At 50.2% G+C, this 71,736-nt stretch overlaps 1 protein-coding gene across 1 annotated transcript; it reads left to right on the forward strand.

The window, feature by feature from the left end:
- The first annotated feature begins 35,273 nt into the window (after window positions 1–35,273).
- Window positions 35,274–35,717, forward strand: LOC136392306 (octapeptide-repeat protein T2-like). The gene has a single exon (XM_066364395.1). The coding sequence runs from the start codon at window positions 35,274–35,276 to the stop codon at window positions 35,715–35,717; it is 444 nt and encodes a 147-aa protein (XP_066220492.1).
- Window positions 35,718–71,736: the final 36,019 nt, after the last annotated feature.

A 71,736-nucleotide genomic window follows, 5' to 3' on the forward strand; every position in this document is an offset into this window, starting at 1 on the left:
GTTATTTTTGTGACACCTTGGAGGAATAATTCGCTTCTTTCGAGTCTATGCCCTTGGCTGGAAAAGTCATGGTTGAAGACAGGTATGCCCTGGACATTCGTAGCATCAGTTATGCAAGGTTTGCCCCGCGGGGTCAGCTGGGTTTGTTTAGACAGGCGAAGACATTGGCGGGGTTTTGAGAAGGGGCTGTAGTGCTCAGTATCGTAGGTGTGCAGCGCAGTCTTTCAATGAAACAAAGCTGATGGGAGGTGGAATTGGACGCAACGGTTGTCTCTACTTAGCCGCTATTTGGTACATAGAATATGAGCATTAATATATAAGCATCTTTTCTCTCTTTTGTCCCCTGTCCAACTCTTCCTTGTTTTTTAAAACTTGGCTTGCAGCTAATTCCCTCAGGAAGTGTTGCCCATACGCCCTCTGCCCTCACCCTCACACCAGTGATTCCCATACACACAGATCACCTGTGTTAACCGCATTGCCGTTGCCTGCTGCCTTGTGCATCTCTACGACTACACAGTGAGATGTTTAATTTTTTAAAAATTTTTATTGATTTTAGAGAGAGTAGGAGAGAGGGAGAGAGAGAGAGAGAGATCGATTTGTTATTCCACTTATCCATGCATTCATCAGTTGACTCCCTGACCGGGGATCAAACCTGTGACCTTGGCACACAGATGGTGCTCTAACCAACTGAGCAAATGAGCCAGGACCCAACTGAGGTTCTTAATGGCTAGGTCTGGGAATTATTTAGAAGAGAATGGCAAGAGAGAGAAAGATACCTGATAACCAGTAACAGGTGTTGAATAAATAATGTATTAAAGAACATGCATGGAGCATGCATATTGTCACAAGGATGTGGAATGAAATATTTATTCAGCAAATATTTATGGAGCACCAACTGTGTGCCAAGCGCCAGACATACAGCAGTGAACATAAGTGTCATGATTCCTCCACTGGGGAATATGGGCTTCTAAACACGCTGGTGTGAGGAGTGTCCAAGCATGGGTGAAGTTCAGAGTGCTATGAGAATTTACAGGACTAGACATCTCTTCCCACAGTAAGAGGTCAGAGAAGCTGCCTGGAGGACACGGCTTTGATTATGAGGCTCCAAAGATCAGGAGTTATTCATGCAAAGATAAAGAACAGGGAAAAGACTGTTGAAGGCAGAGGGAAGAGCAGATGAGAATGCCGGAGGACACAGTGCGTGCAAGATGAGGAGTGATGTGCCGAGTGGCTTGATGTCAGAGGGCTGGGAAGGAGTGGAGAGAGAAATGGACAGCACCAGACCCGGTAGGAACTTGGGAACCATGCTAAGGAATTTGAACTTTAAAGCAAGAGGGACCCCCTAAAGAGCTCGTGCAGCAAACCTAAGTGAGAGATGACGGTGACCAAGTGAGGGTTTGGGCGGAGGAGGTGGGCAAGAGGGGCAGTGGGAGATGTTTAGCAGCTAGATGCATGAATTTGGTGATTGACAGGCCATAGGGATAAAGACAGAAGGGCAGGTCCAAGATATTTGGGGACTTCAGTGGTATCATCCAACAAAAGGTCAGGAACACGTAGAGAGACAAAGGTTTTTAAGGACAGATGGAGCAGACGGTGAGTTAGACTTAGGCAGGTCACCCGAAGGAGATGGTGTTCGACAGGCAGTTGGCTGCAATAATAATCACAACAACCTAATTGAACTCTCACCATGACCTTTGGAGGAAGGAATCTGAGGCACAGAAGTGTCAAGAAACTTACCCAAGGGCACATAGTTACTGAGAGACAGGGGCAATTTCAAGGTACAGGTTTCAGAGCTCATATTAAGGATCTAAACCTCAGGAGAGGGTTGTCCTGGGCCCGGAGATGCAACTGGGAAGCCATCCGCACACAGACATAGACACAGAGACGGGAAGGATGGAATCGGCAGGGAATGGAGTGTCTGGTGAGGGGAACTGGGGGCATGAAGAGCATCAACGCTGGAGGACTGGGCAGAGGAAGGGAAGCCAAAACACGAGACTGGGAAGCCATCCGCACATAGACATAGACACAGAGACGGGAAGGACGGAATCGGCAGGGAATGGAGTGTCTGGTGAGGGGAACTGGGGGCATGAAGAGCATCAACGCTGGAGGACTGGGCAGAGGAAGAGAAGCCAAAGCACGAGACTGGGAAGCCATGGAGGGAGGTGGGAGGGGCGCCAAGCGAGGAGGCTGTCCCCAAGTCAGAGAAAAAGACTGTTTCAGGAAAGAGAACAGCAGGGAATAGCTCGTCAGACGAGCTTGGAGGTCCAGAAGGTGCGAACTCAGAAGTGACCATGGGGTTAGAAATGAGGAAGCCGCCCTGGTCGGTTGGCTCAGCAGTAAAATATCAGCCTGGTGTGTGGAAATCCCAGGTTCGATTCCTGGCCAGGGCACACAGGAGAAGCGCCCATCTGCTTCTCCACCCCTCCCCCTCTCCTTCCTCTCTGTTTCTCTCTTTCCCTCCCGCAGCCAAGACTCCACTGGAGCAAAGTTGGCCCGGGCACTGAGGACGGCTCCATGGCCTCCACCTCAGGCGCTGGAATGGCTCTGCTTGCAGCAGAGCATCGCCCCCTGGTGGGCATGCCGGGTGGATCGTGGTTGGGCGCATGTGGGAGTCTGTCTGTCTGCCTCCCTACTTCTAACTTTGGAAAAAATACAAAAAAAAAAAAAGAAAAGAGGGAAGGAAGGAAGGAAGGAAGGAAGGAAGGAAGGAAGGAAGGAAGGAAGGAAAGAAAAGGAAAGAAAGAACCCATTTGTTACACTGGTAACTAATGTAAGTCCCAAGACAGTGAGTCAAGAAGTTAGTTGTAATGGAAGGAATGGGACAGCCAATATGGACGAGTTTTTGAATGTGTCATCGAAGTGGAGGTGAAAGTGGCCATGACTGGAGGGAGTCGCTGGACTTTGCTGAAGCGTACTATCTCCATTGTTCATTGTCACTATTTTATGTTCAGTATGTGACAAATACATAAGTCCTCAGATACTTCAAAAAGGAATTTTTGAATAACAAAGACAGTAGTGTGCATTTAAAGTGTTGAAGGGAAGCAGCGAATTAGAGAAGGCAAGTTTGAAGACACAGAACAGAGAGTGTGCAATGTCAGTGAGGTCCCTGATAAGGAGAAAAGGCGTGGGCTCCAGGAGGCATAGACCCACGCATGAGCCAGGACACTGCTTCCGGCAGAACCGGAAGGGAAAGGAAGGACAGCTGGAGGCGAGAATGCAGACCAGGGAAGCAGAGGGGCATCACCAGTGTGGATGACCTTGGGGACCGTGAATTCTTCCAGCACCCACGTGCACGGCTGTGTGGTCTTCCTTCAGGACTGCTCAGCAGCCCAGGGCCAACTGAGGAGCAGGTGTCCAGGTAAACTGAGTCAAATTGGGGGCTCTGCTAGGAGAGTGTAACTGAAAGACAGTGGGGCAGAAGAATGGAACGTATCGGCATGATAGTGGTGGGAGTCATGTTCTGTGGACTCCAAACCGATGGGAGGGGCTGTGAATCCCCTAGTGCCATCTCCCCCCCAAATGACCACCCACCTAACAACACCGTCACCGCAGGACTCACAGGGTACATGTGGTGAAGATTCCCTCTCGGTCTTGTCACTCCAGACCGCAGGCCACTCTCCTGAGGTGGGAGTGGGAGAGGCTACAGAAACATTAAAGTACCCAAAACACTTAGCCTCAGGGACGGCCTGACCCTTTGGGACTCTCCCCAGGCCAGGCCTACAGGAAACACGAGTCTTTCCTTTGGTAAAGCTCCGAGGCCTTCGGGGAGTTTTCTGGCTCTGGTCTAATTGTAATCCTTAAGCACACGTGCCGGGTCCCAAAGTCAGTATACGGAGTCACTGCGATGCCGATGTGAACCCCCAAGTCCTCAAATAGAATCTGAGGGCCCCCAGGGCAGGACTCTCTCTCTTCCAGGTGAAGGACCCTCACAGGATCTGGCTTTTAATGGTGCTTTGAGCTTCTCCCTCCTGAGCAATTAAGATGTGAATTGTCCATCACCGAAATCATCCTTTGCTGAATTAGGAGCAGCAAAGGTCACTGGAAGAGAGATTCCTGAGATGAATTTGAACGCTGGTAAAACTAATGTCAGGCCGGCAAAGGGGCACGGTGGGGAAAGAGACTGTTATGTAATAAACATCGCCCTGACCGTGGGCTAATGGGCCAGGGGAGAGTTCATTTAAATTCATACAGCCTGCCTGTCAAGTTCAGCTGTATCCTTTGCTTAATCTGAGACAGATCAGGAGACAGGGGACCTGCATCGCCAACCCTGCTGCCGATAAGATAAATTCCCGGCTATTGAAGAAGCAGATATCATCAGAGCTCTGATGTATGGGCTCCAATACATAAGAATAAGGAATTTCTGCACCCCTTGATGTAGTAAAAATAAATATCAAAAGGAAAGCAGGGGTATTTGTTACCTCTGTCACAGTCTCCTTCCCAGGCCTGCTCGCTGCCCCAGACAGATAATGGATGGGCCGCTGGGTGACTCCCCCTGACGAGTGGTCAGAGGAGATAAACAGAATCGCACCAGGAAACGGTGCCGGTAAATCACCGGGTGGAAACCCACGCCACCTCTCCAGCTAGGGAATAAAATTTAGATGCGAGCAACTCTCGGGTCCCATTACATGCCCATTAAAGCCGCAAAAGGAAACAGGATGAAGCCCAAGATCGGCAGCCCGTGGAAGCAGATCCTTCGGCGTTCTTTTCTAGATAGACCGGACAAGTTTACATAAGCAATCAGCAGTGTGCCGGAGAGCCAGGCCTACGCTTATATTCTCTGACCCTGTCAGTCCCTCTTTGGTAACAAAACCCTGTCCTATTAGCCCCAAAGAAAGAACATGTCCTTAGGAGCATTACCTGTAATAACTAAAACTTGTCAGTGACCCAAAGGCCAAAGAAGTGGGGGCTGACACAGCAGCATGAAATGTGTAAACACAGTAGAATAAAGCATTGACCTCGAAGTCTGAGGTCACCGGTTCGAAACCCTGGGCTTTCCTGATCCAGGCACATGTGGAAGTTGATGCTTCCTGCTCCTTCCCCCTTCTCCCTCTCTCTTTCTCTCTCTCTAAGAATGAATAAATAAAATAAAATAAAAAATGTTTTCATCAAGAAAAAAAAATGAGTTAACATAATAGAAATAACACAATACCATCCCAAATGATGGACATGGGAGCCTGGTAGATTCTGGAGACATTTTTATGAAATATGCATGATCGTCATTAGCGTGCATATCAAATGTCCTCCTGGATATCGATAAAGAAGAGACTTTGGATGGGATGTAATTCACTTAGAGTTTCATATTCATTAAGATTTTATGATAAGTTGGATACTAATTTTAGTCATTCATTCAACATTTATTGAGTATTGACCATGTGTCAGACACTAAGGATATTAAGATGAGGAAGAAATGCTTCCTACGCCGAAGAGCCAACAGTTCGAAGAGAAGACGGACCGACAGACACACACACACACACACACACACACACACACACACATACTACAATAAAGTGTGGCAAATGATACAAGAGGTGTCATGTGCCGAGGGGAAGGGGTGTGGGTGGCCTCACAAATCTTTATACATGGGATTTGGGCAGATGTGGAGGAAGACAGTGTTCCAAGCAGAAGGAGCAGCAGTGGCCATACAGGTGTGTGTGTGTGTGTGCGTGTGCATGTGCGTGTGCGTGTGTGCGTGTGCACGCACTGTCTATCCCAACAGATCTGCAAGGCCTGAAGTCTTTCTCAGGACATCTTTCATGGGACTGGGAACTGCCTCCCCAGGGCCCACCTCCCCAGGGCCACTCAGCCCTGCCATGTCCTGTCACTGCTTTGCTCTCCCGTTCATCTCTACCACACATGTGAAATCACCCAGGGCGACTTGGCCAGGTGCCGTGTGGGTAGGTGCGGATGGTAAGTGATGTCAGACGTGTACCGTTATTCTGCAGGCTGGTTTAACTAGGAAAGGATTCTCCTTCTATATAGTTCACATCTTATGCACTGTGGAGTGTCCTTTCTTAAAAGGATACTTGGATAGGATCCAGCCACATTAAAAGCAGACATAGACGCTCAGGTGAAATTGGCCAGTTACCAGATTTTCTGACGATGTTGGCTATGTGAACTGTTGTTAATAAAGTGGGGAAAATAAAACAGGACAGCAAGCCCCCCACCCCAGCTCAGATACAGTAGATATAAACAGGCATGTGGTGCGCGGAATGTCGTGAATGGGAAATCCTGAGAGCACGTAGCCACATGCTGGCATTTGGAAGTTGGTGTTTGAGAGCTGTGGGCATTATTCTAATTCAACACGTAGTTTGGTTTAACAGTGTACAGCATGGCATTTAGAAACTAGTGTCATGAGCGAGAGGAGATACTGGGAGCTTTGGAAAGGAAACAAGGACGTACATCAGGAGGTTCCTGTGCGAGAGGAATGAAAGAAGGGGCTTCGTGGAACGATGTCATTGCCAGCACATCAGCAGGAGCTCATGGCTGTGAACAGACTGCCTCTCTCTGCTGAGATGATCAAAACTGCCTTGCATATATAACCAGCAATGTGCAAAGTGACAATGCATTCATGAGCCCAGAATGCAATTCTTTCTTCCTGTCACTTTTTTTTTTTTTTGTATTTTTCTGAAGTGAGAAGCGAGGAGGCAGAGAGACACACTCCTTCATGTTCCTGACCAGGATCCACCCAGTATGCCCACCAGATGGTGATGCTCTGCCCATCTGGGGCATTGCAACCAGAGCCATTCTAGTACCTGAGGTGGAGGCCATGGAGCCATCCTCAGCACCCAGGCCAACTTTGCTCCAATGAAGCCTTGGCTGAAGGAGGGGGAGAGAGAGATAGAGAGAAAGGAGAGGGGGAAGGGTGGAGAAGCAGATGGTTGTTTCTCCTGTGTGCCCTGACCGGGAATTGAACCTGGAACTTCCACATGCCGGGGTGACGCTCTACCACTGAGCCAACCGGCCAGGGCTCTTCCTGTCATCCTTAAAAGAGCAGGGCTCCCTGAAGGAGGGGCCTTTCCAGAGACAGATTTAGGGGAGAGGCCGGGTCAGGAGAAGCTGGTGGTTGGAAAGCAGTGATGTTTGAGCAGAAGGGGGGCATTTTGGATGGAGGTGAGGGTGTGGGGGGGGGCGCTGCCTTTGAAGAGGGTCCCCCTTGTGGAGGTTGTTGCACAGCAAGAAGTAGAACTTCAGCTTGAGCATCCAGCCGGTGACTCCGGCCCCCTGGGTGGGCTGAGAGTCTGTGAAGGGCACTCGAGTCTGAGATGGTCCTCAGAAAGGGAACGTGAACGTCAGCCGAGCTGACAAGCCGGAGTCGTGGCAGCTGAAGTACCGCTTACAGAAGTCTGCGAACACGGCACATCGCTCACACTTAGTATCGGAACCGTCTGCATTACAAATCACAGCGTCTCTGGTCCCACAAGCCTTCAGAGATCCCAAACAGTTTAGTCAGTTTCCAAATTTGTCCAAGCCATTCTGATGTGATGCACTTAAATCATGCATAGTGTGTGCGTGAGAAGCAGAGTGGAAGGTAGGACCCCCCCCCCACCCACCCACCCCGGCCTCTGCCTTGGGAATGGCATGGTAATGAGTCAGGGGTGCCAGAAGGAACCAGCTTGAGGGATGGCCGAGCACTTCTCGGTGGGGATTATCAACCACAGAGACTGGTCCTCCACCTGGCCGCCCCTGTACGCAGACGTGCCCTTCCTTCCTTCATGTGTGTACGCGTTTCCTCTGCTTCCTAGTCAAAGGGTCCAAGCTTGTAATTAGAATCGGGATGGAGAGCCAGAGACTGCTCCCTGCTCGCCAAAATCATGTTCTCCTCCTTGCTCCTAGCGAGACTTGAATTTCCCAGTTTCTCTTGTAGTCACATGTGGCCTTGCGATTAAGTTCTGCCCTGAGCCAATGAGAAATGAGCAGAAATAATGTGCCACCCCTGGGACTGTCCCCCACACAATTTCCATCACACTCTTCTCCAGATGTCTGAAATGGCAGCCACCCTTGGGTCCCCTTGGAAGCCCTGAGTTGAAGGCAGCTCAGGATCCAGCAGCCTGGAGCCCAGAGAGAACCTGATCGTGCACCAGGTCTGCAACAGAGGGAAGACCTCCTTTTCGTCACTTCTGAGCCATTATGCCATTCGGGGTTTATTTGTTAGAGCAGCAAGCGTTATCCTAACCCACTCAGATGGCAAACAGAGTTAAAACCATAGCCGCCCAGCTTTGATGAGTGGAATCTGGCCAATGGATGCTTTCACTGACCTTGTTTTTGACGGAGGAGTGGTGGTGTCATCAGCTTGGGGCTGGACAAAAAGGGAGGGTTGGTGGCTATCTCCAGTGGCAGCCCTGAGGGCTATGGAAAGGCAGACAGAGTCACTCAAAATGCCGTGAGTCACCAAGACAAGACGATCCACCCGCGTGCTCCCTGGGCTGTGATCGGCTGGGCCCAGGATGTGCTGGATCTGCCCCCAGGGCCGAGGCCAGCTCTGAGCCATGGATGGGGTAATAATGGCAGGAAAGGATGCTCCGGGAGACGCTCAGGCAGCTGACCAACCAAGAGGCGCCATTTGCCTGTGGCTGGCACAAGACTTCTCTTCTTACAGAAGAACCCCGTCAGTTAAATGTAATAGCTCTCCTTTTAGGTTACACATGGTGGGGCTTATTCGTTTTGTTTTCAGGTCCCCGAAATTAGTTGAAAGAGCCATCTGTATGAGCCACAAGGGAAGGGACGACTCAGACACCTGGACTGGAACCAACTCTCTCCACGGCTGGGCAGCTTATTAAAGGGGAAGGGGCAGGGCCTGGGTAGCTTCCGAAAGACTTCTCCAAAAGCCAGGAATTCGTGTACTGGCACCGGACCCCAGCCTCATGGGCACTTCTTGACTTTGTGCTGACCAACAGAGGTGTATGCAAGGACGCCAACCAATGGCAAAGAAACAGAAAACTCAGTCACAGCCAACAAAGTCCAGGGGCTGTTTAGTTGAGAAAGGGAAAGACCCCAGGACAGTATGACTTCATTTTTTTAAAATTTATTTAGAAATTAAATTTCATGGGGTGACATTGATCAATAAGAGTACACAGGTTTCAGGTGAACATCTCTGTAGCATTTGAACCGTTGATTGCATTGTATGCCCATCACCCAAAGTCAAATCACTTCCCATCACTGTATATCTGTCCCTCTTTGCTCCCCTCCCCTGGTAACCACTTCAGTTTAATCTCTATCCATGAGTCTCAGTTTCATATCCCACTTACGTAGGAAAACTATGATTCCAGTTTTCCCAGAGCTGACAGTCTCCCAGATGTGTTCACCAGGGCCAGCGCCACGGGTGTGCAATTAGATAGAGGGACAGATCTGGACACCTGAGGTGGAGGAGAATCGGAATGGCTATCTCTCTGACAGGTCGCTACAGGGGCTGCTCTCTGTGAAAACGAGGTGCGGGGAGGGGGGGACTTGAAGACCCTCCTCCTGCTTCTGAGACAGGTGCTTTCCCCAAACAAAGTAGCATCTATTGCTTTGTGATCTTTCATCCAGGATCCACTCTTTCCTTTTGCTAATCAAGGACCCCAAGCATGCTTTGTAGGGTCCACCTCTCTAAGTCTCTGAACTCTGGGGTAAGGGAAGCCAACCTCAGCTCTAGGCACAAAGCATGTTATCTGTGTTCTCTAAGCTCAAGGTCAGGCCACGTCTCTGGTAACAGTGGTTAATTCAGGAGTGAGTGAGCAACTACATTAGTCCCATAGGAGTGAATTCTTGGGTTTAGGTAGGAACTCTCGGGGAGAAAACCATGTTGTCTCCTTCCGGTGGAAAAACAGGCAGGCTGAAATTCACCTTCTACAGCCTCCTCGCCAGTATATAGGCCCTGAAGATGGAGCCAATAACAGAACTGGGCTGAGAGGCAGTGAAAAACCAGGTCTTGAACCCATCGCTTAAGTACCTGGATCCAGCTATACCTGAATGCGGAGGTTTTCAGTTTATTTATTCAATGTTGCCTGGGATGTGATCGCCTCCACAGAAAGCGTGTCCTGGCTAATGTGAGGGGTTTTAATGGAAGGGTCTTGGCAAGAACTTGTAGGTCCTCAGGGAGTAATGAAAATAAGAAATCAACATAATCTTCAGGAAAGGCTGTGGAAGGAAGAGAGGAGGTCTGCTAGCCTTCTAACAGGACTCCCAAGGATGGGCCAAGCACGGGACCGCCCACCAGGGAGCGCTTGGCAGGCACGTTATCAGCACTCTCCCTAAAAGCCGAGCCCGAAAAACCCTAACTGTTCAAAGACATTCCACATGAAGCTGCTCTCTGAAGCATTATTATAACAGTTAAAAATTGAAAACAGTTTAAAAGTCCAGCAATCAAGGAGTTGGCCCAGTGAGGCTGCTGCCTTCCAAGTGACATTTAGGGAGTGTGTGTAATAACACGGAAAATATTTATGATAGTGTGAGCGAAATCAGAGCGTGAAATTGTATAGTCAATATGCACTCGACTATGTGGGGGGAAATAGAAGATTACAGGCAGGAAAAAACAAAAGAAGTAAATGTACCCGACAGTAGTGAATGCTTAGGGAGTAAGACCTTTCTTTCAGGTTGGCTTTATTTTCTAAATTCCCTTTGTGTTTTTGACGGTGGAAAAAAGCCTCACGTGATGTTGTCCATTGAGAGAGGGACACAGGGAGGCACACAGTTTCTGAGATGAGGACACAAGGAAGGACAGCCCTACCCCTCTGCCCAGGTAGAGGCAGGGGACCCTGGTCAGGCAGTCAGATCTGGTCCCAGATGTTTCACTCAGCAGCCAGATGACCCGTGGCAAGTCTATTGGTCTCTCTAGACTTCAGCACCCTCCTCCACCAAAGAAACGGCCTCAGAATAGACATTCCGGAAACAGCATGGAGCAGGAATCAGGGGCACGGGTTCTCTCTCCGCCCACACGCTCAGCCCGTGCGCTCGCTGAATGAGTTCCCCTCTCCACCTCAGCTCCATTGATGGGGACGATCCGCCCACTCTGCCCCACCGCCCGCCCGTGGGCTGTGAATTGCTATACGTGTGGGAGGTTGCCTTGTTAGAGAACCCTGTCCCGCTCGGTCCTGCCTGGGCCTCATTGGCTGTCATCTCTGCCCACTCAAGTTAAGCCATCTGTAAACAGCAGCACAGCACTGCCCCCGATGGCTCTCCGGGCTGTGCCCTTTCTGATTTTCTTGCAGCAACGCCTGCTTATCCTCTCTCCAGAAACACGGCTCAAGCCCAGTTGGACTCAAGCCCCAGAAAGGGAGCATCTTCGGAATTCACAGCCATAGGTTTCAAGCTGGTGACGCTCAGGGTGCCCCCAGAGAGCGCCCGATGATACATGTCCCAAAGGGCTGCCTTTCCCCGGTAGAGAGAATCCTTCTCGGTTCATTAAAGACCCGAGTCCTGGAAAGGGGGCGTGGTCCCTGCCGGCTGACCAGAACTCGAGGCCCCAGAACCAGGGCTGTCTGGCTGCAGAATCCACTTCTCAGAAAGGGTCAGTAGTAGAATGTGCGAGAACACAGGAGGTGAGAACCAGGGAGCTCCTTAGGGATGATCTGGTCCACCTGCTCCTGGGACAGATGGAGAAACCAAAGCCAAAAAGAGCTGTGACTTGCCCCAGATAAAGCCCAACTTCTCGTGGCCCCTGCATTTGCAGTCACCCCATTATCGCCTCGGCCTGGGGACAGGGAATGTGGAAGAGCCAGCCCAAAGCAGGGGGAGACCAAACGACCACCTCCAGGGCCCTGTGCCGTGGGCACGGGGAGGGGGGTCTCCATTTGTCCTCCCTTCTGTGTGGAGCCCTTGGCCGTGTTCTCTGCAGCCCCCTTCAAGATGGGGGCTCTTAGAAGGACTGTGAAGGGTGGGTGGCCTCACAGCCGACGCTCAGCCCCTCTTCCTCTCTGTCTGGGGCTTTTACCGCTGCCTCTAGCCTGCTCTCTTGAGGCAAGACTTCCACCAGTGGGTCCCCACTGCTTTCTGCTAACACCCAGCCCCTCTGCCTTACCTTACAAGGCAGCTCCATCTACCCACTCCCATCTCAGCCACACAGAGCCTATTGAGTCTGGGGTGACCACGTGCTTCATCTTCCAAACTGGGCCACCTCTGAGAGTGGAAGGGGACGCCATCCACAGTGGCGATGGCACGCCTTGCGTAGACGGGGCAGTCTCCGGGGCACGTCGGCCTGTGCTCACCCTACCTGGGCCAGGGGTTTTTTGTGGCATGACTTGAGTGCATGTTCCCATTATCTGTTTTCTAATCTCTCCCCTTTCTGCTTGGCAAGCTCTACTCATCCTCCAAGACAAGTTAAAACCACACATGCTGTATAAAACGATGCCTTCCTCACGCCACCCCCCAGAGACAGGCTAACGGTTGGGTTAACCTGTGTCACAGCCTTTGACACGTTGTGTGGCATCAGGGTTTCTCAGCCTGGGCACTATTGGCATCTAGGGTCAGAAAATTCTTTGTTGTAAGAGGATGTCCTGTGCATTATAGAATCGTTTGCAGCATCTCTGGCTTCTACCCACTAGAGGCCAGTAGCAAGCCCCCCTACCCCCACCCAGGTGTTGCAACAGAAAAACTCTCCAGACTATACCAAAACCACGCCCAGCTGAGAACCACTGTTTTACAGTTGTGATTGTGTGTCCTTTCTTCCATTATGCAATGAATTCCCAGAGAGCGTTTTATCTTTTGTACTTGTCAGTGCCCAGCCCATAAGTGGGTGCTGAGTAGAAATTGTCTGAATTTCTACTAACTGCTGCCACGAAACTGCTGAGTAAGTGCGTGAAATGACTCAGAAGAAACCCAGAGTGGTTGTCTGGCTCTTCTAGCTCCATTGGGTGCATTCCCAATCTTAACCACCAGAGGGCAGAGAAGGCCTGCCAAAAGCTCAGAGCCTGTGCTCAATGTCTAGCTTTTGGGAAATTGGGACAGGGACCGGTCTCCCTGCCCTATAAACTATTCCTGCTCCCAGGGCTTGGTCCTCAGACCTCTGCTCTTTCCTATCTATTCTCCTCCTTCCTGGGCGATCTCACCCAATGTCAAAGTTCTAACTACCATCTGTATGCTTATAGTGCCCAAATTTGTATTTCTAGTCCGAACATCTCAAATTCAGATGTGTGTTCCAATTGCCTACCTGAAGCTCCACTTGGAGATCTCACTAATAGGCACCTGGAATTTACATAGCCAACCCCACGCCCTGAAAGTCCTCCCGTTCCACACCAAACCCCGCTCTTCCTCCATCTCAGTAAATGGCTGCCGCTGTCCTTCTGGTTACCTTGATCTAAACCCTTGGACTCACTCTTTTTCCTACCATCCTTCATCCAATATGTCAATACATGCTGTTGGTTCTACCTTCAGAATACTGTGTGTCATCATCCAAGCTCTCCTCGCTGTCACCCTAACACCTTGGCACAAGCCGTCAGTTGTCACCTGGAGCTCCTGCCCAGCCCCCGGCCTCCACCCTTGCCCCTGCTGTCTGTTCTGCATGACAGCCAGAGCAACCTGTTTAAACCATGACAAGTCAGGTCTTGTCACTTCTCTTGTCCACTGATTGGCCTCCATGCCTTTCAGACACAAGTCAGACACTTCGCAGTGGCCAAAAGAACACTTCAGACCTGCTCCCTCCAACCATTCTCTCTCTGACTTCATGTCCAACCATCCTCCCACCCCCACTCACACTGGTCTCTTCCGTCTCCTATTTCCCGGCTGTGTTCCCGGTGTTTTGTGCACCTGCCACTCTGTCCCCTCAACCCCTGTGACTCACTCCCTCACCCCTCGGCCATCATACTTCCTCCTCTGCCTTATTTCCCCCAAAGCAGTCATCACACCATGAAACACTATACCTTTTGCTTCGTTTTTCGTTTATTGATGTTCTTTGTTCCCTGTCTCCCTAAGGCAGTGGTTCTCAAAGTGTGCGCCAGGGCACGCTGATGAACCCTAGAAAATGTCCAGGTGCGCCCTATGGCATTTCAGAGAACTATGTGCCTGTTGGGGACCAAAAAACCAACAGGGTTTCTGGAGTTTAGATTTTTAGAAGACAGAGGTGTGGGGAATGGGCTGTAAGCTGACAGTCTGCCCAACCCCCACCTCACTTGCCTAATTAGGTTGCAAAAGGCTGTTAAGCTGTGGTGCTGGATTGTTTACACTACCCTCCATGTTCCTCGGAAAGACTGGAGGCAAGTTTCTTCTATCCTGTGTTTGGTGTCAAGTTAAGATGATATGTATGGAGATTGTTTTCTGCACTCAACACAATTAAGAGTAAAAAGAGAGGAATTCTTCAATGTATTGACAAGGAAATGAGAGTTTGCCTTTCAAATATATGCCCAAACATTGAAGAAATCGCTAGGACATATCAGGCTCATGTTTCTCATAAACACAAGAATGAAAAAACTTAACACACTTGCACTGGGACCTGCCGAATTTACTAAATTTTACTAAGAATGTATCTATATATATAAAAAGATAATTTTTTTGTCATTTTTTTATTTTTTAACTCCTCTTTTTTATGAATTCTAAAAAGCATAACTCAAAAAATGTAACATAAAAATGTTTCTTAATGTCAGAATAAGTTTAATTTTGTCATATTTATTTCATTTAATTACCATAAAAGAATGCTTGGATTTTATATTTTTTTTCTTTAATATTTAACTTAATTATTATGACATATTTCTCAAAAATTTGTATATACAGTGTGTCTGTAAAGTCAGGGTGCACTTTTGACCAGTCACAGGAAAGCAACAAAAGACGATAGAAATGTGAAATCTGCACCAAATAAAAGGAAAACTCTCCCAGTTTCATACCTAGTCAATGCAGTTTGATGTGGGCTCACGCACAGATTTTTTAGGGCTCCTTAGGTAGCTATCCTGTATAGCCTCTACAGACTCGTCACTGACTGATGGCCTACCAGAACGGGGTTTCTCCACCAAACTGCCGGTTTCCTTCAACTGCTTATCCCACCGAGTAATGTTATTCCTATGTGGTGGCGCTTCGTTATAAATGCGCCGATATTCATGTTGCGCTTTGGTCATGGATTCGAAATTAGTGAGCCACAGAACACACTGAACTTTCCTCTGTACCGTCCACATCTCGACTGGCACGGCCATGGGCTGCTCCGCTGTATACATGGTGTTACTTCATCATCTGCGCGTGCGCACATGCTGCCACATCATCCTACAGAAACTGGGAGGGTTTTCCTTTTATTTGGTGCAGATTTCACATTTCTATGATCTTTTGTTGCTTTCCTGTGACCGGTCAAAAGTGCACCATGACTTTACGGACACACTGTAGTGCGCCTACAATTATTTGTAGGATTTTTTTTTATATAATTTTTTTTTCTGAAGTTGGAAACGGGGAGGCAGTCAGACAGACTCCCACATGCGCCCGACCGGGATCCACCCGGCATGCCCACCAGGGGGTGATGCTCTGCCCATCTGGGGCATTGCTCTGTTGCAACCAGAGCCATTCTAGCGCCTGAGGCAGAGGCCATGGAGCCATCCTCAGCGCCCGGGTCAACTTTTTCCTCCAATGGAGCCTTGGCTGTGGGAGTAGAAGAGAGAGACAGAGAGGAAGGAGAGGGGGAGGGGTGGAGAAGCAAATGGGCGCTTCTCCTGTGTGCCCTGGCCAGGAATCGAACCCGGGACTCCTGCATGCCAGGCCGATGCTCTACCACTGAGCCAACCGGCCAGGGCTCTTTGTAGGATTTTAAATGCACCCCAACTTCAAAAAGTTTGAGAACCATTTCCCTAGGGTCTCAACCAGTGCTGGGATTCAGCCGGTTCACACTGGTTCGGCAGAACCAGTACCTAATTTTTTATTGACTTTGGCAAACTGGTTGTTAAAGTGGCACTTGTAATCAGGGTTCTTTCTAAGGTGGGCACCTGAGCAGCCACCCAATGTGGAAATCAAAAATTTACATTACTTACCCTTTTTTAATGTTCATCTGCACAACAGCATATTCTAAGCGCCCCTAGTAATGTTCATTCCGTCCAGAGGTGAAAAAAATTGCAAGTGAGGATGTCAATCAAGAAACAATATGAAAATATCTCAAATAACAGGGTGTGGTCTTTTTGGCAGGTATTATTTAATATCTTTTCATTAATATTTAAAAACTCTTATCTAGTTTTGCGTACCTCTTTTATTGTTCTTATTTAAGTATTAAATGCATGAAATAATAAACTATCTTTCAGTATATCTTTTTTTTATACTTAAAACGGTCGTTAGGGCAGAGAGCAGGTGGTTAAATTATTTGAATCCCACCACTGGCCCCAACCACAGTCCGCTGTTGTGTCCTCAGCGTAGGGCAGGTGCGAGTGCTCAGTAAATAGTTGTGGGATGACGAGTGGATGGAGGTAGTGAGCAGGTGAGGGCCCAGCCTCTGGGAATGAGCCCACCAAAGAGGGATCCTTCCTCTCAGTGAAACGGACGGTCCTCCCTGAGAGGAGGCTTATCCATGGAGAGGGGAGAGGTGCCTCCATCCAAAACGGAACACTGGATTTCCCGCAGTTTGGGGAAAGGAGAGACTGGGAGACTGACACTCATTGGACACCTATGAGGGGTTCTGAGGACCAACTCTGGAGCCCAACAAGGCGGGGCTCAGCTTCATCAGTTTCTACCTGTGGGACCCACGGCGAGTGCATTAATATCTCCATGCCTCCTTTTAATAGCGAGAAATAGGGCAACAGGAACACCGGCCTGTAGGGCCATTGCGGGGATTAGTGAGTTAATATGGGTAAAGCACACAGAACAGTGATAGACACGAAGGAAGTGCCCCATAGGGGGAAGCCACTGCTGGTGTTGGGTGCACCACATACCTCACTGTGATGCTGTAACAGGGCGGGTGGGTAAGTGATAGGATTAGCCCGTTTTACAGGTAGGAATGTTGAGACTCAGAGCAATCACTGGTTACTCAAGACCTCATATCCCATAGGGAGAGCTGATACACATTGTCACTGCGGTCAAGTCTCCCTGGACCGCACCAGAACTGCGCCACAGGAGGGAGGTTGCCCTCTCAGACACCCTGGCCCTGTACTGAGGTGGGAAATTACCCCGGGTTGCCTGAGGCCAGCCATGAGCCCCCCCTCAGCCTGGAGGCCCCTGTACACCTCCTCTTGACCTTGGGGAGCCGTCTGCATATGGCCTGTGGCTAGATGCTGACAGTCCCTGCCAGAGGACACGGCGCCTGGCCCCGCAGCCACCCCCGAGCTCAGCCTCTCTGTTCCGCACCTCAGACCGGATGCCCCTGTGTGGACCACGTTTACATTGGAGGCTCTTCCCTGCCCAGCCCCCAACCCCAAGCTGCAGGTCTCCTCATCTCACACAAGCACGCTCCTGGGAAGTCCCAGGCCTGGGGAGAGCTTCTCTAAGACCCCCCGGGGCTGAGAGCCCTGCCTGGTGAGACCACCTGCAGCAGCTGGCACATCTGGACAAGGAGAGGCAGCTGGGAGTGCTGTGGCCAGCCAAGGAGCCCGTCAGCAGAGCTGAAGCCAGGGGAGCCTGGGACATCAAACCTGCTGGCTAAAACGCCCCATGAATATTTAACAGCTGTCAATATTTAATTAGCGCGGACAGATTAACTCTGAAATCACACACACACTTGGGCTGGGCTCCCACCATTCCTGCAGGGGGAGAGTTAGAAGGAGAGGGGTGGACCTCACGGGGGCAGCCATGTTCAAGCCATATGGCCAGGGAGGTCACTCACTTTGTCCTCCTCCTACCCCGGGCCACCTCCCCTGCCTCTGAGAAGCCAAGGGGAGGGGTCTGCCTCTCGGGAGGGGTCTGGGCCCTGGTGGGGTGAGGGCGCTGCTGGGCTCTCTCCTCGCGGCCCCCGGGCTGGGCCTCCGGGTTGCAGCCTGACTTCCGAGAGCAGGTGTTGGTGTGTAATTACCTCTGCGCCTTTGGCATTCCTGGTTACGCTGCTTGTTTATTGCATCCGCAACGGTGCCCAGCGCCTTCTAGTCCCTTTCAGTTTCTTTGAGTTTTATCACATCTTGTGGCACTTTTTTATTTAATGGACTTTCGCTAGACTTCATCACCTGGTAATAAATTGCCGTTGCCAGTGCCTTGTTATATACAAACATTCGGTCAGGGACTTGCAGAGTGCCAGAGTCAGACCGGGCTTCTGCTGGCCCCGCACAGAGAGGGACTCGGGTTCCACGAATGCCCGAGCTTACATTGGCCCCTCGTGCCCGTGGGCGTGCTGTGCTCTCTGCCTCGAGCACCCTTCCCCCTCTCTCTCCTCCAAGACTCAACGCAAGAGGTCTTTTTCTTCCAGGAAGCTTTCACTGACACTGTATTTGGTAATCATCTGTTTTCCTCCCTGTCTTCCTCCCTAGGCTGAGCTCCTCAAAGACAGAAACCAAACACGCCATGCCTAACTTGGGAATGGGCATATAGTGGGTGCTCAATGATTTGTTTTTACTTTTAATACACTGAAGTAAAAAGAGATTTTAGACAAGAACTTAGCTCTCTCAAAGCATATTATGTAGATGTCTGTGTATCTGTTAGTTATTGCCGCGTAACAACCACAAACTTGCAGGGGTAAACAATTATAAGCACTCATTCTCCGAGATGTTTAGTATCAGCTGAAATTTGGCTGCTCTAAGTTCAGTCGGGTAATTTGCTTTAAGCTACAAGCTCTGCTTCCCCCTGGAAGGGAGGGGGGGGGGTGGCTGGAATAGCTCTGCTCCAACTATCTCTCCGCCCTGGAATAACTGGGGTACCTCCATCTTATAGCAGCAGCAGAGGTGTAAGAGATGATGCCCAATTCCACACGTGAATTTCAAGGCCTCACTTTGGCACACTGCTAAGATCTCATTGACCAAAGCAAGTCATGTGCTGAAGCCCAGAGTCAAGAGAAAGGGAAGTACCGGGGTGGGGGTGAGGGAGTTATACTCAGTGGGACACTTGAATCCATGTAGACACAATAAATTAAAAATTAATAAAAATTAATTTTAAAAAATGGGAAGTAAACTATATAAGATGAAGCCACAGGAAGGGTTAATGGAGGAGAGTAAAGAATTGGAGCCAGTATTTTAATTGAACACAGGTGGTTCCCATCATATGGTGCACAGGACCCGGGAATGACAGGATCCTCGTTGGATAGGAGCCAGATGAGTTCTTACAGCCCCTCCCTCCCTCATCCTCACCCTCTGCTCTCCCCCCATCCCGGCCGGCACAGTTAAAAAAAAACAGCAACAGAGGTGAGAAGTGAAGTTCAAAAAGCCAAGGATGTGAGCCACAGGTTACAGCACAAAAGCAGAGAGAAGGGAGAACAGAGCCAAAGCCAAGAATCAAAGTCAAGGCCAGTCTGCGGAAGCCAAGGACAGGAGCCAGGGGCAAGGGAGAATAGTGGGCTCAGGCCAAGAAATGCAGAAAACAAGGTCTTGAAGTCAGCAGGCCTGGCTATGGCTCCACCTTCTGGTGTCCCCTGGGGTTAGTCCTTCTCTGCTCTCAGACCTTAGTTCCCACAGGTGTAATAAGGACTTTGGACACCAACAATTCACATGGCCCTGATGACTCTGACATCCTGTGCCCGGGGTCCACGTTCCTCACCCTCTGCCCCCTTTCCTCATCCTCAACATACAAAGTCTGAAATCCTCCCTCAATAGCTCAATGGTAAAATCAGACAGTCCTCTGTCCAAGTCATCAGAGTCCCAAGGCTCCAGGACAAAGGAAGGTCACTCCCTGACCTGTGGTGGCGTAGTGGATAAAGTGTTGACCTGGAACGCTGAGGTCTCTGGTTCGAAACCCTGGGCTTGCCTGGTCAAGGCACATACGAGAAGCAACTACTATGAGTTGGTACTTCCTGTTCTTCCCTCACCCTTCTCCATCTATCTATCTATCTATCTATCTATCTATCTATCTATCTATCTATCTAAAGTCAATAAATAATTTTTTTTTTTTTCCTGAAGCTGGAAATGGGTAGAGACAGTCAGACAGACTCCCGCATGTGCCAGACCGGGATCCACCCGGCACGCCCACCAGGGGCAACGCTCTGCCCACCAGGGGGCGATGCTCTGCCCCTCCGGGGGGTCGCTCTGCCGTGACCAGAGCCACTCTAGCGCCTGGGGCAGAGGCCAAGGAGCCATCCCCAGCGCCCGGGCCATCTTTGCTCCAATGGAGCCTTGGCTGCGGGAGGGGAAGAGAGACAGAGAGGAAGGAGGGGGGGGGGGTGGAGAAGCAAATGGGCGCTTCTCCTATGTGCCCTGGCCGGGAATCGAACCCAGGTCCCCTGCACGCCAGGCCGACGCTCTACCGCTGAGCCAACCGGCCAGGGCCAATAAAAATTTTTTAAAAATGTGTGAGGATCACTAGCAGCAGGTCAATGGCAGGTGGCTGTCATTCTCTTTGACATGTGGCTCATATATTGAGAGTTAGAAGAAGCAGCTTGTAAAGTGGAAAGGAATCCTCTTTGGAGTCAGAACAACATGAGTTCAAGTTTGGCCACCCCCCTCACCACCCCCACCACCACCACCACCCCACCCCTACCCCTGTTTGCTAGCTGAGTCATCCTGGAGAGTCACCCGTACTCCCCGGGTCTCGGTTTCCTTGCCTGTAAAACATGCAGGTCATAGACCTGCACAGAGCTGCTGGCGGGCTCAGTGGCAGAGCGTCTGCAGCGCACGGTGCCAGGCTTGGGGACAGAGCCCGACAGACGGGCTCTTTCTCTCCCTCTTTTATCCAAGCTCTCGAATCTTCATTGATTCTGCTTCCCTCTTCCAAAAATATCTATAATTATTATTATTAAAACACCTGCCAAGGGTTTAATAATGTCTTCAGCTAATTCCCTTCAGGCCCCAGGCAGGCCTGCCTCCAGACACGGTGATTTGCACTAGGACAGCATTGTCCAATTTTCCTAAGTGTCCTCTTTCCCACCTTTCGTCAGCTGTATTGACAAGGCTTTTGTCCCCTTCTAATTGCCCATCCCTTGGATGTTTTCTTGCTTTTCCTTGTTAAAGACCAATTTTACAAAGCACTTCAGTGGCTCAGCCATTTTTATCATGATCGTTAATTTTATTTCCCTTCTCACTTATTCATGGGGCAGGCAGCTCTCAAAAGATCTCTTTTTCCTGATATATTTGTGAAATGCCCTTCTTATTTCCTCTGGCGGTCCCAGGACTCTGCACAGCTTTTATTTCCTCCCTTTTATTTCCTGCCCTTCTGTTCCTCTGAAGCCTTTGTTGATTCCAGATCTTCCTCTCTGCGCGCTCCCCGCCCCTCAACGTGGCTTTTGCGGCCGCCTTTTCTCCCTCTCTCCTCCGTGTCAGGCCCGGCCTCTGGTGCCCGGGCTCCATCGTGAGGCCTACAGCTCCCAGATGAGCCATGACACAAGAGATGAGGCGGCCCAGACAAGGTGGGGGCGGGGGAAGGAGGGAGGGAAGTAACTGAACTCTGGCTACAGTTTAGGTGCAGAATTTGCCAGTTGGTTGGATGTCGGCTGAGAGAAAAAAAAAGTTATGAATGACACAAAGGTTTTTAGCCTGGAAAACTGGAAGAAAGGACTGTCCATTAACTGAGACAGGACCACCTGTAAGAAGTCAGATTTGGAAAGAAAAGACCAGCAGCTCAGTGGGGGTCATGTGACCTGCGACACGCCCCCCCCTAGACAAGAGACTCCAGGAGGAGACTGTGGGATGTACAGATGCCGAGCGCAGAGAGGGAGTCAGGAAGCGTCAGCGTATAGCTGGTGTTTAAAGTCATGACATATGAACAGAAGGGAAATCAATGGAGTATTTTATTACTGTCTAAACCAATACTCAATAATCCCACAGTGGGTATTTCTGGTATAACTGAGTGGGGGAACATGGCTGAGACCTAGAGCTCCAACGTGGCTTCTTATTCCCTTCCCCTGAATCTGAAAGCAGGCCTAACTTATCTAGCTCATTTGGAGTCTAGATGACAAGGTCGGGCCTGATATTTAGGGCCTGCTGATCTGCTTACCATCCCCATAGGGAACAGAAAGAGAGGCCGGTCTGGTGTATTCACGGGGACACAGGAAGTTACGTAGGGGATGGTGCACCACAGTGCAGGGTCTTGTCCACTTTTCAATGTTCCCACGAGAGTCTAGATCTTGACCCATCACATTCCAACTCCTCTGCCCTACGGGGGCATTAGTAGGGTAGGAAGAAAAAGTGGAGCATGAGGAGAGAGGCTGAAGTGTGGTCCCCAGGAAAATTCTCTTGACAGGAAGAAGGAAGTAAACCGTTTACTCTGCATAGCTAATAGTGGTTGTGACTATGCAAGATTCACCTGTTTTGCACCATCACCTGCTTTCTCTACCACAGCAGTGTGATGAACGCAGAGGCCCTAGCCCCTGCCCCAGGGACACGTGCAGTCCCCATTGCCCAGGCTTCTCACCTTGCACCACCCATCAAGCAATGCACAGAGCTCCAGCCCTAACTTGACCATCACTGTTGGGAACTCCTTTCTCTCTTCAGTCTCTACCACATTCTCTAATGGATGCTGTTAGCATCTTACATTATTGGTCTCTCTAACGTGCTCTCTGCACCTGGCCCTTTGAACTGGATTCTAGGCCTTGACCACCCCAGTCCTACGATTTTGGCAGCCTCTTACCTATGATTTGAACTTTTGCTCTTTCTAAACTGTTTCAAGATACTTTGAGGACTCAACATCTATTCCTTCACCCTTCCACCCCCCCCCCCTTCACTCCTGCCACCTCATTCCAGGCGATGGCATCTTTCTATTATACTGAACACTCTTCAAACCAAGTCCTAGTAATGGATACAGAAAAGCAGAGAAATACAATCTTGTAAAAGAAATATCTCCTCCCCCAAACTATGGAGTGTAGGGAGTATAATACCTGTTACCTTGAAGACTAAAAATAGGTTATTAAATTGAAGCCCAGGTTGGAGGTATTTGAATTTCAAAGACTGTCTGTGCTAAGCAGAAAAAAAAATCATCCCAAGATGGAGAAGAGGGTTGATACAAATGATAACTGACAAAGTACAACTCAGTGGTCCTCAGACTTTGGGATTTTGTAGTTCAGCAAAAAAATTTAAAGAGAAAATTGGAGGATTTAACACAGAGTTGCCAGCTTTGTATTCTGCCAGGGATAGCAGCTCAAGAAACTGACTATGGTCTACTGGCACCATCATTTCGTAGATGAAAGGATGTTTGAACGCTAAGAAAGTAGGAAAGATATAATCCCAGAAAGAAAGGGACAATGCTATTGAAAATGAATAAATTTAGCTCTATGAAAAACTCACTCATGTTTTTCTCACCTCTCCACAAGCTGATAAAAAAAAAAGTTGGCATGGAACCCTGCAACGCCTAAATTAAACACATAATAATTTCCACAAAATATGCACTGTCCCCAAACTGTTTAACCCTTCCGCAGATGCTGCCTTTTATAACCTAGTGCAGGTCAAAGAGGCCCCGTGAGGAGGAGGTGAAGGAGAAGCGTCCTGTCTTGCCCTGGGGTCTTCCTTCCTCTGAGAATTACTTCCTTTTGTCCCTTTTGAATAATGGACTTCAAACAGTTCAACTTCTCAAGTTTGTTTTCCCATCATCAATTTTCCCCACAGGCTTCTGATAAAATCCAACATCACATTCTCAGAAACTGATTGCTGGGTTTCTAAGAACAGCGATTTCTCAGTAGACATTAGCTAAGTTTGGGACTGAGGTTCAGGCTGCTCCCTGCTGGGTTCTGCAGCCATTGCTTGGTCATGCACAGGAAGGGCCCTACTCAAGCCCTCCATGCCTGCAATGTTTCTTGTTTTCTGTTCTCTTGTTACCATTATCTAGGTTACTATTAATGTGTGTGGTCAGGATACCTTCCAGGAAAGTGAGACGTGGTGGAAGTAAATGGTACAAGGGAGACCGTTGCTTTAGAGTCTGTAAAAGTCCAGATGGCATAGAATTACATGATATCTGACAGAAAAAAAAATGTGAACATCTAGAACTGCTATTGGGACAATGAAAAGCACGTGCGCTGAGAGATGGAAGGGAGGAGCCATGATCTAGGTGGTCAGTTGGCTATGGGCTCCAAGCCTAGTTCTGCCAGCCACATGCCATCAAGCAGTCATTTAGCCTTACTAAATCTCAGTGTTCTGACCTATAACAAATCATAATACTGCCAACCTCTTCTGGGAAAGATGGCAGCGTAGGTAGATGTGGTACTTGAACCCTCCCACAACCACAACAAAATTACAACTACACTACAGAACAACCATCATTGAGAACTACCTGAAATCTAGCTGAACAGAAGTCCTACAACTCAGGATCTAAAGAAGAAGCCGCATCAAGACTGGTAGGAGAGGTGGAGACACAGGACAAGCAGGTTCCACACACAGTGTGACGATTAAAAATTGAGAGGGCTATTTCAGCTGTGAACATCCCTTCCCTGTGGAACATAGGATCTCAGCCTCACACTGGGCTTCCCAGTCCAGGCGTCTAGTGCTGGGAAGAGAAGTCCCCATATTGACTGTCAAAAACAGTGAAAATTTTAGCTGAGTGAGACAGAGGCTGCTGGAGTCCCAGGGCTTCCTCTTAAAGGGCCCATACATAGAATTAGATTCAATCCCTCTGACTCCAACACAACAGCTGGAAAGGTGCCAGGGACATACTAGGAGAACCGAACTGTCTGGCTTTGAAACAGCTTTCTCCCAGACAGAAGAGCTGGCAGAGGCCATTGTTCCTTCGCTGGTCCTCCCCTTGCAGGTGCAGAGGAGCCCATATCTGAGACTCCATCAGCTGGCTAACACTGTCAGCTCCACCCTGGTGATTCCCTGAGACCCCACTCTGCTCAACTTCTGGCCCCATCTAAGCTGCCTCCAGTGGTTTTTCTATACCAACAGGTTGTCTTGGCTCATGCTGTGCAATGTTAAACTCTCTCAAAGGTTCACAAACCCCAAATGAGCATCTCCTCATTTGGCCTCAGCATCTCCTGGACCTCTTGCTAAGTGGTCCCAAGCCCAGTACCAGTGGCAGCCATGCTCAGCTTTGCAGCTTGGCCTTTCTTGGGTACCTCCAAGCCTAGCACAAGTAGCCGCCATCTACAGATCACTTTGTAGCTCATGCTGGGTGGCCACGGGCAGGGCACAGGCAGCAGCTGAGCTTGGCCTGCACCTCCCAGAGCCAAAACACCTGGTGGCCAGCCTCAGACCATGCCAGAGCACTTCCCAACCACCTCTACAAGTGACGTGCTGAAGGGGTGAACTCAGCAGACACCAGAGCCACACTGAGGCAAGTTTGGCTATGTGGGGTCAGCCCCCACTGTAGTTGTGGAGGGTCCTCACAGTTGATTGGCCTGGGGTCAAGCCTTCCCATGGAGGTGCCAACGACAATCAAGGCAGCGACAACAGGAGGTGCACACAGCCCACAGGGAGAGCGTATCTGGCACACCTCACTTGGGTGACCGGGACAGTGTCTAGGAAAGGCTACCCCACCAAGACTGGGAAACATAGCAGATCTTTGAATACATAGAAATAAACAGCAAGGGGCAGCCAAAATGGGGGGACAAAGAAACAGGTCCCAAATGAGAGAACAGGAGAAAAAGAACTAAATGAAAGGAAAGCAAGCAAACTCCCAGATACAGAGATCAGCGCCAGGGTTATAAGGATGCTCAAGGAACTTAGTGAGAACTTCAACAGCATAAAAAAAAGACATAGAAACCATTAAAAAAAGAGCCAATCAGAAGTGAAGAATCTAATAACTGAAATGAAAAGTACACTAGAAGGAATTGACAGCAAATTAGATGAAGCAGCAGATCAAATCAGGAATTTGGAAGAGGTAGCAGAAAACAATCAGAACAGCAAGATAATGAAATAAATAAGTGAGGATAGTTCATGGGACCTCTGGACACAATTCCTGTCGAGATGCCAACGGCATAGTTCACAGAACTAGAACAAATATTCCAAAAATTTATATAGAACCACAGAAGACCTCAAATAGTCACAGCAATCTTGAGAAAGAAGAACAGAGTTGGAGGAATCAGGCTACCTGGTATCAAACTAGACTACAAGTTCATAGTCATCAAAACAGCGTAGTATTGGCATGTAAACAAACATACAGATCAATGGAACAGAGCAGAGAGCCAGAAATAATTCACACCTTTATGGTCAATTAATATTTGACAAAGGAGGCAAAAACATATAATCTTTAGATAGTCCATTCAATAAAGGATGTTGGGATAATTGGACAGATATGTACAAAAAAATGATACTAGACCACCTTTTTACAGCATACACAAGAATGAACTCCAAGTGGATTGAAGATTTAAGACTCAAAACCATTAAAGTCCTAGAAGAAAATACAGGCAGTAAAATCTCAGATATTTCTCTTAGCAATATTTTTTCTGATATATCTCCTCAGGCAAGAAAAACAAACAAACAAACAGAAATAAATAAACAAATGGGACTACATTAAAAGAAACCAACAAAATGAAAAGACAACCCACTGAATGGGAGAACATATTCACCAATGAGACAGCTGATACAGAGTTAATATCCAAAATTTATTTTTTTAAAAAAACAAACTCATACAACTCAAAACCAAAAAAAAAAAAAAATCCAGTTAAAAAAGTGGGTAAAACACCTGAATAGACACTTCTTCAAGGAGGACATACAGATGGCCAATAGACATATGAGAAGATGCTCAGTGTCACTAATCATCAGAGAAATGCAAATTGAAACCACAATGAGATATCACTTCACACCTGTCAGAATGGCTGTCATCAATAAATCATCAAACAATCAATGTTGGAGAAGATGTGGAGAAAAGAGAATTCTTGTGCAGTGCTGATGGGAATGCAGACTGGTGCAGCCACTGTGGAAAGCAGTATGGAGATTCCACAAAAAATATATATAAATAAAACTTGGTTATGACCCAGTGATTCCACTTTGGGGAATATATCTGAAGAAACCCAGAACACTAATGCAAAGGAATGTATGCACCCCCATGTTTGTTGCAGCATTATTCACAATAGCCAAGGTTTGGAAGCAGCCCAAGTGCCCATAAAAGTACATGAGTGAATAAAAAAGCTGTGGTACATTTATATGATGGAATACTATTCAGCCAGAAAAAAAAAACAGAAGGAAATCTTACCTCTTGTGACACACAAATGGACCTGGAGAGTATTATGCTAAGCAAAATAAGCCAGTCAGAGGAAGACAAGCACCATATGATTTCACTCATATGTGGAATCTAACAAACAAAATAGAAACAGACTTATAGACACAGGGAATAGACTGACAGCTGTCAGAGGGGAGGGGGTTGGAGGCTGGGTGAAAATAGTGAAGCGGTCAAGAAAAAAAATCATAGACACAGACACTAGTATGGTGGTTACCAGAGGGAAGGGGGGGGGGGAGAAGAGGGTAAGAGGGGGAATAGATGGAGGAGACTTGACCTTTGGTAGTAAATACACAATATAATATACAAATGGTGCCTGACCAGGTGGTGGCGCAGTGGATAGAGCGTCAGACTGGGATGCGGAGGACCCAGGTTTGAGACCCTGAGGTTGCCAGCGCGGGCTCATCTGGCTTGAGCAAAGCTCACCAGCTTGGATCCAAGGCCACTGGCGCGAGTACAGGGTTACTCAGTCTGCTGAAGGCCCACGGTCAAGGCACATATGAGAAAGCAATCAATGAACAACTAAGGTGTCACAATGAAAAACTGATGCTTGATGCTTCTCATCTCTCTCTGTTCCTATCTGTCTGTCCCTATCTATCCCTCTCTCTGACTCTCTGTCTCTGTAAAAAAAAAAAAAAAATACAAATGGTGTATTATGGAATTGTACACTTAAACCTATATAATTTTATTAACCACTGTCATCCCAATAAAGTCAATAAAAATTTTAACCCTTAAAAAGAAAAGCCTGTAGGAAGAGACAAAGAGGGACCCAGCAATTACATTTTTGGGTATTTATAAAAAAAACAACACACACACACACACACAAAACCCCCAAAACCTGATTTGAAAAAGCATATGCATATATTCATTCAAAAAACTTATGAATATATCCATATATTCATTTCAGCATCATTTTCAATAGCTAAGATATGGAAGCAACCTCAGTGTCCTTCAGTAGATGAGTGGATAAAGAAGTGGTGCATACATACAATGGAATATGACTCAGCCATAAAAGGAAGAATGAAATCTTGCCATCTGCAACAACACGGACGGAGCTTGAGGGCAGTATGCTGAAATAAGTCAGACGGAGAAAGACAAATGCCACAGGATTTCACTTACATGTGGAATCTAATGAGCAAAATAAACGAAGGAAGTTGAAACAGACTCATAGACACAGAGGATAGAATGATGTTTGCCAGAGAGGAGACGGTTGGAGGGGGGCTGGGTGCAAAGGTGAAGGAATCAAGAGGTACAAACTGGCAATTACAAAACAGTCACGGGGTTACAAAGCACAGCACCGGGAAACCGCAATGATATTGTAATCATTGCATATAGTGCCAGGTGGGCGCTGGAAGTATCTGGGGGGAGCACTTTGTAACTTATATAAATGTGTAATCACTGAATTGTACACCTAAAACTAATATAATATTGTATGTCAACTGTAATTGAAAAATAAACAATTGTTAAAAGAGCACAATCCTCCCGGCTTCAGTGGGCTGTGTGGAAGATTAGGGAAGTAATGTGTGTACACAGCCTCTAATACAGCAGCGCCTGGGCCAGAGGAGGGGCTCCCTTCTTTCCTTCCCTGTTTTCCTGACTGCAGAGAAAGGATCCAGGCGGAGCAGACCTGGGGAAGATAGACGTGTTCAAAGGTCGAGGGAAGAATCTGGGTAAGCATGGGACAGATTCAATAATATCACCAACAACCCTCCTGGCCCCGGCTGGCTTACGTAACCCTGAGTTGGCGTCACAGACTTGCCTCCAACAAGGAGATGCTTCCCGACTCAGTGAGGTCCCTACACCAACCGCTTGAACCTGCATCGGGCTGGAGGGCCCGCAGCTGTCACTCACGCAGCCCCTGCGTCCTGTCCCTCCCTCTCGCTGGGCGCTGTGCTGAATACCTTGCATACAGCAACTCCTGCACCGCAAGTATTATCAGCTAGTATTGTGCGCGTGGCATAACAAGAGGAGAGAGAGGTTTGTAAATCGCCGGAAGACACCAGATGGTACTCAGGAGACTCCACATGCAAACCAGGCTTGCCCTTGTTCTGTGCACTCCCGTGTTGCCCTTGCCCAGGGAGGGGGACACTGCTGGAGAGAAGTAAGTGGGAGAGCCCTCTCCCCAAGGCTGAAGCTCAGCGGGTGGGAATCCAAACCCATCTGCTGCCTCTCCCGGAGTGAAACACGGAGGAGGCGGGGTCAGGGGCATGATTTGGGGACAGTGCTATTTATATAGAGAAAGCAAATGAGGAGGGATGGAAAAGGCAGTCAGAAACTCCACCTCCTTGCTTCCTGTCACCTGCCTCCCCTCCCCACTCTCTTCTCCTCTTTTCCTTCTTCCCCCACCTTGTCCGCTTGCCCCCTCCCCTCTCCCCCGCAGGAGCACCCCGGAATCTAGCCTCCCCCCACGAAGAGCCTGGCGCCTCCCCCTAACAGCTTGGCCCAAGAGTGTTCTGCCACCTTTGTTCCTTCTGTCATCTGGTGTCTTCTCATAATTGCATGTTTTCTTGAGAGAAATTCAAGGGCCAAAGAGAGCTAAAATGACTTCCCGATCAATAACCCTTTAAGCAAGTTTCCGAAGGATGCTTTGTTGACAAACTTGCAGGCCTTGTTTTCTTCGTGATTTCAAATGAAAACAAAGTCACTGATATAGAATTCATTGGTCAGTCTTCACTGAGTGTCAATTGAGTGCTTGATCTCCAGCCAGGCACTTACCTACAGGATGGCACTGAACCCTCAGGATAGCCCCACCCCCTCACTACAGAAAAGGAAACCGAGGCTCAGAGAGATGAAGGGCTTTGTCCACAGGTCATAAAGCAAGCAAGTAATGGAGACAAACGTAGAATAAGCCTATTAAGTTCCTACACTCGCTTTGTCATTGAGATCTGTATAAAGCATAGAGGTGTGTCACCCCAACTCTTGAAGTATAAGCAATGGGAACATAAATCGATCTCACTTAAGCAAAAGGAACATTGCTGAAAATATATCTGAAACTCAAAGGATCAGTAGGAGAATTTGCAAGGATATGAGTAGACCGGGACCCCTTGGAGGACTGGGTGCAAACAGAGGGACAGCAGGGCCCCTCTGCTGGGGGCTCTGCCTCTGGGCGTGTGGGCTCCCTCTCTTCGGGGCTTGCTGTCCCTTGTCTAGCTCCAGAAGTTGCTTTCAGATGGTCATGCTTGTTCATGTGTTGTTTTTGGGTGACAGGATCACAGGCGCCAGATTATTGTCCCACCAGATCATAGCTGATGAGGAAGAAGTAACCTCCAAACAGATTGCCACCAGGAGGGTGATGACACAAAGGAGGGAGCAGTCACAGGGGTGGGGGTCACACACATCACAGGGGGCTTCACAGAACGGAAGATGCGTGGGCCCGGGCTTGAAGAGGAAGCAGCAGCCACCTCCGAACAGCTGCCTGGGACTGACTGTGCCCTGGGGAAGCTGGGTGAGCCTGCCGCGTGCATTCACTGCCTCGCTCTTCCCGGCAGCCCACGGCACAGGTAAGGAAACCGAGGCTCAGAAAGCTTCGGTTTCTTCCCCAAGGCCTCACAGGGATGAGTGGCAGAGTCGGAATTCAGTCCAAGCCTCGCTGACTTCTGAATCCAGCTCTTACCCGCTCCGCTGGCAAACAATGCCGCACAATTCCCGAGCATTACGCATGTCAGAGAGCTCTCAGAGCCGGATATCAGTTAGCACTGCGCAGCCCTGCCGAGGAGACAGGGCAGGTGCATTGTGCTCACTTCCCGGTCAAGCAAAGGAGACCCAGAGATGCTGAGTGACTCTCCCAAGATCACACAGCTGCTTAACAGAAGGGCCAGGTCTGCCCCTGACTCGGTCCCTCCTTGCTGCATATGCTTGGCGGGTCTTGAGTGCCCAGCGGGGGAGGGACCGGAGTCCAGCCACGGAGGACAAGGAAGAGTTCTTCATTTTCAGACTCTGGCATTTGATTCCCAGGCAGGCCTCCTGAGCCTCCACCCCACACGAGCACCGGAGAGAGCCACCCAGGGCCTGATGCCTTGACATCTTGGGGCCTGGGCACAGTTAAACACAAATGGGGAATTGTTGCCTAACAAATAAGCAACAGGTAAAAGCAATCAAGCCATCTGTTACCTCCCACCCACTGCCACCGCTTAATCCCCTTTCCCGGCTGTGTCCCCAGCTCCATGCTCAAACACAAATTGATATACTGGCCTTTGCATATGTATTTATGGCTTCAGGTAGAGAGAGAGCCACAGGAGCAGGTGGTGGGGAAAGCAGTCACTAGAGATGCTTTGCTCATGCAAATGTCCTCAGTTAGGGAGGGAAGTCGACTGAAGGGCAAGTGGGCCGGGCTGAGCTGGAGAAGAGGAGATAGGGCCTGAATGGCCAATTAGGGGGCCTGCAGGGATGGTCTTCGGTTCTCTGGTTCATGTGGGAAGCATCTTCACACCCTTCTTGTCCCTTTGAGGTCTCCCACCATGCATCCTATCAGCCATATTAGAACCATTGAGGCAAGGGAGACCAAATGACCGTCCATGGTCAGCAGGAGGCATGGGCAGAGCAGGCAGGAGCCCCAGCACCCCCATAGCCAGCCTGCCTAGAAGCTGGTCTCAGGTCTCCTCTCAAAGCCTCAGGTGCCTCATTCTAAGCTACGTGGGTGTGCCAGCCACGCCCAAATGAGTTGGACCCAAGACTGGATATTAGTATGAATTGTGGCTGGTGTTGACTGAGTACCTACCATGGGCTGAGCCCTTTGTTTTGCCGGCACAGCAATCTCATGAGGTAGATGTTACTATACCCATTTTACAAATGAAGAAACTGAGGTTGCCACGACATCAAATTCAAGGATTTGTCAACAGGTACTCATGGTAGGCCTAGGCTGGAGCCAGGCTCCAGGTGGGCACTTGGGATGCAAAGATGTTCTAGACAGTTGGCAAGTCCTCACGGCAGGGTCAGAGCCAGTCACATGTGCTGCTGAAGAAGAAATGGGGTGGTGATAGTTGGCCCAGGGATAGGGAGGGCTCTCTGTGGCCCGAAGGGTGAAAGAAAAACCATCCAGATAAGGAATGCAGTAGATAAGGAACAGTATATGCAAAGGCCCTGAGGAAGGAAGGGCTTGGCGTCTGGGGCCTGTGTGGCTGGGACCTGTTTAAGGAAAGGGGGCAGCTGGAGGTGAGGTAGAGACAGAAGCAGGCCCAGACCAAGTAAGGTCTTGTAGGCTCTATAGGAAGTTTCCAGGTTGCTGCCAAAGGTCACCCAGATGAGTTAGACTCCAAAGACAGGTTTCTGCCCCTGTCCCCTCTCACCCCATGCTGCCAATGACCAGTCACCTACTTGGTGACACAATGACCAATCATCTACTTGGAAAGCCTTCCCATGGTCACAGAATGAGGCAGAGAGAAGACCCTACGGCTTCCCAGGCTGAAGTTTTCTCCTAGTCACACACAGGGGCTGCACAGAGCGGGGCACAGAGTATTCATCTGATTTTATTTTTTTTTTAATTTAATTTTTTATTTTTCTGAAATGGGGAGGCAGTCAGACAGACTCTCGCATGCGCCCGACCGGGATCCACCTGGCACGCCCACCAGGGGGCGACGCTCTGCCCATCCGGGGTGTCGCTCTGTTGAAACCAGAGCCATTCTAGCACCTGAGGCAGAGGCCACAGAGCCATCCCCAGCGCCCGGGCCAACTCTGCTCCAATGAAGCCTTGGCTGCGGGAGGGGAAGAGAGAGACAGAGAGGAAGGAGAGGGGGAGGGGTGGAGAAGCAGATGGGCACTTCTCCTGTGTGCCCTGGCCGGGAATCGAACCCGGGACTCCTGCATGCCAGGCCGACGCTCTACCACTGAGCCAACCGGCCAGGGCCTATTCATCTGATTTTAAAGTTCCAAGTTACCCAGATGCGGACAGCAAAGAGGAAGGAAGCCCCCTCAGTAAGTCAGTCAATAAGGAGTAGCGCAGGTTTGGGAGGCACACCTCCAAACATCCAGGAAACTGATGGGGGCAGGGAGGGCAGAGAAATATCTGAGCGCATCTCACAGTGGGATGGGGTCTGAGAGCAGCCCCAGTCCCTTCAGGGCTCCAGCCCAGGTCACGGGTACAGTCAGACTCCCCCTCCTACCCGCCGTGTGAGCTGGAGCAAGCTTCTGAACCTCTTCATGCCCTTGTTCCCCCACCTGGAAAATGAATCTCACCTCCTTCATAGAGTTGTGGGGAGAATAGGACGGCTGTCAGGCACCTGGCCTGAGACCTGCACTTAGTAGGTGCTCAATACATGCTAAGCAACGACACTGTGATCACGCCCCTGTCCAGCCAATCAGCGTCCACCCTCTATCATCCATTGTCTCAGAGCTTTGCAGCATCTGAAGTTTCAAACTCTTGTTAAAAATAAGCTTCAGAAAAAGCCACAAGAGGAGGCAGGAAAGGTAAAAAGAGGGGAAAATAGGAGGAATGAGCTTTTTTCGCACCTGAAGCCAGACCTCTAATTCTGACAGCCCTGCCGCCAGCCTCTCTTGCAAATCAAAGGCTGCAGAGTGGCCAGCTGCAAATACAGTGCTGGGCTCTTGGAGAGTGGGGAACTAGAAAGGATGTCTACCCCTCCTCCTGGCCTCACAGGACAGCTCTGGGCAGGCCCAGGCTGTGCCAGAGGCAGCTGGCTGGCATTAAACTGGTGGGAGGGGAAGGTGGTCACTGCCAGCTGCAAATGAGAAGGTGGGAGGAGGCTGGAGACCAGCCTTGGTGGTGGAGGCAGACCTGAGTTCTCATCCTGTGATTCCAGCCGGTTCTCTACATTCGGAAGCCTCGACCGTTTCCCCTGTGAAATAGGTGGATGGTAGCCACTTGACAGACCACCCGTACAACGCAGCAGGCGCTTCTTGAGTGGTGCTCTTCACTCATTCTCTCTCTGCAGGTAAATGAGAGCATGAAGCGGGCTCAGGTGCCCACACACCAGGCCTGACCCCCACCGAGCTGTCCACCCTCTCTTGCTCCCTCGGAAAGTCTTCTCAGTGATTTCAGCGTCAAGCTGCATATCTGGGCTCTTGCGCCATCATTCTCTCAGTCCTTCTCACCCCATTCTACACGCACAACCCTTGCGACCTCCCCACTGCCACTCTCCTGAGCCGTCTCAGCGGCCTCCTCATAGGCCTCCCTGCCTCCGCCGCACCCCACCCGGGCCCGCCACAAGCACACAGCTGCAGATTCACTTCCCAGAAGCCCCGATCTGCCCGTTTTCATGTTCTGCACCAAGCTCCACCACACTGCCCGTTGCCAACAGCTCCACTTGGCAGTGAAAGCCAGCCACATTCTGGGTGCCCCTGGCCCTACGGAATGACCGGCACAGCACCTGGTACGAAGCTGGCACTCCCTGGCGATGGCTAGCAGCCCTCACTTCGGCCTCCCCTCATTCAGCAAGGCCGCCGTTCCCAGCCCTCAGCCTACCCTAGCCGACCTCTGATTTCGCTCATGCCGTCTCCTTCCACCTGGAAGGGCCATCGTCCTTCAGTGTCCAACTGAAATGCTTTCTTCTTCCAGAATCCTACCAGCCAGAACATTCTCGCCCTCATACTGTGCAGAATTTGGACTCTGTCCTAGCGCTCAGCAAAGTCTACTCATAATGGGGTTATTTGCATCGATGGGTAATTTTCTAAGTCTGCCTTTAGGTTTGTACGTGGACCAGGATGTTACTCAGCCTGAGGTGCCGATAAGAGAGAAACCTGGGAACACAGAGCATGAGCAGAGGCCGCTCCAGGGCGCCCACGGGACGGAGGCCTGGTGTGAACTGTCAAGAGTGCCATAGTGCTGAGGGGCAGAAGGGAGGGTGTGCATGAGCAGCACGGTCCTCAGTGCCTTGGGCTCCTTGTGCCAAAGGTATTGCAACACAGTGCAGTCCCCTCTCTGTCTGTCTCTCTCTCTTTCTCTCTCTCTCTCTCTCACACACACACACATCTGCACTGTACACATAAATCTTTACATTCTTAAGTCCTATGATTGGCACGAATTATTCAACAAATATTGAAATAAAATTTCAGCTGCACTCTACTAGTCTTGGTCCTGCTGGGCAGATCAAAACACTTCCAGCAACTGAACAATAAAATAATAAGTAATGACAATGTGCTCTTCCCTTTCCAGAGTGTTATTCACCATCGTGGTCTCCCAGAGTCTTCCCAGACTGGCCCCATCCTGCAGGCATGGAGACCGGCAGGCATGGAGACCCGCAGGCATGGAGACCCGCAGGCATGGAGACCCGCAGGCATGGAGACCCGCAGGCATGGAGACCCGCAGGCATGGAGACCCGCAGGCATGGAGACCGGCAGGCATGGAGACCCGCAGGCATGGAGACCGGCAGGCATGGAGACCCGCAGGCATGGAGACCCGCAGGCATGGAGACCAGCAGGCATGGAGACCCGCAGGCACGGAGACCAGCAGGCACGGAGACCCGCAGGCATGGAGACCCGTAGGCATGGAGACCGGCAGGCATGGAGACCGGCAGGCATGGAGACCCGCAGGCATGGAGACCGGCAGGCATGAAGACCGGCAGGCATGGAGACCGGCAGGCACGGAGACCGGCAGGCACGGAGACCCGCAGGCACGGAGACCCGCAGGCATGGAGACCCGCAGGCACGGAGACCGGCGGGCAGCTCTGATCTCCAGGAGCTGTGGCTGAGTGGGGATTTGGCCAGAAGCAGAGCTCCTCCAAGCCTGGGGGTCTGTGCCTCCTTCTTCTGTGAGACAAGAACCTGCAATGTTCCATGTGGGTTAAGTAATGGGAGGATGAACATCACATGTCCTCCCTCAAGGCTCGGCGCAGAACAACTTCCTCTAGGCAACCTTCTCCGGAAGTCACCCCTTACTCCCCAGTGTGTTCCCAGAGTTCCAAACCTCGGCAGGGGGCGCAAGGACCTGCTTGCAGGTCTGTCATTTGTCTCCTTCGTGACAGGAACAGGGCCTCATTCACCTCTGCGTCCTAGAGTCTGGCATAGTACCCAGCACACCTTAGACCAGGGGTCTCAAACTCAACTCAGCATGTGGGCCACAGAGCAAGATCACAGCCGTTTGGCGGGCCGCACTAGGTCTACAAAAGGCAACTGTTACGCAACACTTTTCTCACTGCAGTTGAAAACAAAAAAAAATCAGTACAAGCACAATCGTACATGCAGTTTACTCAGTGTCACAAAATGACCAGAAACTGTAGTTCGCATCACAACTGCTGTTAACTAAGCTAATATCTAGCTAGGATGCTAGAGAAATGAAAAATACAAGTAGGCCCCTAGGCTTACTTAATTTTATCCAAAATATTTTGAACTTCGTGGATTAGTCTGCAGGCCGCACAAAATTGTTCGGCTGGCCGCATGCGGCCCATGGGCCGCGAGTTTGAGACCCCTGCCTTAGACACTTACCAAACCTTTACCGAGCACTTGAGGGAATGAATGAGTGCATGAGTGATGGAGAATCAGCCCAGGACACAGATGAACTCTGCGCACAGCTGCGCTGAGGGGCAAGGCCCACCAGATGTGAGTGTCAGGGGAGAGGGAGGAGGAGACACGTGCTGGAGAAGGGGTGTGGGACCCCCACCTCACCTCTTCAACCTAGAAGTCTTCCCACAAAGTGATGGGAGTCTTCTGGGTGGTAAAGGGGAACCAAACAGGGAAGGAAGCCCCTCTGCCCTCGGTGGGGTCCACAGAAGGGGGCCCAGCCCTTAGCCCTGAGTGTCTTCTGAGTCCCAAGAAGAGATGAGAAAGCCGGCTCTCTCTGTCGCTGCCCCTGCCAGAGAAGGAGGTCTCTCTGCACCCTCCCCAGTGCTGCCCACATCCTCTACCAACTTCCTTGACTGAAGGTTCTTAGGGGTGTTTTTCCCATTGGGTATGTGTATTTACAGGAATTTGGGGGATGACCAAGCAGAGAGTTGGCATCCCCAAGTCCCTCTGGAAACCCATCAGAAGCTCGGAAACATTCCTTTTCCCCAGACGCCTGACATTCCGTCTTGTCTGTGGCCAGTAGCCAGCACTGAACAAGTTCATTAATATTCATGTTAATAATCTCCTCCATTTGCTTCACGCTTTCCCGCTTACAAAGCACTTTCAGATCCATCATCTCCTCCGATCCTCACCGCCAGCCTGGGAGGTCAGCGGGACGGTGGTCCTCATCCCCATTTCCCTGAGGGGAGCCCCAGGGCCCTGCCCCCGGGGGCAGAAGGGGCCTGCCCAGAGCTACACACAGCAGCAGCCTGGGCGGAGCTGGGCGCAGGGGCCAGGCGTCCTGACCCTGGGCGAGTGCGCCTCCTCCTCATCTCTCTGCTGCCAGTCCCTTTCCTCGGCTGCCTGGTCAATGTCACTGTCAGCATCATCTCCTGGGTCAGGTGATCAGTTCTCAGCCATTCAAAACACAGGTTTGAAATTAAAAAAAAAAAAAAAAAAAAAAAAGCCGGCTTTAGCCATCTGCTAAAACAGGTGAAATGACCTGCCAGCAACTTGCCGAGTGACCTTGGGCCAAGCATTTCCTCTCTGGGCCTCCACCTCCTGGTGTCAAGTGAGAGCGCTGGCCTCGTGGCCTCCTCCTGTTCCGTCCCTCTTTGAGGGGCGACCATGAAGACCTGAAGGACCTCCCGTGGTGCCTGGTGCGGGCTGGCAGCCATCACGCCCTGAGAGCCTCTCCTCAGCGTCCTGGAGTGGGGGGGATGGCCACCTGTCATGAGCCTGTGACCGCCAGGGGAGGGAGCTAGGGAAGCAACAGAGGAGTCCCAGGAACCTTCCTGAGGACGGACTATCTATAGCTGAGCTAAAATTGCTACACCGTAGCTACTCTGTGACAAATGCTTTTCGGCACCTACATTATCAAAATATGTCTAAAAATAGCCCTCCCAGACGGCAATGCTTTTCATTCTTTATTGAGAAACTTGAAAGATGAAAACATCTTTAGATGAGGCACTCGAAGCTCACGGAGGTTGCTCGACTTGCCCGAAGTCACACAGCAAACAGCAGAGGCAAGCGACACACCCAGAGCTGATCTATTTCTCAATCCTCGTGGCTGAGTGACTCAGGCGGTGCGGTACGAGGGGGGCACGTGGGATCCTCTCTTCCATCCCGTCTCGCCTCCCTCCTGCCGTTTCCTTCCTCGGTCCCCCCGGGAGTCCCGGCCCTCGGCAGGCAGGGCCTCCTTCACAACGCCAGCTCGCCCTGTCATCTCAGCCCAGGCGGAGATTTATGGATCTCACTTCAAGGATTTTTCTTTAATAATAACATTTATAATCATTTCAGAAATTAAGGGCTGAGGATGCAAAAGAATTTTAATTAAAATAATCCACAGCTGATAATTATAGGACTCTCTTAGCTGGAACCATCTTTTTCCAATCTGTCACGGTCCCCGAGGAAGGCAGGAGATAACTGTGAGCAAGTGAGCAAGTCCCGGTGCCCGCAATACAGGGTGACCCAGAGGGGTCCCTCTCAGAGGCTGCCTGCTGGGAGGGTGGGCTCGGGGCGGGTGCCAGCTTTGGGGTTGGTCCCTCCCCTGTGTGCCATGCAGGGCTGGCTTCTCAAGAGAGCATAGCCCTCTGGAGCCCTGCCCACCTGGCACCCAGGCTTCCACTGATTTCCCTGTGGGCTCAGAGAGGTCAAGGCCAAGACACAGAGGGGTGAAGGCTGTGTCCTAGGAAACAGAACTCTGCCCCGCCCTACCCTCACCCCCACCTCCAGCACTGTCCTGCCCTCTGCGGTCGGGAGAGGGCAGCGAAGGCCATCAAATGCAGACCTGCGGGATGGACTCAAAGGACAGGGGAGGAGCCCAGCTTGGGAAGGCCGGGCACCAACCAGTCAAGACAACCCCATCCCATGTCTACCACTGGGATCTCATTGGTTCAGCCCTGGCCCACCGCAGCCCATGAAGGGATCACTGGAGAACAAGACACCCCTCTTTCTTAGGAGCTCACGTTCTTACCCAGACAGTCAACCAGCCATAAGAGGAACCAGACATGGTAGAAAATGCTTCATGCCTAAGATGGAGCTGCAGCCGTGAGGGCTTCACAGAGGAGGTGAAGCCTGAGCAGGAAGGATTAAAAGGAGCCCGCCAGCTCAATGACCACCATAACCGCGAGGACTTCCTGACTGTTTCCTACGTGCCAGGTGCTGTGCTGGGCTGCTGCTGCCACAGCTTACTCAAACTTTACATCTAGCGTGAAAGATAAATTTTATTACTAGCGCCCCTGTTGTTTTCTGTCAAAGATAGAGGCTGGGAGAGGTTGCAACGTGTGCTTGAAGTCACATAGAAATAAGAAGTAGAAGTAGGCCTTGAACCCCAAACCATCAATGCCAACCCTGTGCTTAGCCAGTAGGAGGTGGGCCCTCCAGGATAACGGATCGCTAGGGAGGGAAGGTCCTCCCCAAAGGGAATAGGTATAAAGGTCCCAGGATTCAGAACAGGTGACAGGAGCTTGAAAGACAGTAGACAGGAGAGATGGCTGGGCACCATCCCGCCAGACAAGTTTGGGGAAACCTTCCCTGAGTGACTTTCCTCTCTGGGCCTTAGTTTTTCCATCAATAAATCCAGGGTGGGGCTCTCTCTAGAGACCCTTCTGGCTCACGGGCTCAGAGCAGGAGTGTGTGTGGGGGGGACTGGAGGGGGATCTTCAGCTTCCCGGGCCCACTGATGCTGCAGTTCAAACTCTGGGCATACTATCCCTCCCCTCCCCCAACTCTCAGCCTTATGGGGGGGGGAGGGTATCTGATGACGCTCCCCAGGAGAGACCCCCCAAGTCCATTTAAAGTAGAACTGTGATAAGGAAGGGGATCCTGATAGTGGCCTCAAAGTGGCCCCCCGTGGGTTCATGAATGCCTGTCTCCTCCCCCTGGAGATGAAGGACAGGGACAGGTCAGCCAGGGAAACTTGGACATCTTCCAGCGGGAATGGATGGCTGTCCTGGCAGTGAAGCCCAGTGTGTCCCTCCACAGGTTCTCTCTGGGGCCCCCCATGTGTGGCTCAGGCTCCCTCCTGGGCAGCTTTCCTCCCCACCCCCCCCACCCCCGTCCCAGCACCCCGAGCAGCAGGCCGGACCGGAAGAGGATTATGCAGACTCACTCATGGATATAATTGGTTCTTGGCCTAAGGAGCTGGAAGGAGGGAGTCACGGTAAGTGTCATGGAGGGTCTGGAGCTCGCACTGGCAGCAAGAAGGTCGGGGTGCATGGTGGGGGGCTGCAGCTAGTCCAGAATGTGGCACTAGGGTCACCCTTCCATCCCAATCATTATATCTCAGACAGCGTCCGGGCTCAGTTGGCACCCGCTCTGTGCCCTCCAGAAGGCAGACCGTGTCTGGAATCACTGAGAGTAAACTTGGCCCCTGCAAATCGTAGGGCTTCCGGGGAGCAGCTCAGTCATGGTTGGCCGTTGCTAGTTTACAAGGCTCCAGGCTGTGGACAAGGATGGATTCAGTGAGGCCTTGGAAGAAGAGAGGCAGGGGGTTAACTCAGAAAACCCATTTTTCTAAACTCTGACTAACAAAGCACATCCTTCATGCCACTTCCTTAAAACAGTGGCCTCTCCAGATGGGGACTTTCCCTCTGCCTCTGTCCCCTCCCCTTCGGAGAATACTGCGGGCCAAGGTGGCTTTAGTAGTAGAGCCTAAGTGCAGCTAAAAATAATGGCTCAACCCACATCTCATTTCCTGTATTCTGCAACTACAAGCACCCCAAAGAGAGGGGGGGGCAGCAAAAATACAAGGGGACTGAAAAACATTTCGATGAAGAGAATTATGTCAAAAATAAAGCAAATAACTGACAGATCCAGGATCCGAGATGATGACTACCTCAGGTGGAAGGAGTCAGGGAGATGGGACGGGCAGGAGGAGGTCACATAACTAGCAACCATTGTCAAGATCTAAGCTTTTATATTAGGTCGTGGCTTTGAGAGGGCTTATTATATCTTTAACATGAGTGAATGAATGAATGAATGAATGAATGAAAAATAAGAACAGACATGATTAATGAGGAAAGTGTAACAAAGACAATGATTATCCAAGCGCTGTGTATCCGAGCTTCAAACACTTGGGGAAAATAGCCAAGGAAACCATCAATTCTCCAGTTGGATGCACCACCCTGGGTTCCCGGGCACCTGGGTCCCCGAGCCTTTCCTGACTTTCCAGGCAGAGCGCTGAGGCCCAGATTACACAGAAAATGTCCCCTTAGAGCAGGACCTAGCCTGGCTCCCTTAGAGTCCAGAACATCACAAGAAAAAGAACTTAATTTTAAATTAAAAAACAAACAAACATTACCCTACGATATTCTAGGCCAGGGGTTCCCAAACTATGGCCCGTGGGCTGCATGTGGCCCCCTGAGGCCATTTATCCGGCCCCCACCGCACTTCTGGAAGGGGCACCTCTTTCATTGGTGGTCAGTGAGAGGAGCATAGTTCCCATTGAAATACTGGTCAGTTTGTTGATTTACATTTACTTGTTCTTTATTTTAAATATTGTATTTGTTCCCATTTTGTTTTTTTACTTTAAAATAAGATATGTGCAATGTGCATAGGGATTTGTTCATAGTTGATTTTTTTATAGTCTGGCCCTTTAACGGTCTGAGGGACAGTGAACTGGCCCCCTGTGTAAAAAGTTTGGGGACCCCTGCTCTAGGCCAAATGGCATCTTCTCCTCTGGGACCCAAGAGACCAGAACCCCAGGAGAGGCCAGGGTGCCAACAGTATAGAACATGCTTTGGGAAAGAATGAGAGGCCATGGAGTCCAAGGACCTGCCTGCCTCAGCTCTCCTCACTTTAGTACTCTGGCCCTGAGAACCTCGGTCCTGACTTGGGCCTCAGTTGGAGCGCTGCTATCTCCCCACAGCACTAAGACAAGGGGAACCGGCCCCCTGCCCCGACCTCTGTCTCCATCTCCTGCTTACCTTCCCTGCCAGCCCTTCAGTTTCCAACCACGATGTTTTCATAAGAAAGGGGTCTCATGGGTCCTGGGTTACCAAATATACATACCTTGTTCTCTCCTGCGTCCGGCGTTCATCTGTCCCTGAGCGGGTGGGGTGGGTGCTCTTGAGGAGCCTCTAGATGGACCGAAGCAACAGGAGGGTGGTGCTTCCGTCATCACAGCCAGAGAGGGGTCCTAGCCCCTTTCCTCAAAGCCTCCGGGGAAAACAGAGATGGGGGGGGGCCGTTACCTCTCCCTCCTGTTCAAAAGATCCACCTGCATGTCTCACCTCAAAGCTCTTACGTCTAAATCAACAACCACGAAGCATGGGCCCTGAGAGGTCCTGTGCTACGGCCAGGCTACTGCAGGCGAAGCTGAGGGGGGGTGATGGTTTTGCGGAGATGGGAAGGCAAGCTCAGGGGCTAAAGCTCAGGGGCTAAGGTGGGGGCGAATGTCGGGGTCAAGCCTCTTTCCCACATCTCATACCTGCGCACAGCCCTGTAGGCTCATAGCCCTTCATCCTGCGAGATCTTGACGCTGCTTCGAGAGCTATTATCTCCATTGTCCGTACAGGGCCTGGGGCTCAAGAGTTTTAAGCCCTCCCACTTTGCAAGGCTGGCTCTAGGAAGACAGGTGATAGGCCCAGACTCACAGAACTTGTGGGTGACAGAGACTGGCCTAGCGCCCAGTTCTGATCTCCAGTCTGAGCTCTCTTGGGCCACCATGCCAGTCTCCTGCCTTGTCACATGAGCCTGAGAGAAGTGGGGCTGGCTCGGCTATGAGAAGGCCACTCTCCAGGGAGCAGACAGGGAAAGGACCCAGGGCCAGCAGCTGCGGAGCAGCTTTAATGCAGCTTCGGTGCAGCCGAAGGAAGCCTCGTGGTAACAGGACCCGCCTACAAATGTTTTCGCAAAGAAGATAGGATGGACCCTGGGCTCTGTCCATGTCTAGCTGTGGCTCCCAGGCCTGGTCACTGGCTTTCTCTGGCTTTAGGCTCCCCTTGTGCAAAATGAGATTCTTATTACTCATCCTTCTGCCTCATAGAACTACCCTGACAATTAGGTGTGATGCGTGATGTGTTACAAAGGAGCCCCCTAAATGGCTGGCACTATTCAACTCCGAGAGAGAACCCTTGGTGCGTAGTGCTACCCAGCAGAGGAAGGGGGCGGCCGGGCAGAGAGAGCCGTCCCAGTCGGCGGGAGCGCTCCGGGCCAGGCAACGTCAGGAATCTGCACCGAGCACCCACCACATGCCGGGCTTGGTGCCGGGTACCAACGATGGAGGTGTTGAAGGGATCGATGTGGCCCCTGCCTTTTTGAAGTTTAGACTATATAGTCCAGGATTTACAGCCATAGATGTGCCTCAGGATCCCTTGGATTGAAGGAGGAGGTCAAAACATCAATTCCCAGGGCCTCATTCCAGACCATTTGAATCTGATGATGTGTTTTTTAAAGCTCCCAGGTGATTCTAATATGCTGCCAGGAAGAGACAAGAAAACAAGCAATTACAGAACATCTCATCCTTGCTCTGCTGTGGAAAGCACAGGGAGAACCTTGGAAAGGTGCCCAAACCAGATTTTGGTGCTGGTGGTAAGGGGGGGGGGGGTGGTCAGGGAAGGCTTTCGGGAAGAAATGACAGGTCGCCGCATGCAACATCAAGTTGGAAGAACCGAAGGCAGTTCCTCTGGACAGAGTTCGGAGTGTGGGGGAAGGTCCCTGAGATCAGGCTGGACCAGGCAGGTCACCAGGAGGCCAGATCACCCAGGAGGCATGCTGGCCCCGTAAGGGAGTTTGCACAGACCCCGAAGGCCATGGGGTACATCAGAAGGTTTTAAGCAAGGGAATGACATGATGAGATGCCCACTGCTTCCTCAGGAATTTATGGGGTTCTTCTTGGTGTCAAAGAGTTCCCAGCAGCTCGGAGTCAGAACCTCTTCCACAAATGGGGGAGCTCTTCCTGGGGCCACTGGGTGCTCCCACTTTAATCTGAATTCCACGATGTATTAATGAGAGGCTCCCCGGGCCAGCAGAGTCCCTGGTACTAATCGGCCGCAGAGGTGGGAATCGATGGCAACGGCATTGATCTTACCTCTCTTCGGCTTCTTAAAGAGCTTATTGACCGGAGAGCCTCGGGGGACTGGGACGTGCATGCGGCAGAAACCCGAGTCTCATCCAAATGTGGGATGAAGGTAAGGATGAAAACCGTGGTGAGAGGGGCCCCTGCCACCTCACCCAGTCTCACACTCAACTCCAGATGCGCATCCCCACCCACCGCAGCCCAAGCCGGCTGCGGGGCACTCACACCTCGGCCGCACCTCTGTTCCCAGCCACCCCCCCCCCACCACAGGTTCCAGCCACGCGGAAGTGTCCTTCAGCCCCTCTCCTTTGCCTCTGGAGGTGGTGTTCTGTCTGGCAGGGATGCCATGCCCTGCACCACTTTCCCCAGTCTGCTCAAATACTCACTTCTTCTCGGAAGTCTTCCCTGGCCCAACCTCACCCCCAAAGCAAGAAGCAAGTCCCCTTCTGTCCATCCACTGCTTTCAATGCTTATCTGTGTGTGCAGCACTCGCGCTTGTACAACCATTCACCGTATCCCCACCACCACCGCCACCGAATGTAAGCTGTGTAAGGACAGTGGTCTTGTCTTTCATCTGTGTCCCCAGCACAGTGCCTCGCATAGAGCAGATGCTCCATAAAGGCTTCCAAAATGAATGCTGAATAATGAGTGAATGAATGAATGAATGCTTTAAAATGTCCTAAAAACTTCCTTCTTTAACCCGGACCCAGCCCAGCCCCCCCTGAGCACAGACAGTCATAGAGACTGTGACACATCAAACATGGATGACCCTAGTTCAGACGTAGACCTTGAAATATTGGAACAGGAACAAAAATTATGCCTTATTGTCATTAAGTTCAATCTTCAACTTTGCGGTTGAGGTGACAGGTCCAGAGAGGAGGAACTGGCTCACTCACGTCTCACAAGAGCAGGTGGCAGACCCAGGACCCTCCAGGCACTGTCTGATATGGACCTGGCAGTGTGGGTGGGGGCTTCAAAGATTTCCAAGCACTGCCAGGCATTCCTGTTCATCACCCTGACTTCCTGTGACATTCTTTGTCTCTTCGGGTGGGTGTGACTGAACAGGTATATTTTATCTGGGCCACAGGGAGAAGGTTCCCAGAAGTCCAAAGTTCTTTCTTGCCCTGACTCAAGAAAGAACTTTTTGTGAAAAAAGGACAAATTACTTCCCATCAACATTCCTCAGTTTCCCAATGATTAAAATGGAGGAAAAGGCCCTCTGCCTTTTTTGATTCTGGTCTTAGGAGAGGTAAAACCTGCCATTCTTTGAAAACCACCTGCAGAAGGTCATGCCATCTGATGTCAAGGATAAAGGGCAAGAGAGTGCCAGGTCTGGTAAGTCACACCAGGGGACAATAGACTGGTTTTGTTAGCTTTTTGGTTGAAATACAACATGCTTGCAGAAAAAGTGCAGTTATCATAAGTGTACAGCCCAATAAAATGTCCAAAACTGAACCATCTGTGTAACTAATATCCCGGCAAAAACAAAGAACCTTCCCACTCCCCAGAAAGCTCCCCCTCTGCCCACTCACTGCTGCCCAAGTCCATCATGCTGACTTCGAACGCCACAGATTAGCCCTGCTTCTTTCTGGACTTCATATGAATTGAATCCTCTAAGAAGTCCTCTTTGGTGTTGTCTTCTTTCTACATCGTGGTGCTTCTGAGACCCATCCATAAGGCTGGGTGTCATGACAGAGCACCCTTTCTCGTTGCTATGTAGTGTTCCATGGTGTGAACATACCATCATTTATTCGTCCAGTCTACTGTTGGTGGGCATCTGGGTAATTTCCAGTCTGAAGCTATTAAAGACAGTGTTAAAATAGCTTGTTTTTAATATTCTTAAAAATCATTTTAGAAAACAGATGCTTTAAAATAACCAGGAAGAAAATGATTGTGCACTCCTTTTATTATTAAATAAATATCTATGAAATACCCACTGTGCCCTTCCTCTCCTGAGCGTAGCCTCTACAGACCAGGTGACATCCTAGATCTTATAGAAAGATGTTTGTGATTGCTTCCAACTCACAGTGACATCTACTCTCCTACGAAGCCCCAAGGTAGGTCTTCCAAGAAGACACAGTAGACATTGAGCCCACCCAGCTGGCCTGGCTCCTGCTCTCTCTGTGCTCACTTTCATGGGAGGTGCCCCTGGAGAGCAGGCACTGGGTCTCATGTTTCTCTGCCTTTCACAATACAGTGCACAGCATGAGGCACATTACTAAACTCACCACATAGGAATTCAAGTTAACTAGATCTCAGCTATAGGATGGTGGTGCAAATACATGAAGTCGGTCACTCTCTACCCACACCCCTGAGGATAAGATTTTTGCAACACGTGGAAAAAAACTTCATGCAGAACATGGGCAAAACCCATGGACAACAGTGGAAGGGGCAATGCCTTGCATTAGACTTAAAAACCAAAATGAAAAGATTCTAGGTCATGGCCTGCTATGGTTTATCATCCCTTCTCTTTTAATTCATTGGTGCGAAGAATCAGAAATATATCGTTTGATAGACACAGACCTTCTGGACAGTGGGCAAATTTCAGCACCATGGATAGATAACCCCCTTCGCTGCCCTCAGGGAACTATAGCTATCTATGCCTTAGCCCAGTGGTCCTTTACTTTTTGAAGTCGGGGAGCATTTAACCTACAAATAATTGTAGGTGCAGTATATACAAATTTCTGAGAAATCTGTTATAATAATAAGTCAAATATTAAAGAAAAAAATATAAAGTCCAAGCATGCTTTTATGGTAATTAAATGAAATAAATATGACAAAATTAAATTTATTCTGACATTAAGAAACATTTTTATGTTACATTTTTTGTTATGCTTTTTAGAATTCATAAAAAAGAGGGATTAAAAAATAAAAAACGACAAAAAAGTTATCTTTTTATATATATAGATACATTCTTAGTAAGACTTAGTAAATTTGGCAGGTTCCAGTGCAAATGTGTTAAGTTTTTTCATTGTTGTGTTTGTGAGAAACATGAGTCTGCTGTATCCTAGCAATATCTTCAATGTTTGGGCATATATTTGAAAGGCAAACTCTCATTTCCTTGTCAATACATTGAAGAATTCTCCTCTTTTTACTCTTAATTGTGTTGAGTGCAGAAAACCCCCACCACACATATCATCTTAACTTTATACCAAACACAGGATAGAAGAAACTTGCCTTCAGTCTTTCTGGGGAACATGGAGGGGGGTAGTGTAAACAATCCAGCACCACAGCTTAACAGCCTTTTGCAACCTAATCAGGCAGGTGAGGTGGGGGTTGGGCAGGCTGTCAATTTACAGCCAATTCTCCACACCTCTGTCCCCCAAAAATCTAAACTCCAAAAACCTTGCTGGTTTTTTGGTCCCCAACAGGCACATATTTCTCTGGAATACCATAGGGCGCACCTGGAAATCTTCTAGAGAACTTTGAGAACCACTGCCTTAGCCCAAGGTCCCCTAGTCTCACTGCGGTTTCAGAGAAGTTCACAGTCCACTGCCATTTTCCCACACACTCCTGCTAATCCCTAAATCTTCTCTACAGAGGTTAAAAAAATAAAGTTTTTAAAGCCAGATAGACCTGGGATTCAAATTCCAACTCTCTTACTTGTTAGTTTGTAACTTAGGGAAAATCACTTAATCTCTTTGATTCTTTTATTTGTAAATAGTGATTATACTACTTTTTTGTTTCAGATCTGCTTTTCAGGTCTAAAGTTTGTATTTGGTTCTCTTTTGTCGTTCTTCTTTGCTGAGATCTGTTCTATTTTTACATTCATTGTGAGCATACTTTTTTTTATATCCTTGAACACAGTTAGAAGAGCTGCTTTAAAAGCTTTGCTAATTGCAAACTCTGGGCCATTTTATGGGTAGGCTCCATTTAGTGTCCCCCATGGGTCACATTTTCCTGTTTCTTTCTATGTCAATAAGTTTGAATTGCATCCTGAATCCTGTGTATAGTAAATTGTAGAGACTTTGGATTCTTTATGTCGCTATAAAGAGGGTTGCGTTTGTTTGTTTCGTTTTTAATTTAATTGAGTAGGTAACTTGATCGAGGTCTTACTGCAAAACTGTCACTCCTGTAGTGGATTGCAACGGAAATTTCGATTCAGTTTCTTTAGACTTAGCTGGGCAATGTGGCATCGTTCCTACACCTGCATTGTTTCAGAGGTCGACCAGATATTTAGACGGAGTTGATATCCAGAATCTGAAGTTCCCCTCTCGGGCTTACTCTTTTCTGAGTTTCCGTCTTCATTTCCCAGCTACCATGGTTACCTTGAAAACTCATTTCTCATCCTTCAAACCAGTCTGACTGCAGGTTTCTATTCAGGCTTTTGCCATTCAGCATGGGGGGCCTGGAGTCTGCCGACAGGCTAAACCTGTAAAAACCAAGTTCACCCAATGCTCTCCTTTCCTTCCAAGTGCCATTAACCTCCCCCAGTCCAAGACTCGAGAACCTGCCTTCTTTGAGTGGCTCTCCTTCTGATAACGACTTTTTAATATTTAGCTCATAGTTTCCATTGTTATCTGTGGGACGGTTGATCTGTTAAGAGCCACTCAGCCAAGAGCAGAAGCAGAAAATCCTTTAATGCCTCTCCGAAGAGCTGTGCTGAGGGTTGTATGAGATAATGCCTATAAAGCCCTCAAAGTAGATGCTCAATAAATGCTGCCTCCTCGTAGTACAATCCCCAAGCCTTGACTTTTATATCTGAAATCATCATTCTGTAGATAGGCAGTGCTTTGTTCTTCTTGTTTCTTCTCTATTGTGTCATTCTACCCTTACAAACTCTCTAAGGGATCTTCAAGGTGGGTGTCATTCTCCCACTTGATAGGAGAGAAAACTAAACACGTAGTCAGATCAGTGGCAAAGGCTAGACGAGTCCTAGTATTTGCTGATGTTGTCCCCCGACCCCTGCCAGCACCTGTTGGCTGTGGGATGAGCAAACAGCATGCGTTAGCTAACTCTGACAAGTTGGAGGCAGGGCTTTATCTTCATCCACCTTTAGCCCCTTCTTACAGAGTCTTGGGAAGACCCATGCCATGTATGAAATATGTCTTCCTGGGCAAGCCTCACCCCAGCTGAGAAAGTCCTATAGACTGTGAGCGTCAAGCACTGATGAGTCTGAACATGATCTTCAAATCCCCAGCCACTCAGAGAGACCCAGGCCTCCTCCCTCACTTCAATCCAGTGACACAGGTCCAAGTGTTTGCAGAGAACCCACCCAAGAGGAAGCTCAGCCAGAAGATTGGTTTAAAATTCTTGCTGCTCCACTCCCTAGCTGTGCCTTGGGGCAAGTCACTTCACTTCTCTGAACCTCAGTTTTCTTATCTGGAAAATGATAATGATGATAATGGTAAGAACAGCAAATAAATAATAAGGTTATTGTGAAGCTTCAATGTGGTTATGTATGTTGTGTGCTTCGCACGATGGGAGACTGATGGTAAATATTCAATAAACAATAGATAATAATAAAAAGGCAGGTGTTACCTACAGAGGCTCTGAGCAGGCTGCCTGGGGCGAGGGAAACAGCAGACTGTGCTCCTGTGCCAGGCATCGTCCTGACCTGCCATGTAACCTGTGACCCCGGAAAACTTGCTCCCATCCCTGGGTCCCAGTGCATTGTCAGAAACAAGAAGGGTCCGGGTCCCACATTCTGTGGCTGAGCAGATTCTAGCCCCTCTAGACAAGGCAAAGGATGCAGGGAAGGAGGGTTGGTAAATTCAGGCTCTGCCCCAGGCTGGTGCCTGCAGGGACGGGAAGGCGTCCAGACTGTGCTGAGCCCAGGAAATGTGGCCCGGGTGGTGTGGGCTGCAGGAAGGCCCCAGAGGAGGAATAGATTTCCTACATGGAAGAGGACAGGGCACCACACACACACAAAAAAAAAACCCCACAGCAAACCCCAGCCTGGCCGAGGGAGCCAGAGGCCCCAGAGTGGAAACTGGGATTTCAGCCACAAATCAAACCCACTCAGGCCTCCCCCCCAAGTCCCTCCCCTACCTTTTCTTCTGATGGAAACAGGTTTCAATTCCATCCTGAAGTGAGCTAATTTCTGGGCCTGGCCCAGCAAGGCTTCGCAGAGCACATCCCTTCCCTGCTCCCTCCTCTCTCCTCTCTCCTCTCTCCTCCAGCTAGAAATAGACAAGCTGAAGTTCAAACTTCAGCTTTGCTACTCACTGCTCTATGACCTTGGGCCAGTGTCCTAGTCAGTCTGAGCTGATACAACAGAATATCACAGACTGGGTGGCTTACACAATAAACATTTATTTCTCTGAAGTCTGGGAAGCCCAAGGTCAAGGTACCAGCAGATCCAGGGTCTGGTGATGACCCTCTTCTTGGTTAGCAATAGTTGTGTTCTCCTTGTCTCCTCACAGGGTGGGGAGCAGGGCGCATGGGAGCATGCTCCTGTGTGTCATTTTATAAGGGCACTAATCCCATCGTGAGGGCTCCACCCTCACGACCTAATTACCTCTCAAAGGCACCTCTTCCTATTACCACCCCATTGGGGGGCACAGCAGGGTTTCAACATCTGAATTTGTGGGTGTCAATGTAAAAAAAGCTTCCAAACCTGTAAGAATTGTTTTATAAGTTTATCTGAGCCAAACTGTCAACAGTTGCGGAGAAGGACAATCTCAACTGATTGAGAAAATTCTCCAGAAAATGGCTGGTTTACCACTTCACTTACTTTATACATAAGAATCAATGAGGAAGGGGTAAAGGGGGTGACATGAAATTGTTTGGTGATAGATTATGGAGGCGGGAGAAAGCAAAGGGGAAATCTCTGAGATTGGATAAAAAGTAAAAATGTATCATATATACTGAAACTTCTATTACACAGGTGAGAGTAATATAGTTAACAATTAACACAGTTTACAGTTACCATGATAACAGTAACAAGTAGGGGGTTTGTTGATTCGTGCTCTGTGGGATGCCTGCCTCGAGGAGGCAGGGAGAGAAGCAGCAGAAGACTTGGACAGGATCTAGTAAGGTAAGCATTGACTTTTGTTTAGAGAAAAATACCACCCTAGGACGTAACAACCCCCCGTGAACTGCTTCCAGTTAGAAAGTCTTGATTCCAGACCATCCTGTGTGGTTACTTGAGGTCTCAGCGTCTGCAAGGCCGTCCTGCAGGGCTCCCCTGAGCCTGTCGGGTTTAGTCTGCAGCCCTGGTCTTTCTTTTTTATTTTCCCATCCACATAGGGGATACAAACCTTTGGTCCATAACAAGAAGTTTCTCTACAACTCAGTTTCCACCTCTATGAATGGTAGTAAGCATTTTTTTTTTCATTCTTTCCCCAGAACAATAGTTAGAAATATATAAAGACTCTTTCAAAAAGCACAGCTCTAGCAGAAATCAAGCTCAACCCAGACAAATACTCCCCCTTCCACCCCTCACCCCCTTGCTAAAGGACATTCTGCCTCATGCCCATGTCCTCCGGTCGTCTGATCACTCAGAACATGGTTAGTGACTCCAAGGTGTCAGCACGGCAGAAAGAAGGTGGGGAAGTGGGGCCGGCAGCTGTCACACAGACTGTGTACTCAAGGGACTGAAAGCCGATGTGGACAGAGACTTGACCAGGCAGAGTTGTGCCATTTCCTGTGCCTCCGTTGGGTACCAGGTGTGTGAGAGAGGCAGGGAATGCTCCGGTATCAGAGGACAGAGAGTTTCCCTGAAGGCTGGATGACATCACCCAGGGGCATCATGGGAACCTCAGAACCAGCTCAGAGTCTAGGAGTTTCCCCACAGGTTGAGTGTGATGAGGCTGGCGGAAGAGAACCCTGGGGGAGGAGACAGGACATCAGGCCTAGCCGCTCTCATGTGCCAACAGCTACAGCTTAGCTGTCTTTCACCTGCAGCTCAGGCACGATGGACAAATCAGTATCAAGCACGAAGGGAAGTCTGGGGATGAGCAGAGAGATGTGGGTTCAAGCCCTGCCTCCACGCATCACCGCTGGGATGTCTGGCAAAACAAGTTACCTGGCTGAGCCCTCCTGGGCCTCGTGGGACAGAGATGTCTCCTCTGCCTGCTCCCAGGACCACGGGGAATCTCCGGTGAGGGTACGCTGGGAGCATACAACGTGGGCTCTGAGCCTCTGTGTTTGGAGCGAAGATGCTCGTTATGGTTGTTCTAAAGAGACCGCATGAAATTCTTCCTCCTGCAGGAGACCAGAGTAAGGTGGGGGCCCAGATATCGAGGAGCAGGTGCAGGTAGAGGAGCAACGGGGCCAGTGTCCTTCCCAGGCTGGGACAAGGAGACCCCAAGTCACAGCCAGAGCCAAGGTTCCAGCAGACAAACTCCTCAGCTCCCATTCCTTTCTCTGGGGCACCCATGCTGACAGGGGTGAGAGGAAACAGCATGCAGAGACCTCCCAGCTAGAGCTCCCATTCCTTTCCCTGGGACACCCATGCTGACAGGGGCGAGAGGAAACAGCACGCAGAGACCTCCCAGCTAGAATGAATAAGCGCTGCCTAACCCATCTGCCAGCCCCCAAATACCTCCCCCCTTCTACCTTAATCCCCAGAGCCCCTCCCCCCTTCTGCACTGAGCTCCACCTCGGTCCTGGGGGCCCAGGCTCAGCAGCCATGGTCATGGAGCTGCCAGGAGAGGGAGTGCTGTCTCCTCCCTCCTTTCCTCCTCTCCTCCTCCTCTCCTCCTCCCCTTCTTCCCCTCCTTCCTTGAGACCTGTCATGAGATGCTCAGTGTTTCCTCACTCATCTGCTTGATAATTAAGCGTCCTTGTCCTCAGTCCTCTTCCTAATCTATTCTTTGTGAGTCATTAGTGGATAATTGGACAGAACTGAAGAACCTTGACAGCTCCAAGCTGGACTCCAAGGCCCCTCCCCATGGGCGTATCAGCCTCCTTCCTGGTTGCCAAGCCAAAGTGTCAGTCCATGTTATTTCTCCCTGTCATGTGTCCCCTTCTCTCGGTCACTCTGTTTACAGCTGTATATGCCCCGTCCCACCTTCCATTCCACAGAAAGACTGTGAGCCGGGACATTATGCTACACAGCTCGGCATCTCGATTCCCACCCACCTTTTCCTTAGCGGTTACTATGTGCTCAGTAAACATTTGCTGGCTGGCTGGCTGGATGGCTGGATGGATGGATGGCTGGCTGGATGGATGGATGGATGGATAGATGGATGGGTGGATGGGTGGATGAGTGGGTGGGTGGATTTCACAGATGAATACTTCCTATTTCATCCAACAGTTTCATTTAAGGTGCTTGTTGGCATCTGTGACCAGGAGTAACAATCAAAATATCTAACAACCAGCGCTAGAGCAGGTGTCCTGAGGTCCCTGTGGGCCAGTCATTAACCTTTTACTTTGTACATGATGGAAGAGCCAAGAGAACCTGCAGAAGGGTCCTGGGCAGTAGGCGGGGCTCCCAGAGCTCTGGGAAGTAACTATTTAACAGCCCAGGGAAAAGGATTCAGCATTTTAATAGAATACTGGTGCATCCTGGCTGAACGGCAGACCCGCGTGAATGAGTGAAGTGAGTGCCTCTGTCTGCCCTGCGTCCCTCTGCCTCTCTTCCCCTCTGTACCGGTTTCGGGGTTATTTCCCTGATAAAACCTCGAGGCGCTGCTCTTGGAGTCAGCAGGAAGAGGGTGGTCCTACCCGGGCCAGTGCGGCCAGGGCTCGGGCAGCCCACACCCAGCACAGCTCACGGGAAAAAGCAGGATGACCCACCAACACCGCTTCCACCCACCAACGCCGCTTCCACCCACCAACACCGCTTCCACCCACCAACAGTGCTTCCACCCACCAACACCGCCTCCAGGCTGCCCCACGGAGCCCGAGCCACGTTACCACTGCCTGTCCCATGCCCACCATCAGGCCACGGGGGGCTGGCAGCAGCATGCACAGGCAGCCCCTTGCCTGGGGATTGGGACTCTGGGAGCCTGTGTCCCTCTAACCCTGGCCTGCCATAAGGGCCTTGAGTAAGTTGTTTGCTCTCTAAACTTCAATTTTGTCAAGTAGAAAACAGGTTCTCTGCTCCAACTCTCAAATATCATCAAGATGAACAAGCCAGAAGCCACGGAGGCCGATCTTCAACTCGGTTGCCGAGGACGGACAGGGAGTTCATTTCCCTATCGGGAGGGACCATCAGTGTTCACCCTGCGGTCCATTCTTAGACCAGTCAGTTATAACAAAGCTCCTCTTTGCCCAATGTTTCTCTCGTTTGTTTGATGAGAACAGATCACATATGGAGAGGAAATGTCTTTACAGATATAATTTTTTTCTTTGTCTTTGTTTTCTTGTTTTGTTTTTATAGGGATTATCTTAACGATATTTTTAACAAACAATTGAGGCCACCACCATCACCTCCACTTTACAGATAGAGAAAAAAAAGGCTCGGGAGGACAAAGAGGATGCCCCAAGTTTTCACATCTGTCATTGATGACCCCAGGTCCGCCTGGCTTCACCCATAACACAGAAGCCAACACCAAAGACAAGAGAGTTTGCTGTCTAACCTCAGTTCCCTCCTTTGTTGCCTCCACCCACCCCTGCCTGCCCCCTCCACACCCCCCCACACGTACACAGAGCTTCCATGGATGCATCTGCTGGGCTCCAGGCTTCCAGGGACACATGTGGTACTAGCTTCCTGGTGACAGAAGAGAGGCTGAAACAGCCCGTTGGTCTAGGAGCTCCAGCTGGGGTCAATTTGGCAGAGATGGGAGGGTGAACCAAGAGGCGGAGGCTGGAGGCCAGGAGCCTGAGCACTGGGAAGCCAGCAGCCACAGCGAAGGCGGGGCCAGGTCCCCAGCCTGGGCAAGCATGCGCACACTGGTCCCCCTCAGGTTCTGTGCGCCAGGATCTGAGAGTACGAAGTGTCAAGCGGCCGGCACCAGGAGAAATCTGGGCAGGCAGCAAGCAGCTTGACCCAGCCATAGGCAGATTTCCATCCCTGGGGAGACCCGAGTCCATCAGGGGTGCAGGTGTGAGAGCCACGCCTCTCCCAACTCTGAGGCGCTGGGCAGGACGCAAGGCTCCCGGGGCTTCCGCTTCCTCTGGGTGCCCCAGGCTTGGGATAAATCACTCCGCAGTCTGGGGCTAAATTGACCCCGAGCTAGATGGGTTAGGTAAGCTTGCATGTCACAGCGAGGATAGAGGCACGGCCAGGTTACATACACATCAGGAAAAATACACACACCCTCCCCTGGACCAGTCATTGGAATTGTGATGGGAGGAAAGTCACAGAGATTCTCCAGCTCAGACTGTCGCCCTGCTGCTCTGCGCCACTACCGGGGATCACATCCTTGGAAAGGCTTGTCCTCACTGACACAGTCATCTTAGGGAATGTCCACGCCTTAACCCCTAATCCCCATCGGATTAGCTGAACTGCAGACTGTGGGTGAAGCCCCAGAAACACCGGATGGGGGGAGGCTGTTTCGGCAGGAGGAAGAGAGAGGAATTAGCGACCGTGAAGAAGCCAACACAAATAGAAATGGGGCTGCACACGGCTTCATTTGTCCTCGCAATAACTCTGTGAGGTGGGAGTTATTTCACTTACTTTAAAGCCAAGAAAAATAAAATTCAGAAAGGTGAACTGCTTTTCCAAGATCACAGGTAATGAGGACTCCATGAACATCAACTAAGAGATTTCCGGCTTTGATTCCTCGCAAGGCAAACAATGGACATAAACCTGCTTGCACAGGGCTTACTTTCCTTCAGATCTTGTGGTCCAACCCCCGCCTAATTCAACAGCAATTTTGTATCAGCCTTCCCAAAGCATTAAATTTATTACCATAGAAACAACTCTTTTCTGCACTCATATTTAATTGGCTTATGTTACACTTGATTAAATTACTGTATCTATTTACAGTGACAGGTACAACTGACATAAACAGGTTTGGGAACACACATAACATGGATAAAAGAGAGAGGAATCATCTAATGGCCAGGTGTTTCAACTAACCCCAGTTGTCACTGATAGGTTTCACAGGAAATAGGTCAATCTAGACATCAGGTAAGGGTTAGCTAAGAGTGGTCCCTTGGGGTAGGATTTGAACCCTGCTCTTTCTGGCTCCAAAGTTCAGGTGTTTTTCCTCTATACTACACAGACCCTCACTGCCAACTTCATGCCTCTGCCCAGGGCCAGCCCCATGTGGACTGAACTCTTAGGAGTTAGCTTTTGCAGTTATATGAAAATAGTTTCCCCAGCGCTCGGCTTCCCTTGTCCTCACCCTGAAATGCTTTCCAGTGGCCTCCCCCCATACCCCGGTGGGGGGGGCAAGGGTGGGGCAGGGAGTGACCCTGAAGGGGCTGGTGGAGGCCAGAGAGGGTCTGAGACTGCTGGAAAGGGATCTCTGACCTTCAAGCAGGACTTTCTCACCTTCCTGCACGTGGCAGGCAAAGGAAGCATCTTCCTGTCCCCTGAGCCAGTTCATACCTCCCTGTCCCCACCTGCCAGCGCGGTAATTCATGCCCACACCATAATGTAGCGGTGGGGACCGGATGAGATGGCACAGAGCCAGGCTCAAGGAAGAGCTTTTTAATATCATTTTCTGTCTCCCTCCACCCAACCTCTTCCACTTTCTTCAGAGAAGCAGACACCTACGGCTTCCAGAACTAGAGGGAATCTTGCAGAAGAGTGTTTTGTCCACTATTTTCTAAACTAGGTTTTAGGGACCATTCCTCTTTGGGGTGAAAATGGGCGGTGTTAGAAAACAGGGCCATCGAGGAAGCTCGGAAAACACCTGACAAATTTCAACAGGTGTCTGTGTTATGGGCCTTCCTGAAGAGTGTAATGTTGGAGGATGGAGGATGCGTTTTCCCAAACTGCTTTTCCTAGGACATCCTACAGAAATACTCATTTAAGGAATCCTCTTTGTAAACCCCTGATCAAGACCATTTCTCTCATCTTCCTGAGGAGTCACATGAGGTTCTAAAAATGGGAGAAATTTGCCCCAAAGGCCCCAACAACAGAATGAGAAGTCCACCCTCAATGGCCTCATTCCACCATGGCTCCCTCCTCCCCACCCACAGCCTCTCCCAATCCCCCGGCCTCAGCAGATCCTGAAGATGAGCAAAGAGAAGGACCAGGAGGGACAACGGGATGGCTGGGGCCACTGCTCGAGTAACTTCTATAAATGCTCAGGACCCAATGGCTGAGATGTCCTCAAGAGCCAAGAGGATTGGTTCAACGTAATCCCATGGGTAAACCCACCAGACTCATCAGCAGATCTTGCTGGGCCTCTGGGCATTGGCCAGTCTTGCTCAGGGCTGTCTGTCCCTGGCGCTCCTCTTGGCCCATAGACAGCTAGAGTCTTCACCTTCCTTCTCTCCCTGTTGTGCGAAAGGTTTGCCCTAGCAGCCCTGACTCCGGTAAGGATGTGGAGAGGAGCTGTCTGTTTCCGTGAGCATTCTCTGCATTCTGGTTGAGCAGAGGAGGAGGAAGATGGTTAAGATCTTGCTCACGGGGGCTTCCCGGCCAAGTTGCCCTAGCACTTGTCTGTCTGACTCTCTGAACTGTGGTGCCCCCAGCGGCAGCATCAGGTGATTCCGGGTTGGTGCTGGGCAGGGATGTCAGGTCAGTAAAGCCAGCATTGCCCCTCCCCCATTATCTGTTCATCTCTGTGCTCCGGGGCTGCTCCTTCTGCCAAGGTCCCTCTGTTCTCGTCTCTGAGCCCAAGCATTTCAGACAGGACTCCTGCACCTGCTAGCCTCCCAGCACCTTCTCTTTAGTCCCTCCAGGACGGCGTCACTTCCACACCGTTGCAGTGTCTGGACACACCCAGGGCCTCGGGCTGCCCAGGCACCTCCATGCTCACCCTCCAGGACTTTGGGCCCCACCTGCCTCCAGCGTTATCCACCTGGGTCCCTTTTATCCACTTCTCGCTCCACCACCTCAAACCCTCCTGTTCCAGAGGGAATGATCACTGCCAACCTGTGCTGGGCCAAGAGTAGTTACGGCTTAAATAAAAGAGGTTTTTATAATGGTGACATTCCAGCTGTCACGGATCCATGAGGGATAGGACTCAGTGGCCTGTCGCCTGCCATCCAAGTGCACTCAGAAGTCCCTCCCACCCTCCTTCTTCCAGGAGACTGGCCCCATCTCCTTCCCTCCCTCCGCCACAGTGTGGCTCAGAAGCCCTCTTCTGGGCTCCCAGCACCCTCTGCCCCCACTCCATCAAAGCCGTTGCCACATTACTGGGATTGTTGCTTCTCCTCTGCCTTGCCCACCGGGGGGGGGGCCCGGGAGGGGCTATATCTCCTTTGTCTGGACACCCCCATCACTGCGCCTGTAGAGCACAGAGCAGGCACTGACGTCCATGCGCTACCGTTTCTTCTTTTTAAAAATGTCCTATTGTTGTTTGAAGCTCTTGATCAAACAAGAGAGTGTGTCTTTCTTCAAATAACCTTACGCACAGCTGGGGACAGTGAAAATAAGTGTCCCCAAAGGCACAGAGAGTGAGACATGTGCCTGGAAGGGCCTGGAAGGTCTAAGAGGGGATGGCACGGGCTGGATGAGCTGGTCGGAGACTCTGAAACTCAATGTTCCAATTCATTTTGGCAACCCCTGGCTGCTCGTCGTGCCAGGAAAGTTATTGACATTGAAATTGAAATTGAAATTGAGTTAGGAGAGGGAGGGAGGTCTGCAGGAGCCATGCAAATCAGGATGAGGGAGATGGAGACATTCCTATTCTGGGAAGCTCTTTATTATTCCAGGTTCCCAGCTCCTGTTTATTCATAACCTGTTGCCGCTAATTGGCCTTTCATCTTTCTTCAGCTCAGAGGCTGTATGATTGGGTCTTAAGGTCACTTAGTCCAACCTCCCTCCTAATAATAGTGCCATTTTTGAGCACCTGCTAGACTGCCAGGAACTGCGTAACGTGCTTTACGTGGAGTGCTGATTGAAGTCGTTATCTTAAATGTCAGCCCATTCTGACCACCCGGTCTTACTTACCTCAGTCCTTATTCAGGAATCCCCACCAAAGCAGCCCTGACAGGTAGGTGGCCAGTCCATAACTGAACAGCTTCAATGACAGGGAGATCACTACCTTACAACTGGACAGCACCATTGTTACAAAGGTTCTTCTTCAACCGAAATGTGTCTCTCCATCTGTTGCCATGGGTACGGTCCTTCCTTCTCCTGGAGTCTCCACAGGGGGCACCTGTGTCTGCGGTTAGGGAGGCAGCCAGATGGTGCTTTGCGATGGGATGGTTGGTGCTCTGGGCATCCCTCTAGGGTTGGGGACACTTTAAGTGGCCTTGTCTCAAAAAGGACAACCCAACTGTCAATCCACTGTGTGAGCACGTGTTCCATCTGCCATGCATGCGTGCCTGTCTGTCACTCTCTCACTCTCTCATTTATCACCCCTCTGTCACTCAGACATCATTAAACGAAGCCCAGGAGCGGGAGAGTCAGCTGCCATCAGAGCGATGGGGAGGCAGATCACAGGCAGACTGACAGACGGACAGGAAGTCAGTCAGGCTTCAGCAGAGACTCGTGCAGCAGGCAGAAACCGTTCTAATGGTCTCTCCCTTAGGGCTGATGGACAGTGCGGGCAGGAGGACAGAGGACCAGGCATCGGGCAGGAAAGGGGCGGAGCAGACACGTGGGAGAAAGGTGACAGACAGGCAGGTGCCCCTGCAGGGACCATGGTGAGGTCCCAGGCTGTCTCCTGGCCGCCAAGCCCTGCTTGGCCAAGAAGTCCCTAAGGATCAGACTGAGCACTGTGGGGAGAGAACATGCTTCCCCCACACGCCAGCAGGGCCAGGCCCCTCCACCCGCGAAGGCCTGGGTCCCCACTCCACCCGGCCTCTGCACCCTCCCAGAGGAGGATCACCAACCCTACCCTGTGAACCACTCACCACAAAGCCAGGGAAGGGGCCAGAAAGGGAGTCTACATCTCCTTCTGGAAGCTTCCACAGATTGCCCACTGGAAGTATATTCTCTAAGGAGGAAAATGAAGAAAGACAATGGGAGAGATTTGATGTTCACTGAGTGCCGGGCCCTTCTCACTGACGATGCCCCTCAATCACACTTTACCCTTCACAGGTATTATTTGCCCATTTGAGGGAAAGAAATGACTTGCCCAAAGCCCTTCAGCTTATACAGGGCAGAGGTGAGAGTTGAACCCGGGTCCACGTGACTTCAGGATGCACTCTTCTCTTCACTCATAGCGCATCACTGGAGGACGCCCACGTGTGTGGATTCCCCCTTGTTTTCTCTAGAGAATGAGACATTCACGAGAAGACTGGGGTGATTTACGCCCTAAAGGAAGTTCCCCCTGGAGGAGGCTGTGAATTAGCCCAGAAATAGCAGATGATGTCAGCCAAGGCATCCCCCCTCCCCGGGCCCTTGGCGTCACCCTTGTGGGACTGTCACTAGAATTGATGCACCAACAATTACAGAATTGGATTTGCCCTTTGCTGGCTTGGCCTGCTCAGACGTCATCCCTGGTGCTCAGGGAACACCTGTCTATGTGCCCAGCTCCCTCATCCTCACGTACAGCCGCCTCCCTCTCCCCGGCCTGGGAACAGCAGGAGGCAATAATGTATTCCAGCAGCGTTGGACCGTCTGAGCATCACCCAGAAAAACGTGGTTTCCATTCTGAACCACTCATCCTGGCCCTCCCTGCACATCACACTTCCCAACTGTTTCTCATCCTCTTAGTGCCTAAATCCCTGACTCTTTTTTCTTTCCTCTATTTTGTAGCCTCACCTGTTACTCAGACCCAATGCTTGGCATGCTAGCTGGACCTTTACTTCCTGCCTGATCCTGACTTTGAGTTTTACCTCTGGCGGGGCTGTTATTGGTTGTTTAGGAGAAAGGCAGTGATGTACTGAGCCAGCTCCCACCAGCGCACAGCAGCCACTGTGCGTATCTCCTCTGTCTCTATGTTCCATGGCTTCATGTTGGTGGATTGAAATCAGTCATGGTAAGAGTATTTACACCAGAGAAATTGGTAAACACTGCAAATCTGGACTTTTTTCTAACAAGGAGCCAGTTGTTAAACACTTAGCAGCACACCTCTGGATAAAGGATGTGCCCAACCAAGACCAGTCACAGAATTCCACCCTTCATCATAGAGGATAACAGTCCTACTGTATTCATCCCAGCTCCATGACTGGGATCCAGACAAAGACAGCTTGGTCCCATTTCATACAAGGACAAACTGAGGCTAAAGAGGCCCAAAGTCATCTAGTGGGTCAAGATCAGAACCAGGATCAGGGCTCTGTGGTTTGGGAGAGCCCTCTCATACCCTCTCCAGGCTGCCTGCAGAGCAAGTGGGGCATACCTGTTGGCTCCAGTCTCAGGAGCAGCAAGCTCAATGTGGCTGTGACCCAGGGGAGAACATGCAGGGGACCCTGGCTGGAAGGGCATAGGTGGGCCTTGGTCTGGAGGGCGGGGCTCCTCTTCTGTCCTGCAACCAGCATCGGGGGCTTCGCCCAAGGCACCCTCCTGCCCCTCCATTAAGGAACAATGAGAAAGGATTAGCCCTGAGCAGTTCCTATGTAACCCAAGAGCCCAAAGGCAGGAGTGGGAGATGCAGCGTGGGGGTAGGAGGCCCTGAGGGGATGGATGCAGCCATCCCACCACGTTCTCTATCGGGTGCCCCTGCCATGAGGAGAGGTGGCAAGAGAGGGAATTGTGGCAGCTGAGAGCCTGGTCTCAGGTGTGGCGAGACTTGTCTGCTTGACTTGTTCCCACAGCCTGAAAGCAGGAGTTATCTGTACAGCCTCTCTCTGGAGCCTGTGCATGTGGGCATCTGTGCACGTGTGTACACACACACACACACACACACACACACACACACACGTGTGTAAAGTCAAAGCGCAATGATTCCTGGGATAGGTATATATACCTCCCCACGGCAAAGCAAAAATCAGACACCCTGAGGCACACTGGCGAACTGGCGCAAAGCATGTTCGCCCTGAATGTGTACCCGCTGGGGAATCAACATGCCCTTGGAGGCGGAGGCGTGCTCATGCATACACACGTGCAGAGAACATTTTGCTCTTAACTGGCTCCTCTTAACAACCAACCTGAGCCTGCCAATATCCCTGGATTCAACACGGACGCCCGCCCTGGCCCCCTGGCCCCTCCCTGGCCCCCTGGCCCCTGGTCTCCTGCACTCACCTCCAGCCTCCACATAGGAGCCCGTGATTCGATCTGGAGCCTCCTGCATGGAAAGCTTCAGCAGTACCTCCCGCCCCCAGCACTAAGAACTCAGGCTGACATTCAAGGCCCTGAGCAGTCGGCCCCCTCCACCTCCCTAGCCGCCCCCACTTCTCCATCTCCCCAGCCCTCACCTCTCCGGGCTCCTGCAGGGGCTCGCCCCCAGCTACCTCCAGCCCAGTCCTGTCCAGTGTTATAAAGACCAGTGATTCATAATACCTTTAGACATGCCCCAGATAGAAATGGTTTCTTGTGGTTCTGAGCAAATCCACCTGCATGTCTGGCCCCCTTTCGGGGTCCTTGGTCGTGTCCAGCTGATAGGAGAGAGCTTGGTGGCCACGCCTTCCCTTGCCCATTGTGCTGGAGGCTTCCTGCAGCTCCCTTCCTGTCTGCCTTGGGTTCAGGCACACTCTCGGACCTCAGGAAAGGTTTGTAGGCAGGTAGTGGGTTGGGCCATTAACCCTTCTCAGTCACCCCCTCCCTTGAACTTGCTCTTCTCTTCTACCTTTGATGTGTCTGGCTCTCACTGTGAAAGAAATTTCTCTGGAAGTGAAGGCCCACCCACCATGCTGGGAGACTTTGGGAAGGCCTGCCTGTCATCTCAATGCCTGAGAGCAATCTTCAGACTAGAAGGTATCTCCAGGGGTCACCGAGTCCCTTCCTCTGTGTTCAAGCACATGGTTAGTCATTAGCAGATCTCAGTGAGAGATACAGATTCGCCCACCCCACTCCCAACATTCTGCAGGAATCTCTGAAAAGCTTTGCTATTAGAATATTCTTCCTTGTGCTTTAGGTCAAAGATAGAGATTATAGTGTTGGGAGGGCGTGAGCCAATCTCTTATCTCACTGGGAGTTAGCCTCTCCTCCCATGCTACGTTGGAGCCTAGAGTGTCTCCACAGGGGAGGCTCATTCCTTACAAGGCTGGACATGGGGGTAGCGCTCACCTTGCCTCCTTGTGAGACATTGCTGACCCAGTTTGACCCTCTGACACCGCAGCTGTCTCTAGCATCTTGCAGGACAGGCTCTGAAGATTTTGAGCAAGTGACACAGCCCTGTTTGCTCACTCAACCATCCCCACACGAAGTGGTTCCATCTGTGCCCTTGCCCTTCTCTGAACACCTGTCCTTTGCCCACACTTTTTCAAAGGCAGTAATTAGCACGGCCCCGTGGATGGGCCAGCTCCCCCTCCTCGCCCTGACCCAGCCTACCTGAGGCTCTTCTTGGTCCTCCCCTCCTGACTCTAGTTCTTGCTCTGCCCCTCTCCCTTGACTACTTTCTCAAGTCCCTTTGCTCCATTTCAAAGAGCTCCGGGCACAGAAGTGTGTGTGTCTTACCCCTGGGTCAAGGGCACTGAGGCAGACCAAGATTCAACCATGACCTAGCCCCCGACTCTGAGTGAGTGAAGGCCAGACACCTTCACCCCTCGGAGCCCATCTTCCCTTCTGACATGAGGGCAGTCAACCCTACCCTGCCAAGGGGTTGTGGGAATCGGATGAGTAGCGGACCTAAAGTCCCCAAGGCAATGCCTGGCCCAGATATTCACTGAACAACACCCTTTCTGTCCCCAGTCTTCCACGGGGGCTCCCAGTGAGGCCAGCTTTTCTTCATCCCTGTGTGGAATGAATTTAGCAAGCATCTGCACAACCTTCTATCAAGGGCTCTGCTGAAAGCAAGATTCATAATGTCTAATGTGTTTCCTTCATCTGCTAATTTAATAATTCTGCTAAAAAATGAACTCATTTGGCCCACAATTTCTTCCCAGAGGCCCAACGCCTCCTATCGCTCACAACTTCATTAGCTTTCAGGCACACACAGTCTACCCCCAGCCTTTGTTTTTAAGAAGGGGAGGCTGCATTTGATCAATGATCGTGGTTCCAGCTCCTCTTCTCTCCCCATCCCTGTGTGCCTCAGGAAGACGGGGGGGGGGGGGCAGGGGGGACTCTTCTCTGCCTTTTGGTTTCTCCTCGCCTCTCTTCATCAGCTCAGAAAACCAGCGTATGCCCATTGGACCATGGCCTCAACATCCACAAGGACGAGTGTGCTCCATTACAAGGGCTCAGTTGAGTGTGACGATGGGCTGTCCTCCCAAGCTGTGTGTTCCTGCAACAGCACAATATGATGATGTACAGTCGTGAGTTTCCTGGACTGCAGGTACCATACACAAGGTGGCCAGCTATACGTCAGAGATGCTCTAGGGCGACACAGTCTCTTCTCTGAAGCCTTGGTTTTTAAGAGATCTGACTTCTAGCCCTCTCTGCTGCCACAGCCACCTTGTATCAAGTTCCCTCTCACGTTCTCAGCTCTAGTCTCACCAGCCTTGGGTGTCAGAATGTTTAACCTGGTGTCCTAGGCGGATCCCTAGGGGATTGATAGAAGGAGTTCATGGGGTCATTGATCTTCACGGAACTGAATGCAAAATATTCTGCGTAGGTACGTGTATTCCATTTCAAAGCTTTTTATCAAATTCTCAGAGGTGTCTCAAGTCCAAACCAGATTAAGAGCCAATTCTATAGAACAGCGGTGAGCAAACTTTTCTGTCAAGAGCCAGGTAGGAAATACTATAGGTTTCAAGGACTATACGATTCCAACTACTCATCTCTTGCTGTATAGTGCATGACTGGCCACGAGCAGTATGTTAACCAATGCGCGTGGCTGTGTTTCAGCAAAATTTTATTCACATAAACAGGCATCTGGGAGAATTCAGTTCACAGGCTTGTAGTATGCTGACCCCTTCTAGAGAAAAAATTCTGGTTCTGAGTGGGAGCTTACACTTGGTGCCGTTTAATATGTTCTCCAATTCATTCATTCATTCATTCATTCATTCATTCATTCTCTCACTCACTCACTGAATTTATTACATAAATGTGTATGTGTTACATGCTAGGCCTTATGCTCAGTACAACAGACAGAAAAAGGAATAAGACACCATCCCTACCCTCAAGGATTCTACAGCCTAGTTCGAGAGACAAGCATGGGAACAACTGTCGGCTGGACGACAGGGACTGTAACAGAAACTTGTACAAGTGACATGAAGGAGGTCACACAGGGAATGGGGGAGGCCCTAGGCAGATGCTGATAGTAGGAAGCACTTGAGTCAGGGCCACCAGGGGGAGGAGTAATTTCCCAAGTATGCGATGGTGAGGGCAACCCAGGCAGAAGGAACAAATAAAATGCGAAGGCACTGAGGTCTGAGCCATGCTTGGGTAAGTGTAAGAAATGCAGCCTAGAACTAGCGTGTGGGTGCAGGTGGGCGTCAAAGGGAAAGGGAAGCCAGAGGGAAAGACTGGGTGAAGGCAGGTCATGAAGGGTCTTTCAATCCATGCGAAGCATCTTGGGCTTCATCCTGAAGGCAATAAAGGGGCATATAAAGATTTGCCTGTTGGCAGCTATAATTCTTTAGTGAAATTGTCACTCATAAGAGAGCATATGTGTGTCATTTCTCCTCCATCTTCTTTCCGCTGACACTGTTACATTTAGTTTTAACTCGAAGCCCTTTGATTTTCCCAATTCAAGTCAAAATACACAAAGCCAGATTTGGTGAGGGAGAGATTATCCTCTAAATGATTGAAAAGCAAACACTTCCTGCCCAAACAGAGGGGTCCAGTCTTCCCAAGCTCCCTCTTCTTTTCTTCTTTCTCTCTCTCCTCTCTCTCTCTCTCTCTCTCTCTCTCTCTCTCTCTCCCTGTCTCTTTCTTTTGCTCTCACTCTCGCTCTTGCTCTCTCTCTCGTTTTGGTCATTATATAAATATTAACTGAATTGGGGAGCTCAAAACAAGGATAGCACAATGTCACCAGGAAAATGTCCATAAAATGTAATCAAAAGGAAATGTTCCCATTAATAAGAGCACATAACTTACTCAGACAACATCAATGCACTTTTAAGACTTCGAGGTAAGTCTGTTTCTCTGCCAGAAATGGCTTTATTTACAGAGGTTTTAACTCTTGAGGGGCCTGGTGAAGGTAGAGGCAGGAACCAACAATCATATTATTGCACTGGCTTGTGACTTGGTTGGGCAGCTCCAACCTTGAAGCAACAGAGAAAATGCAGCAACCACTAAGTGTAGCTGCAAACCAGACTGCCTTCTTTTTCCTCTACTGTCAGTTTCCATCTTGGATCTAGAATATCAAGTCTTCATACATTTTAGACTTTACTGTTTCTTATATGATTGTTGGATCCATTGGGGCAGAAGCTATGGCCATCTTATATTCCCAGTGCCCAGTATAGCTTGGCACACAGCTGGTGCTCTATTTTATTCCCCTGCAGGCTGCCTTCTCTGTTTCTCTTCCAGGGGCTAGTTTATGACTTTGTGTTCCTAAAGGAGCCCAATTACAGGTTTGGAGCTCTGGGATTAGGTCGGTGAAGATCTGAAATGTCAGCTACTCCCCTTTTCTTCCAGCTCTCCATAGCTAATTCTTCAATTGCTCTCATTACCACTACTCATCAAATATCTGTCTTCGGCCATATGTTAGCATTGCATTTCCTGGTCCCCTGCTGTTGAAAGCATCATGTGACTACTCTGGCCAATGGGTATGAGCAAAAGTAACCATGTGACTAATTCTGGCCAATGGGGTATGAGTGAAAGTATCACCTTTATACTGCCTATTTAATTGCTAATGCAATATCTGAAAGTTCTCTTCTCTTTAACGTTGTGACTGGAAATGGCCAAGATGATAATTGCTCCATTATCCTAGGTGCTGGAGTGACTTTAATAAGAAATGTCTATATGGGAGCTGCCAATCCACATAGACACGTGACATGAGTGAGAAATAAATCTTTGTTGCTTTAAGTCACTGAGATTTGGGGTTTGTTTGTTACCACAGCATAACTTAACCTGTCTTAACTTGTCATTTTCCCCTTTCCTTTGTTGCACATGGCCCAGCAATTCAAGATCTGCTTCTTCCTCATTGATTATCTAACCAACTTTATCTTCTCTTCTCTGTTCAGTTACAGGATTCGGTTAACAAATATATGTGGAGCATCAGCTCTGAGGAGACAGAATGGAAAAAGAACTGGAAAGACACAGATGAACCAGATATGCCTTCAGGGGCCCACAGTCTGGTGGGTCCTGCTCTGGCCTGGGCTGTCTCTACACTCCTGATAAATTCTGTCTCAGTCACTCTGATGCTCCCACCACTGCCATCTGGCTTGTCCTTGGAGGTGGAGATTGAGGTCAGGAAACTTCCTCCTCCCCACACCATGGCCTCCTGTCACCATCAGGGCCTCTGAGTGTCCCTGAGCCTCCCTTGGAAGAGATTCTCTTACTGTTAGGTTGGGTGATGCAGGGGCCTGGGTCCTTGTGCAGGAGAAACCTGGAACCCCAGTATGATGCACCAGGATTGAGCACGGGGTGATTGCCAAGTCTTTGAGGTATTTATTAGTAAGGAAGCCAAACACAGAGAAGAGCAGTGATGTGCCCAACATTGCACAGCAGGATGGTCACAGAGTCAGAACTAGATTTAAGACTATGTGCCCTTGAAAAAATAAAAATTCCTGCCTTGGCCACCAGTTCACCCTTGGCCCAATAATACATAGGTCAAGGATGCTGGAGGAAAGGCTTTTGATCCATGGACAAGAGGCCTGAAGATGTGAGCAGCTGGGGTCGGGATGCTGAGGATGAGTGCGGGGTTGGGAAGGCGGATCATGGGGAAAGAGGATTGTCTCATCTGAGGAAGGGGATAGAGTGCCTTGATGTCACTAACAGGAAGTAACATGCAGAAGACCTTGACCCACTGAAGCCATCCCCCTGCCTCTAAGCAGGTGAGTTCATGCACCTTTAAGTCCCCCTCCACTTCATGCTATTCCCCGGAAAAGACCCCTCCCCTAACCTAAAGCTGGTTTGGCACACCCCTACAGGTCCTGAGCCACCAGGGCCTCGCCTCTTTTTAGGACCTTTGATGGTCCTCTGTGCATTTAGATACAGGAGTGGAGGAAGGAAGAAGGGCAGTAAGGGCCAGATTAAGGTATAGAGCTCCTCATACCAGTGTCCTCCTTGTGGTGACCACAGTCCTGGCCTAGGCACCCCTCAAAGTGCCCCTCTGGCTCCTGGCTGTCCCTCCTACCTCCTACTGGAACAGGGGTAATGTTATGTGGCAAGGTGACCCTGTCACAAGTTCCAAGGTGGGTGGGGAGTCTGGAGATGAAGCAATTAGCACACAGTCGGGAGTCAAGGTGCCCAGGGAAATTTCCCACAGAAGCTGAACCTGAGACGGGAAGGCTCAGCAGGCACAAGGCAGTGGGGGGCAGGAAAAGCCACACGCGGCCTCTTCCTTCGCACATTGACTGCTTCTTCTTCTCTGGAAAGAAGCAGCACCAGGGAGAGGGGATGTGTGGGGTGCTGGATGGAGAGGGGTCCCCACAAGGGCACTGGACCCCAGACAGAGAGGACATTCCCTGCTGTGCCCATTTCTGGGGAGCTCAAGGGGCTTCCGACATCACAGCACGCACTCAGCACGGCAACAACTCACACGCCTCCCATACAGCAACACCCGTGATGTACCACCCCACAGCAAGGACACACAATCAGCCACACATGTCCCACAAGGCAGCAAGAAATACACAAGTACAGTCACACATGTAGAGCCACACAATAGTACACGCACACAAGTTCCACCACTGCTGAAGCTTCCCCAGGCCTCCTCACAGGTGTCCCCAAAAGGAGCCACAGCCCTGAAGCCAACTTCTCAAAGGGGGCTCCCCACTCCTCTGCCTCCCTCCGCATGACTCACTTGCAGAAGACATGATGTCTCTGAGCCTCACTCCAAAGAGACGGACCAAGCATAGGACCCACTCAGGAGACACGGGTCCATGGCCCAGCCCTGCAGCTCTCTGACCAGGTGACCATGGACAAGTCATGAGCTATAATGGCCTCATCTATCCAGTGGGGTCACTAGGAAGAGTAAGAGTAAAAATAAGCACCTATTTGTAAGATTGCGATGGGGCCTAATGAAAGTACTTTGTGAGTCACAGGCCATACGCAATGTGCCCCCCAGACCTGGGTGCAGAGCCCCACTCTCAAGCACACACAGCTTTCTGGGGCCCTATGTTGGGCTCCTGGTCCGCCAATCAGGTCTGAGCTTGATTAACCTCCATGAAACACCCATGTCTACAAAGACCCTCTCATTCTAACTTTGACTTTGTCTCTAATGCTTATTCATATATTCATTCATTCAACAGTTATGGAATCCTGGATGCAGGTGCTATGTATAATATAAAATTTAAAAAGGCAGTGCCTGGGACAGCTCCGGGACCAACTCAGCATGCTCAGCCCTGGTTATTTGAAAGACTCCATGGCCTGGAGGCTTTTAAAATACTAGCACCTGGGACTCACCCCCAGAGATTAATAGTCAGTTGATCTGAAATGGGGCCCAGGCAACCATGTTTTCAAAAAGCCCCCCAAGTAGTTCTAATATGTAGTCAGAGCCGAGTCCCACCCATCTAGTAGGGAAATTAAACATACGCTGAGAGACAGAATGGGACACTTTTATAATAGATGCCCACATAATAATAATAGTTAGGATTTATTGAACCATATTTTTACATTTTTTACTTTATTGATTTTAGAGAGAAGAAGGGTGAGAGAGAGAGAGAGAGAGAGAGAGAGAAGAGAAACATTACTGTTTCTCTTATTTATGTATTCATTGGTTGACTCTTGTATGTGCTCCAACCTGGGATCAAACCCACAACCTTGGCACATTGGAACGATGCTCTAACCAAATGAGCTACCAGCCAGGGCCTACTGAACCACTTTTTGTGCGTGTGATAAGCACTGTGCCAAGTCTGGCATTTGCATATTTAATCTTCCATAAAGCCCAGGAAGGCAGGTCGTACACCACCATTTCATAGAGGGAGGAATAAACGAAACTCAAGAGCTCAAGTCATTTACTAAAGGCAGGGCTTTATCCCGGAAGATGGTCTTTCTTCTGAGTCCGGAAAGAAGACAGAAATTTTCCCTGGAGAAACAGAGAAACGGATGGACGGGGGTGTTCTCCGCCCTGGCTGGCTATTAGACTCCATGATCTGGGAGGCTTTTAAAACGTGGGGTGGGGGCAGGTTAGGGGTGCAGAGACTCTGTTGCCCGGGATGAGTGGGAGCTCAGAACACAGACGCTGGTGGAGACCAAATTATGGGGTGACAACATTTTAGGACAAATGAAAGGTAAAGCCACTTTACCCAGCAGATAGCAAGCAATTATGTGGCCCTTGTCATTATCCCCAGAGTGGCAGGGATGAAAATAGAACATCGGGATAGAATCCGAGAAACCAGACCCAGAAGGAGTTTGCGGGAAGGAAGTTGGGACTAACTTTTAAGAAACAGTGAAATGGCCTGACCTGTGGTGGCGCAGTGGATAAAGCATCGACCTGGAAATGCTGAGGTCGCCGGTTCGAAACCCTGGGCTTGCCTGGTCAAGGCACATATGGGAGTTGATGCTTCCAGCTCCTCCCCCCAGTCTCTCTCTCTCCTCTCTCTCTTCTCTCTAAAAATGAATAAACTAAAACTAAAAAAAAAAAAATTAAAAAAAAAAAAAAAAAGAAACAGTGAAATGGAAATCAGCCACCATGCCCTCTATTCAGAAGCAACAAGGTGTGGAAGGGAGAGCATGGAAGTGGGGGTCAGAGGTCACATTCCAGGCATTCTACTCGCACAGCTGGGCTTGGCCATCTGTAAAATGAGTGCTGAAGAGACAGTGTCTCGGGAGAAGGTTGGTGTGGGCGGGAGAGGAAGCAGGGGCTTCCAGCCCCCCTCCCCCTCCCTCCACGGGCCACCCTGCTTTCCTCTGCTCTACATGTGGGGCGCTGTGGAAAGCTTCATTTGAACAAGAGGTTCCTGCAGCTCAAATCATCTGAAAGTGCAGCTTTGACTTCTATGTCACCTTTCTCTCCTAGGAACCCCCCCAAGAATGGCAGCAAACCCTGGGGGGCTCAGGCACCAGCGTATGAAAGTGAGAAGTCGGCGTGGGGCCTGAAGCTGGGCTTTAGGGGAAGTCTTAACAGAAATCACTGGGAGCGCCAGGCTCCTCACCCTGTCTGTCATCTGTCATCAAACTCCTCCCTGCCATCTTTATTGGGGGAAAATCTCTCTGAATAAGAAAAAAATAGTTTAGCCCTGGCCAGTTGGCTCAGTGGTAGAGCGTCAGCCTGGCATCCAGGAGTCCTGGGTTCAATTCCCAGCCAGGGCACACAGGAGAAGCGCCCATCTGCTTCTCCACCCCTCCCCCTCTCCTTCCTCTCTGTCTCTCTCTTCCCCTCCTGCAGCCAAGGCTCCATTGGAGCAAAGTTGGCCCGGGCGCTGAGGATGGCTCTGTGGCCTCTGCCTCAGGCGCTAGAATGGCTCTGGTTGCAGCAGAGCAATGCCCCAGATGGGCAGAGCATTGCCCCCTGGTGGGCGTGCCGGGTGGATTCTGGTCGGGCGCATGCGGGAGTCTGTCTGACTACCTCCCCATTTCCAACTTCAGAAAAATACAAAAAAAAAAAGTTTAAACGCAATATCATGTCCAACTTACTAGAGCGGGCTCCCCACCCCATTCACCACAGTAAAGTGAACCTTCCCACAAGCTTCACCAGTAGACATGAAACTTCCAATTG

This window comes from Saccopteryx leptura, chromosome 2 (genome assembly GCF_036850995.1).
Source record: "Saccopteryx leptura isolate mSacLep1 chromosome 2, mSacLep1_pri_phased_curated, whole genome shotgun sequence".
Taxonomy (NCBI): Eukaryota; Metazoa; Chordata; class Mammalia; order Chiroptera; family Emballonuridae; genus Saccopteryx; species Saccopteryx leptura.

Coding starts and splice junctions, on each gene's coding strand:
- LOC136392306 (XM_066364395.1), top strand. CDS start 35,274: ATGGAGACCCGCAGGCATGGAGACCCGCAGGCATGGAGACCCGCAGGC.